Source organism: Solanum dulcamara, chromosome 11, assembly GCF_947179165.1.
Source record: "Solanum dulcamara chromosome 11, daSolDulc1.2, whole genome shotgun sequence".
Classification (NCBI taxonomy): Eukaryota; Viridiplantae; Streptophyta; class Magnoliopsida; order Solanales; family Solanaceae; genus Solanum; species Solanum dulcamara.
In genome coordinates, this window is record NC_077247.1 from 17,437,938 (window position 1) to 17,510,026 (window position 72,089).

General features: G+C 34.3%; 1 protein-coding gene across 4 annotated transcripts; it reads right to left on the bottom strand.

Moving 5' to 3' along the window:
- Positions 1–32,552: 32,552 nt before the first annotated feature.
- On the bottom strand, positions 32,553–36,272 carry LOC129874429 (uncharacterized). 4 transcript variants are annotated; one of them, XM_055949716.1, is made up of 6 exons: positions 35,954–36,269; positions 35,158–35,306; positions 34,694–34,971; positions 33,723–34,129; positions 33,455–33,553; positions 32,553–33,027 (listed from the first exon to the last, which is right to left on the bottom strand). In XM_055949716.1, the coding sequence occupies exons 1-6, from the start codon at positions 36,082–36,084 to the stop codon at positions 32,793–32,795; spliced, it is 1,299 nt and encodes a 432-aa protein (XP_055805691.1). In that variant the 5' UTR covers positions 36,085–36,269; the 3' UTR covers positions 32,553–32,792. The 4 variants fall into 4 exon arrangements, 3 of the variants coding, with proteins under 3 accessions (XP_055805691.1, XP_055805692.1, XP_055805690.1); XM_055949717.1 differs by having other exon boundaries at positions 35,218–35,306; positions 35,954–36,268; XM_055949715.1 differs by having other exon boundaries at positions 34,694–35,306; positions 35,954–36,268.
- Positions 36,273–72,089: the final 35,817 nt, after the last annotated feature.

Consider the following 72,089-nt stretch of genomic DNA (forward strand, 5'->3'; position numbering starts at 1 on the left):
CTGAGTTAGGTACTAGATTGGACCTTAGTACGACATTTCACCCTCAGACCGATGGGCAGTCTGAGAGGATAATTCAAGTGCTAGAGGATATGCTTCGTGCGTGCGTGATAGATTTTAGCGGTTATTGGGATCAGTTCCTACCCTTGGCAGAGTTTTTCTATAATAATAGCTATCACTCGAGTATTGATATGGCTCAATTTAAGGCATTGTATGGGAGGAGATGTAGGTCTCCTATTGGTTGGTTTGATGCGTTTGAGGTGAGATCTTAGGGAACTGATCTTTTGAGGGAATCATTAGAAGAGGTGAAATTCATTTAGGAGAAGCTTCTAGCAGGCAGAAAGAGTATGCAAACCGAAAGGTCAAGGACATGGAGTTTATGGAGGGCAAACAAGTGTTGTTGAAGGTTTCACCCATGAAGGGTGTTGTGAGATTCAGTAAGTGAGGTAAGCTCAGTCCAAGGTAAATTGGGCCGTTTGAAGTCCTTAAGCATGTTGGAGTGGTGGCCTATGAATTGGCTTTACCTCTGGGTTTATCTGGAGTACACCCAGTGTTTCATGTGTCTATGCTAAAGAAATATCATAGTGATAGAAATTATATTATTCGCTGGGATTCGGTCTTGCTTGATGAGAATTTGTCTTATGAGGAGGAGCCTGTAGCTATTCTTGATAAGGAGCTCCGCAAGTTGAGGTCAAGGGAGATTGCGTTTGTGAAGGTCCAGTGGAGGAATCGTCCAGTTGAGGAGTCCACTTAGGAGACTGATGCGGATATGCGTGGAAGATATCCACATCTGTTCATCGAGTTAGGTACCCTTTTCAACCCTCGCTCTTTTTTTGACCATTCGGGGATGAACGATGGGTAAATTGGTATCTGTTGTAATGACCCATTAGGTCGTTTTGAGTATTAGGAATTTTTAGTTCATAAAAGACTCATCCCGTAAATTTTTAATTGAGTATTTTGGATTTTTTGATAATTAAAGTTATTTAGTTGAGGGGGAAACTTAGGTAACTTATTTAATTAGTGGGTTAAAGTGTTAATTTAATTAATACTATATACCAATTATTAAGGGAAAAGGATAGGATTTATAAATTTTTATACATAATTCATTTGAGAAAAAAAAAAGAACAGCGACGACAAACAGAATGCAGAAGCTGGGGAAAAAAATTACGTAGGAAGAAAAAAAAGAAAGGGGAAAAGAAAAATAAAAGAGAAGAGAAAAATAGGAATTTTCATTCCAAAGCGTCAAGGTAATTATTCTCATCTTTTCCATTAAATTTTTATGTGATTATGAACATATTTTTTTAGGGTATATTGGTGGAGAAATAATGCTGAAATAAGAAAATATGACCCTAGGGTTCTTCACATAAAATTTTGATTTTGGGGTCGAATAACAATCCATTTTAGCTGAAATTTGACATGTGAGTTTATTTTATCATGAGTGAACATAATCGGAAAGAAAATTTCATATTTGGCTTTAATGACTCAGGATGACTTTTTGATCCAATTTTTTATCCGAAAATAAATATAGCAATATGGGTGTCATTGGATTCGTATTCTTATGAAGATTATGTATTTGAACAGATTTTTATCATTCGAAAGTGTTACGATAGGCTCAAGTTTTAAAGTGATTATTTAATTTAATTGAGGTTTAACCCTAGTTTTGAAATTCAAAAAAATATAAGAGTTGACATGTTAAGTGACATCAAAATTAGAAACGTGTTTATAGAATTGGGTGAGTTATTGGGTCTAGGTTAAACATATATATAATATTGGTATTTACGGATTAGTTTACTTATAAATATTATATATTTGATAGATTGAAATTGGTTTGAGGTATTGAAGAAAGGAAAGATATTGGTGGATTAACTTGCTTTACTTCGGTTCTTTGGTTGAGGTAGGTTATGGTTTTTTATTATATATCATAGATAGACTCTTAATAGTGATTGATAGTCATTGAGTAATGCGTGAAGTTTACTATGCATTTAATTGTTGTGGTTTGGATGGTTGATATGTTGTTGTGATTGGTCTGAAATCCCGAAGCCATAAAATCCATAATCTTGAACTTGCCCTATCAAAAATGGTGTCTTGAATATAGAAGGCTTGATGAAATATTATTAATGAAGTGGAATATAATAATAAAGAATGATAAAGTAATTATATTTAGATCGGGTGTCACGTTCCGACACGGTATATTTGGATCGATTGTCATATTCCGACACGGTATATTTGGATATGGTGTCACATTTTGATATGATATATTTGGATCGGCTGTCAAGTTCCGACACGGTAATATTAAAGAAAAACAAATTCAAATGACTTAATACTACCCAATCTCCAATAACTCATTTTCCAAAAGAGTGTGATGTGGAGACTTGAGTCCTCATGTGTGATCTTGATATTATTGACTGGTTTTGTAATTGTTCATTGGTTGCCACTTGTTAAGTGTTATTGTTGATTTCCCGCTATTACTTTATGCATATTGATTCCTATTTTGAGACGGCCGATGATACCTACTCAGTACATATTGTCCTGTATTGACCCCTACTTATATCTTTTCTTGTTTTATTTGTTTTATTTTATGGAGTGCAACTAGTGTTCCACCGACTTTGACTTGACCTCAGCTCTACTCAGTTTCCAGTTCATAAGATTTTAGGGTGAGTTATCCTTCTAGCTGGCGATGGAATCTCTTGTCATGGCATGGTGTCCTTAGTTTTCGGACACACTATGTTAATTGTTTATTTTGGTGTTGATATTTTCGAGACTTAGTTTTAGAATTTAGATGTCCTTCATGTGATGACTTTCAGATTTTGAAAAAAATGTATTTATTTGAGCTTCCGCATTATTGTCATATTTATTAGTAGGGGTTTGTATCGTTGGTTCTCCCACCTAGGAGGTTAAGTGTGGGTACCACTCATGACCTATTTTGGGTCGTGACATCCATCAATAAATTTAGACTTCCAATGTTCATGGCTACAATCATGCAATTCCATAACTCTACTTAGGAAAACATCTTTATACCATCTAAAATCAGACAATTGCCTACAACGCAAATTTTGTAAGGTAGTTCTAATAGTTTTAGCCTCATCAGTCCAACGACCACAAAAATATTCAACCATTGTAGTAACTAAAGTATAAACAATATTGGGACGAAGAGAATCAGAAGTACTAGTATCAGCAGTTTCATAAGCTAATTGTTCAGCTATGGAATGGATACTAGTAGTATTCATAATCATAGTTCGTTGTTCTTGATTTAAAAAATTGTCCCATCAGCCTTTTAATTGACCAGTAAAACCAGCAACAATCATAGAAGCAATATCTTTATCAGAATTTTTATTAACTTTCCAAATTGTGCTATACATTAACATTCTATGAAAAGTAGTAAAAATATGTTTATCATTAAAACCATCAATGTTTCATTCCTAAATTTCTCAACTAAGTGTGATCACGTTCTTCATTTAAAACATCAATAGGAGTAGGCATGTTATAACAGTAGAGTAATGGATTTACCCGAAAGTAATCTTACTTATTGGAATACCAAATTTATTGATGGCCTTCTCCTTTTATTTGCAGAAAGAGTTAGGAAGACTCTTCGAGGAAACCTTTCTGCTATTCCTTATGATCAGTTTACTTATGGTCAGTTAATTGGCACTTATACTCAAGAAGGATTAAATCTGTGTAACGAGCTTCAACAAGCTCAACAACTTAAATTTAACAGCAAAAAGGAGCGATCTCAACTTGGAGATTTCTGTACTCAATTTGCTATTGATGGCCCTTCTAATAGAAAGGCTAAACGATCTAACAAATTTTGACACTCTAGGGAAGATAACCTAGATAGACTTTATACAAAGCATAGTCTCTCTCGTCGCAATAAAGAAAAGCGTGAAGCTAGAAAAGCTCACCGGAAATTTAATAGATTTTCCAAAAACTATTCTAAAAGAGACCGTAGCAAAATTAAGTTCTATGAATATGGTCAATATAGGCATATTTCTCCAAATCGCTAGCTTCAAAAGCTCAAGTCTTTAAAACTTGAAGAAGATCTTAATGATAAAGTCTATGAATTGTTATACACTTCTGGTTCAGAATCCGATTATTATTCTGAAACAAACTCTAGATTTGAAAGATCTGATAGTGAAGTTGAAGTTCTTAATTTTTCTGATAATAATAATAATATTTCATCTACTAATTGTGGTCCCAATTGTATAAATGATAATTGTCCTTGAAAAATTGATGAGTTTTATAAACTCCAATCACAATTTCAAAATTTGAATGTCAATACAATTTCTTTTGAAAATATTATCGAATTATTAAAGGAGATCTCTGATGAAAACATGAGGAGAAATATTATTAATATGGCTTCAGCGTCCAGCTCCCAATCTTCTAAATCCTTTAAACCCTCTAAATAAAAAGTTAATCTTGATTCAAAACCTTATTCTTTAACAGATGTTCTTGCTCGTCTTTATAAGAAAGCAAATACTATAGTTAGAGATACTTCTTTAGATGATTTAAAAATAGAAGTAAAAAAACTAAAACATGAGATTAAATATCTTAAACATAATCAAATGATTCATGATCATAGGATTTCTCAACTAGAGAATGATGATAAAGATTATTCTGAGTGAACGCCTCCTATTGATAAAGGGAAAGGTAAGGTTGACGATGAGGTAGAGGAAGTTATTGAATCCTCTAAACAAAATTCTTTTTTGGGAATGTTACAAATTGTAACTTCTCATAGGTGGTATATTAAATGTACTATTTTAATTAATAATAATTTTACTATCACTAACACTGCAATGATAGATAGAGGAGCAGATATTAATTGTATTCAGGAAGGATTAATACCTTCTAGGTTTTTTGAAAAAACTACTCATGCGGTTAAATCTGCATCCGGACATACTTTAAATATAAAGTATAAATTATCTAACACTCATATTTGTCAAAATAAAGTATGCATTCCTCATTTCTTCTTACTAGTCAAAGATCAAATGCATCCTCCAATTTTACTTGGAACCCCTTTCATTAATACTATCTATCCTTTCTCAAAAACAGATTCAAAAGGATTTACTGCTAGTTACAAAAATGAGGAGATATTCTTTTCATTTATAACTAAACTAGTTACTAGAGATATTAATGCTTTAATTAATATGAAAGATAAGCATGTTGATTCTTTTCAACTGGCAATATACAGTTTGAATATTCTTGACACTTTACGTTCTTCTAAGGTACAGGAAAAAATTAAATTGATTTATGAACAACTGGCTATTGATAATTGTGCCGATCACCCTAGTGCTTTCTAGAATAGAAAAAAGCATATTGTAACTCTTTCATATTAAGACAACTTTTGTGAAGATGACATTCCCACTAAGTCACGTCTTTGTCAAATGAATGTTGAGTTAGTGGATTTTTGTAAAAAAGAGATTGATAATCTTTTACAAAAGGGCTTAATAAAGCCATCAAAATCACCTTGGTCTTGTACTGCTTTTTATGTTAATAATGCAGCAGAAAAAGAATGTGGTGTTCCCAAATTGGTTATAAATTATAAACCTTTAAATATATTTTTGAAATGGATTAGGTATCCTATTTCAAATAAAAAGGATTTATTATCCATATTATATGATGCCAATATATTTTCAAAATATTATTTGAAATCAGAATATTGACAAATTCAGATTTTTAAAAAGCATACTTATAGAACTATTTTTAATGTTCCTTTTGGGCAATATGAATGGAACGTGATGCCTTTTGGATTAAGGAATACCCCATCTAAATTTCAAAAAATTATGAATGATATTTTTAATCCTATTTGGATTTTATCATTGTTTATATTGATGATATTTTGGTATACTCCAAAACCTTTGAAACCCATATCAAGCATCTTGATATTTTCAAAAGGATTGTTACACAAAATGGTGTGGTTATCTCTAAATCAAAAATGAGTTTATTTCAAACTAATGTCCGCTTTCTAGGGCATAATATCTGTCAAGGGAAGATCCTACTCAAATATCTATTGACTTTGCTTCTAAATTTTCTGATGTTATAATAGACAGAACTATGCTTCAAAGATTTTTGAAAAGTTTAAATTATATTTCTCCATTCTACAAAAATCTATCTAGAGATTTATCTCCATTAAACGAAAGATTAAAAAGGAATCATAAATCTTCTTGGACTGATAGTCTAACTCAACTGGTTAAATCTATTAAACAACGCATTAAATTTTTACCATGTTTAATGTCGGCTAACCCTGGTTGGCAAAAAATTATAGAAACCGATGCATCAAATATTGGTTATGGAGGAATACTTAAACAAGTAAACCCCCATGATAACTGTGAATATGTTATCAGATTTCATTCAGGAAAATGAACAGAAGCCCAAAGAAAATATGCTACTGTGGCCCATAAAATACTATGCATTGTTAAATGTGTTTTAAAATTTCAGGATGATCTATATAATCAACGATTCCTGATCAAAATAGATGCTCAATCAGTCAAATATATGTTTGATTAAGATTTTAAACATGATGCCTCTAAATTAATATTTGCTAGGTGGTAAGCCCAATTGGCCCCATTTGATTTTGATATCCAGTATAAAAAAGGAATTGATAATTCTCTACCTGACTTTCTATCTAGGGAATACTTAAACACTTAACAACGCATTATTTTGATCTTTCTTTGACGATAAAGAACTTATTACCATCTTAAAGGCAATTCCTTTAGGAAAAGATATTCATACGATGATTCTGGATAAACTGATCGCTGAAATTATTAGAGAAGAAATGCAACCCCTTAACTTCTCTATTCACTCTTATGAAGATGAGGATAGTCCTGATTATCTAGATACAAATGATTATTTTGAATTTCATTAGCCTGGTTTCTTATATCTGCAGAATGACAGACTCTCCTTGGTCTATAATACAAGGAAGAGGCAATATAGCCAGAGGTAGGGGAAGATTAGCCCCTTCACAAAGGTCGTCATACGACTCATCCTCATCTAATAATTTTCCATTCCTACGATTGGAAAACAAAGTTTGATAAACTCAAAGGTCGGCGAAGCATCTTCTTCGTCAGCACCAAAGGAAGATACTCCTTCAATAAATCTAAAAGATATTCTAGAAGACAGTCCATTATATGAACAGCTAAAGGCATAGTTGGAATCTCAAAAGCAAAAAGATACTTTTGCTTCTATGGTCAAAGAGGTCGATGACAATAAATATTATGAAGAAGGCCCTGCAAAAGAAATTATATTTATTTTAGAAAACTCTAATATTCATAGAAGTGATGAATCATGGAAGATATTCCAAAGGTATTTCCTAAGGGGTTTATACTTTCCAAGAGATTCATATAAGACTCGCACTTATTACGAAACCATTTTGATAAAAACTGGGAGTGCTGAATTCTAACACTTCACAACAGAAGAGAATATTTATAACTTCTCTAAGGTAATTATCAAATAGATTATATTTGTAGAAGAGTGGGGAATCTCCACAATGAATGAACGACAGGTTTGCATTAATAAAATGAACATAAACTTGACGTATTGGGATTATATCCAGGCATTTAATAAAGTCTTTTATTATAATAATGATAAACACAAACACACTTGGTTTATCAAGTAGACTTTCCATGGACCCTCGGTAAAGATTTTACCGTATGAATATTTAAACTTATACAAAGAATGGGTAAAGGTTTTTCCGTTTCTCGCAGAGTTATATCTCTCAGACCATGTTTGTATTTTGGAAAAAATTAACCAAATGTATTTTTTTATTGAATTTTTAATTCCATGGATCCATAAATGGCTCTTCGAAGTTGGATATACTCCGGACGAAAATATTTCTTGTTTATACTAGGTTTATTATAATAACTTTTGGGATAAGTTAACACAAAAGGATCCAAAAACTAAGCAACCATATGACCAAGAGCTCGTGGATAGTATTCAAGCCAAAATACAGGATTATACAGAACTACCACAGAAGAAAATGGTAGCATATAATTCCGTTAAACACATTGCTCAAAGAATTTTGATGCAACAAGGCGATAAAAGAGAGATGATAAACAAATATCTCGAAGAAGTAAAAAGAAATTTGCTTCAAACTCTAACACAATATGATAAATTCGATACTTCAATGAAGAGTGAAGCAAGTAATGATGATATCACAGATGCACAGTCCGATGGACCACGACCAATGTTATCTGAATTTGAGCTTGAAAAGGTGGAAAATTTCCTCTAGTCACTACAAGATAAAGAAGAATTCCTTAAGTCAGCAGTCAAAGGGAAAGGGAAAGGGAAAGCAGAATGAGAAGATCCCTTCAGACCCTTAAGAGATTAAAAGGATGTTGGGCTATGAGGGGATACATTCCAACACAAATAAAGATGGAGAAAATAATTTTCTTGACAACAGTAGAAACACCGTATATTAACAGTAGTTATATTGTATTAGGGACCCACATGAGGGACCCACTTTTATTCTCTATGTCTCTTTAGCCCTCCTATATAAAGGGCATTTGTTTTTCATTTCTAGGCAGAGGTTTTTCAAAGTTTCTTTAAGTTTCTCTTTATCTCTCTCCCTTTGTAAACATTTTTCTTGTAATAAATCTAAAAAGTTGAAGAAATAAAGGTTCTAGTTTGGCATAGCCTTCGGAGTAAGGTATTTTTCTTTTCAGTCCTTACTTTGATTTATTATATTTCTCCATATCCGTGACTATGTACGGCTAGAAATCTCATAACTATGCTGGGTATCTAAGTTTTATTTCATATTCATCATGAAAGACCTAACTCAGTTAATATAAAAGATTTTTATCATACTTTCGTGACTTGATTCTAAGATGGTGGTATAGTCAATTTCGGCACTACCTTATTGATTTTGCCTAGCCAACAGTGGTGGTGTAAGTCCCCGTCAAAAGGAGAAGAAAAAGGGGCAGTATTTTAGCAACTAGCAGTTCTAACAGTGGGAAATACTGCCCCTTATTGAGAAATCTGGAAGGTAGTGCCAAAATCGACTGTACCACCATCTCAGAACCAAGTCAAGAAACTATGATAAAAATCTCTTATATTTTAACTGAGTCTGGTCTGTCGTGATGAATATGAAATAAAACCAAGTCAATAGATCTTTGAATAGGAGTAATCTTCCCTTGACAGATATTATGCCCTAGAAAGCGGACATTAGTTTGAAATAAACTCATTTTTGGTTTAGAGATAACCAAACCATTTTGTATAATAATCCTTTTGAAAATATCAAGATACTTGATATGGGTTTCAAAAGTTTTGGAGTATACCAAAATATCATTAACATAAACAATAATAAAATCCATGTAGGAATTAAAAATATCATTCATAATTTTTTGAAATTCAGATGGGGCATTATTTAATCCAAAAGGCATCACATTCCATTCGTATTGCCCAAAAGGAACATTAAAAGCAGTTCTATAAGTATGCTCATTAAAAATCTGAATTTGCCAATATCTTGATTTTAAATCAAATTTTAAAAATATATTGGCATTATATAATTTGGATAATAAATCTCTTTTATTTGGAATAGGATACCTAATCCATTTCAAGAATTTATTTAAAGGCTTATAATTTATAACCAATCTGGGAACACCACATTTTTTTTCTGTTGTATTATTAACATAAAAATCAGTACAAGACCAAGGTGATTTTGACGGCTTTATTAAGTCCTTTTGTAAAAGAGTGCCAATCTCTTTTTTGCAAAAATCCACTAACTCAGCTTTCATTTGACAAGGATGTGACTTAGTGGAATGTCATCTTCCCAAAAGTTGTCTTCATATAGAAGACTTACAATATATATTTTTTCTATTCCAGAAAGCACTAGGGTGATCGGCACAAATATCAATGGCCAGTTGTTTAAAAATTAATTTAATTTTTTCATGTACCTTAGCAGGACGTAAAGTGTCAAGAATATTCAAACTGTATATTTCCAATTGTAAAAAATCAATATGCTTATCTTTAATATTAATTAAAGCATTAATATATCTAGTAAATGGTTCAGTTATGAATAAAAAAGATAAATCCTCATTTTTATAACTAGCAGTAAATTCTTTTGAATCTATTTTTAAAAAAGGATAGATAGTATTAATAAAAGGGATTCCAAGTAAAATTAGAGGATGCATTTGATCTTTGACTAGTAAGAAGAATTGAGGAATGCATACTTTATTTTGACAAATATGAGTGTTAGGTAATTTATACTTTATATTTAAAGTATGTCCGGATGCAGATTTAACCGCATGAGTAGTTTTTTCAAAAAACCTAGAAGGTATTAATCTTTCTTGAATACAACTAACATCTGCTCCTCTATCTATCATTGCAGTGTTAGTAATAGTAAACTCATTATTAATTAAAATAGTACATTTAATATTGTAATATCCCAGGTGTGAGAAAGATAGAGTATGACATAATAAAATGAATAATTAGCCTTGGTGAATCCATTGGTAGGTTAAGGGAGATTTTCATTGAGGTCAAACTAGTCTTTTCCCTATTTTTATAGGGGGAATGAATCTAGATAGTTTTTGGGCTAGGTTCCAAATCTATTTAATCCCCAAAACTCTAAATTTTTCCTCATTCATTCACTAATCACCCATCCTAAAAATCTTCTCTCTACAAAAGGCTCTCTAGACCTCCATTGAAGACCTAGCAAGAATCTTCTTAAATTCTCCATTGATCTTCAACTTCTTCTTCAAGTTTTCTTCATAATTTTTATTCAAGGTATGTGGGATTTATTCATGGGTACCTTTTACCCATGGAGCCCAAAGAAGTTTGTTAAATCTTCCATGAGTTTCAATTAAAGCTTTGAGTCTTCTTAATTTCAACTTCAATTACATGAGCTATGATGTATTTTGTAAATTCAAATCTATTTTTGGTATAAATTGATTGGTAATTGCTTGGGATTGGTAGATTCTTCATATATATTTATTATATTATTAATTAGGATTTAAGATCTCATTATAGGGGATGAAAACTGATGAAGAATGATGAAAAATCTGGAAACTTATTGGGAAAATGCTGGGGCGGCGCGCCACTATCGCTCTAGGAATGTGTCTCCATAGCTTACTCCCTGGCGCGACACGCCACTATAGCACCTGTAGGGCACCCAGTGTTTTATACCTTGGCGTGACGTGCCACTATAGCGCCATCGCCCAATTTTCTATAAAACGCATTCACCAAATGCAACGTATGTGATAAAATTCTTTCCTTTTATTTTGATTGATCCTTACCCCTTATAAACTACTTTTCCAAGTGCATGAATTACATTTCATTTATGATTTAACTTCTCAACCAAGCATGAATTACTCCTCCATTACATGAATGTACTTTCAAGCATGACCATTCAAGTATGATTTTCAAGTATGTTTCAAATTATGCTTTCTTCATGCAAATTACGGAAAAGGTGACTTAAGGTCTAATGATATGAATTATGTATGCATGATTTGTAATATGGAAGGAAAATACTCACATTGCACTTATATTATGAAAATGAACTACTCTATGATTTGAAGCCTATGATCATGACTATGATATATGTTCATTACTATTTCTATGCTATGTATGTATTTTGTGGAATTTGACTTAGCACCGAATGTGGACTTGAAGTGGGGGCTCGTAATATGGGGTCCTTATATAAAGTCTCTTGTCCTATAACTATGTGCCACTATAGGATTGCCCTTTTTGGCATAGCTAGTGGATCCACATATAGCGTATATATGATCCGCCTAGCGGGGTAGAGTCTACCTTGGCAAGTAGATTCCCCTTTTTCTTCATTGTATAGGGAGACAATGAGATTCCATGTTATAACTCGTATGGTCTTAATGTTGGTTATGGTTCCTATCCTACATATGTTTATGACTATTATACTACTTTATGATCTCCATCTATATCCTTTAAGTGCTTGATCAATATAGTATTCCTCATGACTTTACTTAACCTTTTTATCATGTATAATCTTGATCACTACATCTTATGATTCATGCTGCATGTCATACCCTCATACTTAGTACATTCTAACGTACTAATGCATACTTTTCCTATATTGTATCATAATGTAGGGGTTGAGGTTGAACATCATATTCATCTACGTGGCTAGTTAAGCTTTTCTATCCGGCGATGTATGTGGTGAGTCCTCATCTATCGGAGACTAGTCATCGATTTGGTTATTATTTTCAAAGACTTTTGCTATGTTTCATATTGAGGGTGAGATAGGAATTTGTCTTAGCCCCCGCCCATGTTCATAAGTAGAGGCATCTAGTTAGATAAATGTTTTGAGTCTATGTTGTCGTGTGACATTCTTCATTTTCTATTCATGGTCTAGAGTCTCTTATGATGTTTTTGCTTTTACTTCACCTTATGTATGCTTATGATATGTACATGAGGCTTGGTTGGCGCCCTTCAGGGTTTCAATCGCCGTGTTACGAGTAGGCCCTAGGTCGGGTCGTGATAAATATACCACCTATGAGCAGTCACAATTTGTAACATTCTCAAAAAGGAATTTTGTTTAGAGGATTCAATAACTCCCTCTACCTCATTGTCAACCTTACCTTTCCCTTTATCAGTAGGAGGCATTCAATCAGAATCATCTTTTTCTATCATTCTCTAGTTGAGAAATCCTATGATCATGAATCATTTGATTCTGTTTAAGATATTTAATCTCATGTTTTAGTTTTTCTACTTCTATTTTTAACTCATCTAAAGATGTATCTCCAACTATAGTATCTGCTTTCTTATAAACACGAGCAAGAACTTCTATTAAAGATTAACATTTTGAATCAAGATTACCTTTTGATTTAGAGGGTTTAAAGGATTTAGAATATTGGGAGCTATACGCCGAAGCCATATTAATAATTTTTCTCCACATGTTTTCATCAGAGACCTCCTTTAATAATTCGATAACATTTTCAGAAGTAATTTTATTGACATTCAAATCTTGAAATTGCGATTGGAGTTTATAAAACTCATTAGTTTTGCAAGGACAATTATCACCTGTATAATTGGTCACGACCCAACCCTAGGGCCTAGACGTGACATGGCGAATGAGGAACCCGAAAGTACCTCAAACAAGCCTCTTAGCATTCTTTTAGCCTTTCATAGGTAATGATGATAAATAAACAAGCGGAAATCATAATAATAAATCTTCAACTTACATATGTCCAACAATACCTCTAACTATTAGATTTAATGGGGCTAAGACAAGTTCCTAGCTCACCCTCAATCATAATAGAAGAAATGCCATAATAAAATATCTTAACATATCATAAGCTAGAAAGATAAAAGAGTATTGTTCCCGGAACATGGGAACTCACCAAAAGTAGTCTTCAATGGAATATCAACTAGCCACGTGGAGGAGGACGAGGAGGAGCACCGATCCCTACATGGTGATATCATGTAGGCAAAAGAGTATGCGTTAGTACTTTGAATGTACTAAGTATGTAAGGATGCATGAACATTGAAGAAACATTAAAACATTTATGTAATATGGAACATAATTTAATGTATGCATAATAAATCATATAGATATCCTTTAAAACATTCATTTTGTGGGAAATTAACCATAACCGACATTTAAGACCATGCGAGCTATTACATGGAATCCAACATAACCCCCTACGTTGGCCGGGGAGACTACTTGCCAGGTAGAACTCCGTCAACTTCATTCATTTCTTTAACTTTAACTTTAAGGGATATTTATGGATCCATTAGCCTAAGCCTACAAGGGCTCCTATGTTGGCACATAGTTAATGAGACAAGGGGTTGCTACTAGGATTCCTTTACCAAACCCACCTCAATGCCTCATTCGGTGCTATGTCAATCACACGGAATAGTTTAATACTTCAAAATATTCATAGCATATAACTTGAGAATTCAAACATCATATTCGGTAGAATATCTCATTAAAACATTTGATAATTCAAATATGCAATAATTATCCTTATTGCATAAAGAATCCATCATTCATATTATTTCATCATTCTTTCATTTCATAAGACTCCCTTTTTGATCATAGATATTGCTTTCATAAATATTTATTTGGAGTCAAAGCTTTCAAGTCAAACTTTATTAAAAACATAGTAAAACTAGGTGGGTTCAAATCACTTCAACTTGCAAATATGTATGTAAATAAATATACATAAATACTTTGAAATCCATTAATTAAAAATCATGCTTTAAACAACCCACCATAAATTTCAAGAACCTTTAAATAGATAATTAGAGGGTTTACTTGTAAATCATCAATTCATACATATGAAATTATGTTGCATCAAAATAGAGCAATAATCATTAGTTTAACCATGATTCATACTATTAAGTAAAAATAAGAATTAACATAAGAAAATATTACTTGAAATCAAAATATTTAATTGAAAGAGTTTTTTTAAACTACATGGGTGGAAGAACCCATGGATAAATACACACATAACTTAGAGTAGAGCTTAAAGAAAATAAATATAATTTATCATATAATCAAAATAATTTAGGCATGAGAGTGGAAGGAATACTCTCATTGAAGCCTTACATACCTGGAAACCGAAGCTTTAGTTGGTACCGAAAGACTTAATGAACACTCTTGAGTCCTAGCTTCTCTCCTTGCCGGAACGTTTTGTGTACTACCCGGAGTATATGAATCACCGGAATAGTATTTCTTCACTACTAAGAACTAAAACTATATTTGAGAATGTGTAAAGAAGTGTATAGAGAGAAGATTTGCTTGAGAAAGCTTGATGAATAAAATGAGGAAATAAGGTGGGTATTTATAGGTGGGAAAGAGGGACCTAACAATAAATAAAATAATTATAAAGAAAAATCTAAAAAATTAGTGGAATATATTGATGTCATGGATGATGTTAAATGGAGGACAATTTATGTCATGAGTGATGTCAAATATATCTAGATCTTTCTATGGTAGGTGAAATGAGTTATCTTTGACAGAATACTCTTTTTGGAAGCTGCGTTTGAATAAGATAAATTCCTTATTAGGATTTGGTGTCTTCATAAGAATTGTAGATATGGAAGTCTAGTTTCATATCGTTCAGGAATCAACCAATTTGGATAAACCTACAGTGAGATATGATTTTTCTTCTATAAACACTCATTTCCATCACAGCATCCTACCTTACAAAAATTAATTTATTTGACCTACTTAACCTCCGAATCTTAAAATATGGTCTTCATAAAGGTTGTAGGTAATGATCTTGTGGTTACTCATAAATTTGAATCACTCAATTTGGATATTCCTATGAAAAGTTATGCCCAAAATACAGAGGATGTATCATATTTAGGAGAAAATTGAAACATCGTATACAACGTTTTTAGGGGATGTTACACCCTAGGTCGGGTCGTGATAAATATACCACCTATGAGCAGTCACAATTTGTAACATTCTCAAAAAGGAATTTTGTTTAGAGGATTCAATAACTCCCTCTACCTCATTGTCAACCTTACCTTTCCCTTTATCAGTAGGAGGCATTCAATCAGAATCATCTTTTTCTATCATTCTCTAGTTGAGAAATCCTATGATCATGAATCATTTGATTCTGTTTAAGATATTTAATCTCATGTTTTAGTTTTTCTACTTCTATTTTTAACTCATCTAAAGAAGTATCTCCAACTATAGTATCTGCTTTCTTATAAACACGAGCAAGAACTTCTGTTAAAGAATAACGTTTTGAATCAAGATTACCTTTTGATTTAGAGGGTTTAAAGGATTTAGAAGATTGGGAGCTATACGCCGAAGCCATATTAATAATTTTTCTCCACATGTTTTCATCAGAGACCTCCTTTAATAATTCGATAACATTTTCAGAAGTAATTTTATTGACATTCAAATCTTGAAATTGCGATTGGAGTTTATAAAACTCATTAGTTTTGCAAGGACAATTATCACCTGTACAATTTGTACCACAATTAGTAGATGAAATATTATTATTATCAGAAAAATCAAGAAGTTCAACTTAATTGTCAGATCTTTCAGATCTGGAGTCTGTTTCAGAGTAATAATCGGATTTTGAACCAAAAGTGTATAACAATTCATAGACTTTATCATGAAGATCTTCTTCAAGTTTTAAAGACTTGAGCTTTTGAAGCTTGCGATTTGGAGCAATATGCTCATATCGACCACATTCATAGAACTTAATTTTTCTAAGGTCTCTTTTGAAATAGTTTTTGGCAAATCTATTAGATTTTCGGTGAGATTTTCTTTATTGCGACGAGAGCAACGTGCTTTGTATAAGGTCTATCTAGGTTATCTTCCCTAGAGCGTCAAAATTTGTTCGATCATTTAGCCTTTGTATTAGAAGGGTCATCAATAGCAAATTGAGTGCAGAAATATCCAAGTTGAGATCGCTCCCTTTTGCTGTTAACTTTAAGTTGTTGAGCTAATTTAGAGCCCGTTTGGATTGGCTTTAAGTTGGTCAAAACCAACTTAAATCCCCTTTTCAGCTTTTGGACGTGATTGCCTAATGTTAACTTTAAGTCAGAAAGTTCTTAAAGTCAGTCAAAAATGAAAAGTTAGAATTCCTAACTTTTTTTTAAGTGCTTAAAGTCATTTTCTTTGACCATAGAAATTACATTTATATCCCTTATATTTTAACTAAATTCTCAAACTACCTTTTTTATTCTTTTAACCCTAAAATTCACATAATTTTCCTTATTTAAGCACTTTTATCCAAACACTCAACTGCTTATTTATAAAAATAACTTTCAGCACTTTAAAGTTCTAAAAGCACTTCATACATAAAAGTTACTTTTTTTAAGCCCATTCAAACGGGCTCTTAAGCTCGTTACACAAATTTAATCCTTCTTGAGTACAAGTGCCAATTAATTGGCCATAAGTAAACTGATCATAAGGAATAGCAGAAAGGTTTCCTCGAAGAGTTTTCCTATCTCTTTCTGCGAATAGAGGAGGGAGGCCATCAATAAATTTGGTCTTCCAGTAAATAAGATTACTTTAAGGTAAATTAATTACTCGACTTAAAAAGGAGCCTTTACCACATAAATTATCCTAAATGTCTACAACGAAGTCTGTTTAGAAGGTTTTGAAGAGTTTCATTTTGGTTGGTAAATCTACCATTAAAATATTCTAAAATAGTGAAAACCAGTGTATAGATTGCATCTTGCCGAATATTTTCAACAGGTTGTTGTGACGTTTCTTCTTCAGAAACGACTGCCTCAGTGGATACTTCTCTTTTTACAGAGGTAGTGATATAAATGCGAGCTTCATGTGATAAAACATTATCCCACCAACCTCGAAGTTGGCCGGTAAAGCCCGCAACAATCATCTTGCAAGTGGTATGATCAAAATTGTTATTAGAGGATTGACAAATAGTAGTATACATTAATATTCGATGCAGAAGAATTGAGACTTGTCTATCAGTTAAGCCATCTAGATTTCATTCATAAATTTGATCAGCGATGTAAGATATATTAGATTGAATTCAATCTCTTTCCTCTATTAAAACATCTTGAGGAGTAGGACATAGGTAATATAAGTTAACATAGATGGTTTAGTAGCATACCTGCTATTTTGGGTAAGCCTAGCCCTTTCGTCCTGATAACTTCGAGATCAGGCCCCACCTAATATAGGCTTAAGTTCTGAAATATCTTCTTCAATTGAGAAATTATCAATCATACCAATAGGTTTTGCGTTTAAATTTGAAAGTTTCTTATCAAGAAGTTTTTCTAAATTATTTAATAATTTTGATTTAAAACCTTTTACTTCGATTGGTCGTTGAATATGAGTAGGAATAGAAGTAACTGGTTTATTTCCAGAGGTGGAGGCACTCTCAATTATTTTGCTCATATTCAGAGTTTTAACCAAAATAATTAATTCATCGAGTTTTGTATCGAGAGAACTAATATGTTCTCCAATTACTTTAACATATAAACTTAAATAATTATTCTGGGCAATCAAATTATTGATTTTTACAAATGCTAATTTTAGCAACATCATTATAAATGAAGTTTTGAAAAGCTGAGAAAGTGAGACCTGTATTATTAGGTAAAATAAAAGGATTTTGAGGAGGATAAATTGATTTAGTTATATTACCACTACCATCTTTGAAAATTCTTTGTTCTATAACCTTTATGTATAAAGGTAAATAAGTGGTTATAAACCATGGAACAAAATACATAATTTGATTATGTAATGCACAAGTTTCATAAAATTCTTGGGAAATATTATTCAAATCATCTTGACTATACGTCTCAAAAAAACCAAGTTTTAAACTTGTTCCATTTCTCTTGATGAAATTCTTTTTGAATATGTTTACGTGCCAAGGATCCTGGACTAAAATTAATTTGGTGTGTCATCATCATTAAAATTTTATTTTGATTTGACACCTCACTAGGGTCGAAATCCATTTTGGATGTAGTTGGTTCTATATCGGATAACTTATCAGTTGCTTGAACAATATTAGTTGTAGGATCTATTTTAACCTTTCAACTATCCTTTCACTCAAAGTATCACTAAGAGAATGTAAAGATAAAGCCTTATTCCTTGCTGGACCATAAATAGGAGCATCATGGGTAATAGGAGAAATATGTTGAATCTCAGGCAACGATCTATATCCCGGAAAAGATCGTCAGTTATAAACAGGAGATTTATAAATCGGAGATTTATCAGCAAACTGAATACATATCTTACCATCAGGATTTTGAGTGATATGAGAATATTCTCTATTTGTCAAATCATTTGTGACTTGGCTTGGGGATATAACCGAATCCAAAGTCCATGTAGTTGGAAAATTAATTTTTTTCCACCTAATGGGTCTCCTAGTGGTGACCTTAGACTTTGTAAAATTAGTTTCGACTAATATAGTCTGATTAGATGTATCATATAATTTACATCTAGGATTCAAGGTAGATAATAATTTAAAATAAATTCTATAAGATAAACATATAAGTTCAGAATCTGGAACATAGTTATAACCATGCATTTAAACATTTAATGTTAAGGCATCAAGAATATTGACATCAAACAAGAACAATTGAAGATTAGGCTGTGTGTTGAAGTAAACTGGACCATATGCCACAGTAGATTCAATTGAACCCATCAACGATTGTCTAAAATTTAAATTTCTAGCATCTCGTAAAGCAGATAGAAAAGTTTCAGGTAACCCTTTAAGGGTTAGAGGCTTAAAATCAATTTAAATTACGCCAATATGCATAAAGTTAAATTTAGATCTATAAGAATCAATATCTCATTTATTTAATAAACAGATAGTGTGCTCATCTGAATTAAGAGATAAAGATTGTTCAGTTGTTTTTATTAACTGTTTGGTTGAAAATTTATCAAACCATCCAAAATCATGTATAGTTTTAGTATCAATTTTAGGAATAGTTCATTTATTTAATAAATCAAGATCTTGAGGTACATCTACCTCTTCTAGTATAGTACTTTTAATACTAGTTTCTCCAAGATCCACTATTAAGAAATCATAGATATGTTGACTACTTCAGATCTATTAAATATACACCATAAAAATTTCTAGGCTCTGATACCATCGCAACCAGAATCTAAAAGGCTGGCGGTAGTCCGCGTGGCCATCGAGATCTTGCTTGAAACTATATCCTTAAGCTTGCAATTAGCAAGGATAAAATCAAAATATCAAAGATTTTTATTATAGTTTCTTGACTTGGTTCTGAGATGGTGGTACAGTCGATTTCGACACTACCTTATTGATTTCGCCTAGTCAGCAGTGGTGGTGTAAGTCCCCGTCAAAAGAAAAAAAAAAGGGCAGTACTACTACTACTATTATTATTATTATTATTATTATTATTATTATTATTATTATTATTATTATTATTATTACTACTACTATTACTATTATTACTATTATTACTATTATTACAATTATTACAATTATTACAATTATTATTATTATTATTATTATTATTATTATTATTATTATTATTATTATTATTATTATTGTTATTGTAATTGTTATTGTTATTGTAATTGTAATTGTTATTGTTGTTGTTATTGTAATTGCTCTTATTGTTGTTATTGTTATTATTGTTATTGTTATTGTTATTGTTGTTACTGTTCTTATTGTTATTGTTCTTCTTGTTCTTGTTGTTAATCATGTTACCATATCTACATTATGCATAATTCTCACATACTTAGTGCATTCCATGTACTAACACATACTTTTTATCTACATTGTATCATAATGTAGGGTTTGATGATCATCATGCTCACCCTCTCGCTCGTGGCTAGATTGGATTTCTTAATTTTTTCACTTGATTGGTGAGTCCTCATACATCGAGGGTGTAACCAACACAAGTTTATATTTCTTCCTATGACTTTATCTTTTATATTTTGGGTGACTTAGGGCTTGTCCTATGCCCCCATCTAGACTAGTAGAGGCATGTTTAGACTATCATGATTTTGTAGTTTATTCAGACATATCGCTTGAATTTTCTCTTTATTCGAGATTCTAGTTGAGACTTATCTTCTGATTTATATTTCTATTGATGTCCTTATTTACCTTATGTAGGCGATGTATGCTAAGATGCTTTGTTGGAGTTCCTCAGGATTTTAATCATCGTGTCACCCTAGGGCCTAACTTGGGTCGTGACACTACCTCTCCAGACCTCATTTGTAGGATTACACTGAGTATGTTATAATTATTCAATTTATATAACTAAAAAAATAAGAACTTTCTACGAAGTTTGGCTTTAAGCCTCCAAACTTGTTAAGACGGATATGCTCTATGTCTTTCGATTGCACATCTCTTTTCTTTCTCATCTATCTTGATTGTTCACTCTCCACAATCGATATTAAAAAGCTTCAAAAATTTATTCTTGAATTTGATTTTTAAAAATTGCTAATTTATTTTTGATTGGGTATTAGCAAATGATTGAGTATATCATTTGAAACTTGTATCTCCATGTTGAGGGTGTTCATTGAAGATTAGACTTGAAAATTTGATGATTTAAATATATGAATATTTGAAGATATAAATATTTGAAGATTGTGTCACACTCCGAATCTACACCCTCGGGTGGCCGGCACTTAGAAACCATTGTTGGTTCCTAAGCGAACCATTGGCCTGGCTAACTCACTAAGCGGAAGACTTAACTCAAAGATACTCAACTCAACTCAAAACTCATCTATTCTCAACTAATCTCTTCTCTTTAAAATAGATGTAATCTCGACTCAATGAATGTATTTAAAAGAATAATTTGACTTCTCAATCTCAAAATAGATGTTTTAAATGTATTAATACTCAACTCATTTAGAATCAATAGCGCTCATGCTTAAATAATAATTAAAAGACTTTTCAAAACTCAACTCATGCTTAAATATTTTCTCAATTACAACAACAACAATAACCCAGTGAAATCCCACAATAATAGTGCATAAAATAATTAATACGAAAACTCAATTAGGATTCATATGAATGCAAATATGAACAATAATATCAATAACTTGAACTCATATGAATGATTACAATATCAAATAATATATAGGGAATTCAAAGAAAGGTTCATAATCAACTCAAAACTCAAAATACGGTCTTGAAACTCAAACTCACACTCAAACTCAACTCGACTAAATGAATATGTCGGGAAAATTTTTTTTATTAGCCTTACATACCTGGAAGATCAATGATCTAGACGAAACTCAAAGAAATTGGTTGAAATGTTTGGACCCTAGCTTCTCCTCTTCTCTCCAATCCTTGACTGTAGGGTCCCTCTCATAGGAACTGGGGTCCAAATTTGGACCCAATTGAAATCTGGATGTATGGGTCTACGACCAACTTCTTATGGGTTGTAGAACATAGAACGACTCATCCAGTCTACTTGTAGAACTCAATTGGGAACTTGGGGACTACGGGTTCCTCTACGGCTCGTACCAACTCTTACGGGTCATAAGATCTAATTGTAGAAACTTGTGCACATTCCAATAACTAAAATGTGACACTAAGGTATATGATCAAGTCATGCCCCGAGAGGGTACCCTAGGCGTGGCCGGCACTCAAAAACCATTTTTGGCTTCCGAGAGAACCACTTGGTCTCATTACTCATTTGTTCATCAGCGGAAGACTTAAGAATACTAATATGGGCTTGTCATCATCAACATCAAAGGAAAAATAGATAATTCTCAGAAGAAGTAGTTTCTAAGGAGAACTACTCCGATTACATCATCAAACTCTATCTATGAAGCCTCTAATACTCTTAGATGGTGTCAATGGCATGTCCATGGCTACCTTAAAAGAAACATAATACTCAAAAATAATAAAAAGATAGAGAGTTCCTCCGAATACAAGAAGGACTCACTAAATAGCTAAAAAATAATGATCTTCAACGATGCGCTTGTTGAGGATCTCTAACATCTGTATATGCATCATAAAATAATGTAGGTCGAACAACGTCAGTACGTGGAATGTACGAGTATGTAAAATGACAGGAAGGTAAGGACATATATCAAGAAATTCCTCTCAGGAAAACTCAGCTCAGAACTCAACATCATCGCAACATTAATATGTAATGCAAATTTAAAATAATAATAAGAAATGCTTACTCAGTTGGGAGTTTCTCTAACCGACAACCATCACTTATGAGCTACTGATGATACAACGAAGCGATATTGTTGCCACATCCATCCAATACTTTGCCAGGGTAAAGGACATCACCATCTTGGATCCATTCATCAAAGTCCTCTTTTTGGGACTTAAGAAGCATAGCCTCCATCCTACGCTGGCTACGTAGTTCTGGAGTTTGAGTCAATTAAACTCTTACCCAACTCAGTGCTCAATACTACTCCCAAAATATGTGGTCATATTAATCTCATCATCTAGTCTCATTGGACTTTAATTTAAATTATCAAACTCATCTCATTACCTCTTCATCAATCATTAGACTTCAAAAATATTATTTACATCTCATCAAAACATCTTGCTCAAAACATCATATACTCAAATTCATTTAAACTCAACTCTTTTGCTCTTTCAAAACTCAATAAAATACATATATAGTATTAATTCATATCACTCTTTTTATCAATGAAAATATTAAAAAGCCAACATCTTTACTCAAAACATGTGTAAAAATATTCATGAACATCAAATCAATTAGGATTCATGGGAAAGTAGCCATAAACAATAATTCCAATAATATGAGAGATAATAATAATAATAATATTAATGCATAAATATATCTAACTCAATAGAAGAAGAATTAATTCATTTAGAATTCAAGATTTGCATAAAACTCAACTATAACTCAATTATAATGAATTTAAATATTGGCCGCATGGACGAACTCAATCCAATGCTATGAAAGTTTTACATACCTTAAATCCGAAGCTTTACTCCGAATTGGAACACTCTTGGACTCCTAGCCTTTTCTTCTCATCGGAGCATTTTGTATACTATACAGAGTATAAGAATCACCGGAATAGTATTTTTATACTACTAAAACTAAAACTATATTTGAGAATGAGTAAAGAAGTGTATAGAGAGAAGAGTTTCTTAAGAAAGCTTGATGAATAAAATGAGGAAATAAGGTGGGTATTTATAGGTGTGGAGAAGGGACCTAACAATAAATAAAATTAATTACAAAGGATGATCTTGAAAACTCAATGGAGGATTTTGATGTCATGGATGATGTCAAATGGTTCTAGATCTTTCTATGGTAGGTGAGATGAGATCTCTTTTAACGGAATATCCTTTTTTGAAGCTGCGTTTGAATAAGATAAATTCCTTATAGGATTTGGTGTCTTCATAAGAATTGTAGATATAGAAGTCTAGTTTCAGTTAGTTCAAGAATCATCCAATTTGGAGCATGCTACATCGAGATATAAATTTTATTCTACAAACACTCCATTCCGTCACAGCATTATATCTTGCAAAGATTAATTTATTTGATCTACTTAAACTCCAAATCTTAATATATGTTCTAGGAAAGTTATAGGTAATAATATTGTGGTTACTCATAAATTTGAATCACCTAATTTGGACTATTCTATGAAAAGTTATGCCCAAAATACAGAAATATTATCATTTTTGTTGAGAATTAAAATACCGACATACAACGTTTTAGGGGGTGTTACAGATCGATCCTACACATAAGGCCTACTACGAATCGTAAAGCTCACTCGTAGGACTTATCTTCAGAACTCAAAATTTGACTAAGTATGGGAGGGTTCTACGAGTCATACCTATGATTGGTAGACCTTTCTACGGATCGTAGGTGCAGTACGGGGTGTTACAAATTGTATTAAAATTGAAATAATATATGTAATATGCATTAAAAATGTAATGTGCTCGTATTATAAATCTATCTATCTATCTATATCCATACTACCTTAAAAGCATGAACTCCCTAACCTGAATGTTAAATTTCTATAATATCCCTGTCATGCCCCAAACTCAATGGGGGAAACTATACCTAATGTCAATACTTAGGCCAAAGCCGACCCTACTGAACAATTTACCAGTAGCACATAGTATCATGTTTGGGTTGTCTAAGCTGCCATGATATCTAGAAAAATATAAACGCTATGCGGGCCATCAAGGCCACCGTGTTCTATATATAGAATTGAAAACATGTATATATAATATAAACTAGGCCAGTAAGCCACTAAACTGCCAACAAAACAGCAAAAAGGCCCAATTGGCTAACAAGCTACAACTAACAAACATTCATGGCCAAAATGGCCACCATCATATATATGCAACCAAACCGGCTAGTCTGCAAGCCTCTATGAATACAATACTTGGTAGGATAGGGCCCCAACCTACCCAAAAACTATAAATAAAAAAAAAGGCAAACCTCTAAGACTCTAGTGACCCCTAAAAGGAAAGGAGTCAACTAACCTGTTGAATCTCAGTTATGCTACTCGACAGGTTTGTCTGATCATCACTCAAAATTTGCAGGCATGAATACATCTACCCCAAGCAATGGGGCGTCAGTACAAAATAATGTACCGAGCATGTCAGGCAAACTGAAAGCTGAAACTGAAGTGTACGGAGTTAATAAAAGGGTCAGGAGTAATACAGAAGTACAATAACTTATCTTCCGGCAATAAGATACCATCTATAGCACATAACAAAAATTGCCTTACCTGGCCGCCATAAGCCTTGCAGGTAAAAGTAACATACAATTATCATAAGTCCTAGTAGATGCAAACAATTGCTAAATACCCACACTGACCCCCCTTACCTAGACCCCAATGATGATCTGATCTGAACAGTATAATGTACATGTGCCATGAATCAATGCAAATCTGAAGCTCTATGGTACAATACATATATGTTGTCCAATAGGTACAACCTGTCCATCTCATAGTTACGTCTATCCGATCCGTAGGCATAGTCTACCTGACTCGTAGTCATGTTCTACCCTAATCGTAGGCACAGTCTACCCGACTCATAGTCTTGATATATCAATCAATCTATATGCTCAAGAACCCTTCAGTATCAATGTTTGCTGAGACCAAAATAAGCTCATAGGCGGCAGCTAGATGATAAAATATCACAACAATAGCAAGTAATCATAATTGATCAAAACACAATCATAACATGCTTTTATAAGACACTAGGCAAGGACTAAAGTGTCACTGATAGATATTATATCATATGATGGTAGCCAACTCAGTAGGATAAGGCTACAAGTCAATAACGATAATATATCGGCCATAACATGCTTAGGCCATTAGGATCATGACAGAAGAAAAATTAAAGCCTTGAGATACCTTTCAATAAAAGCCCAAAAGGTGTCTCTATGCAGCTTGGCCAACCGAAAGTAATGCAACCATGTAGGAATCGACAAGGCTACAAGGATGAGCCATAACTAATCAATAAGACGCTAGTGCTACACTCGTGACTAGACAAGTTCAAACCAATAAAATGAGGTTAATAACAACTATAATCAATATCTAAATTCATTGAAAACATTCCAACAATATCTTGAATGAACGACAATCTCTCGAGGCAATATAACTAGGCATACTCCACGTCGTTCAATCCAAAAACCATCAAACGTGACTCCTATAAGAATCACACCAAACCCCCCATTACCTTCATAACCCTAAAACCATAAATACACTATAATAATAGCCAAACTAACTAAGACTAAGGGGCTTCCCACAACCATAATATCAAAAACACCACCACGCAGCTTAAAAATCTATAATAATGATACTGGACATGGAATTACGAATGAGGGTTGTAAAAATAAGATTATCTCAATGAAAATACTTGAAATAAGGAGCTTAAGAATCTATCTTCTTGAGTCAATAATAAACGGAGTCTAAATCAACAAGAAAATTATACCACAACAATGAGCTCACGACGTAGAGAAATTTTTGTTAAACTTCTGAGATGAGAATCTAAGCATCTAAGGGGTATTTGGAAGCTGGGTTTATGATTTTTTTGAGTTTTGCTCTGTTCTTAATGGAAAAAATGAAGTATATGGGTGTATATAAAGGATAACCGACTTAGAGCTAGGGGGACCCACTTCAAGGTACCTGTCTGTGCAGTCTAACAAAAACGTGCATATCTCATTATTTTGAAGTCGTGTGGGAAAACGGTTTAGTTCATTGGAAACTAGACTCGTAGAAATTCAACTTTATAGGCATGGTCATTCCAAATCTTTATATATTAGGAGAAAATTATTGATACATTTGACCCAAAATTTCAAAGAATTCCTTAACAATATTTATAATAACTTTTGTCGACTTTTATTTCAAAACTTCCTTGACTTCCACACTTAACATACGAACTTTGTGCAATTAAAATAACTCATAAAATATCCTTCCTAATATATTAAGAAGTCTTAGTCTTATTCCAAAAGTACAAGTTAATTCTAACGTTCAAACAGGCATAGTGTTACATCCTTCCCCTCTTAGGAACATTCGTCCTCGAATGATAACAATTTTTGCAGCAGCATCAGAAACAATACAAGAACTCATATATCTCATAAGTAACATGCCTCATACTCAAATGTGGGACTAACACTTGGAAGGAACGAACATGTGTGGATATTTGGACTTCATGTCCTCCTCAGCTTCCCGCGTCAGCTCCTCAACATTTTAGCTCTGTCGCAACACTTTCATATAAGCTATATTCTTATTTCAAAATCTTCTTGTTTGGCTATTTACTATGGCAACAAGGACTTCCTCATAAGATATATCCTCTAAAATCTGAACATCTGTTGTTGGAACTATACATACTGGATCTCCAATACACCTCCGTAACATAGAAACATGAAAAACTGGGTGTACTTCTCCTAACTCTAGAGTTAACTCTAGCTCATAGTCAACTGATCTATCCATCGCATGAAGTGGTAAGGCCCAATGTACCTAGGGCTCAACTTGCCCTTTTGTCCAAATTTCATAATGCCTTTCATGGGCGAAACTTTCAGAAAGACCTAGTCGTCAACATCAAACTCTAAGTCTCGTTGCTTAACATCCGCATAAGATTTTTGACGGCTCTAAGCTGTCAACAACCTTTCTCTAATTAACTTAACCTATTCCCCAACCTACTGCACTAAGTCTGGTCCAAACAACCCTAATTCTCGAACCTCAAACTAACTAAGAGGAGATGTACCCTTGAGGTATGAAATGAAATGACCCTTAGGTATTGTTGGACTACCCTTCCACTCAATGACTGGCTCATTTAGAAACTGGAATTTGACAACTCGAGTTCTACAATCGATTAAGGTATAACAAACATGAAGCCAATTCATACCTAGAATGACATCAAAGTCTACCATGTCTAACCCAACTAAGTCTGCTGAAGTATCTCTATGATAGATAGAAATTGTACAATCTCTACAGACTCTCTTTGCTAGAATAGACTCACCAACCAGAGTAGAAACACTGAAGGGCTCTAAAAGATGCTCGGGACAGATCCCAAACTTCACAGCTACATATGAAGTCACGAAAGATAAAGTTGCACCCACCCGGATCAAGTAATGCATAAATACCATAAAAAGAGACTTTAAGCATATTAGTGACAACGTATAGCAACTTATCTTGGTCTTGGAGACTAGCCATAGCATCAGATGGTTTAAACCTCCGTCTATCCCTGAAGTAGTACCTCTTTAGCCAACTCTATCGAATGGCGTTGTTGAAGAATATTGAGCCTTGTTTCCCCCATTACCTTGTCTGTCTGACGGGCAATCTCTTATAAAGTGATCCATCTGACCACATTTGTAACAGCCACTAGAGTCATCATGACACTCCCCCAAATGTAGTCTACCACACTTACCACAAGGCATCTTACGTGAAGAACCTTGGGCCACACTCTCTTGAGACTGAGAGCCTTGAGATCTAAAATTCTGGTTACTCTAATTTCTCTGGTCATTCATATTGTTTGATATTGGTACACTAGCTAATGATGGTGCATAACCAAAAGACCTCCTTTGAAAGAAAGATCGGTTTCCATTACCACTCTTCTGGTGATTAGTATCATTACCTGCAGAGCTCGCTTTCTTACATTGGTGCTTCTCTCTATCTTTCTTCTTGTTCTCCTCGACTTTTTGTGCATATACCATACTGGAGTTGTCCATAACTTAAATCAATAATGCAGCCTGACACTCCTTCTTTACATGTTTGCTTAGCCGGAGACAAACTTCCTCATCTTTGCTATCACATCAGGGATCATCTTTGAAGAATACATGGACAGCTGGATGAAGTTAAAGTTGTACTCTTTCAAAGTCAACCCCTCTTTCTTCAGGTTCAAAACTCCTAAACTTTTGCTTCCCTCATCTCTCAAGGAAAGAAGTGGTCTATAAATGTATTCTGAAACTCATCCCAAAAATAGGCTCAACATCCATACCACGACTCTCCTCCCACTAATTGTACCAGACATTTGAAACATCCTTGAATTGATAAGAGAAAAGCTTAACTCCCTCAATCTCGATCTTATGCGTAGCTTTGAAGATCTTCCACATCTCATCTGTGAAGTTTTGGAGATCTTCCTCAAACTTGATCCGGTGAAGACTGGTGGGTTCATCTTCAAAAAGTCTCTAATCCTTGTAGCAACAGAGTGATTTGACGGCCTGATTAGGCAGCCATAAACTGGCAAGCATGGTAATCGCTCCTTTAAATTCCACCTCAGAAACAAGGGGTAGGATGAGTAGTGTGTGTCTGTGGAACCTCTTGAGTTCCATTGTCATCCTCAAGTTCAGCTACTCGGGCTTTGCTATTTGCCTACATTCCAGACGGTGGAGGCATAGTAGTCGGTTTGATCTCATTGTCGACAATGTTCCTCTGATTGAGAGTGCATTTTGAAGGCATGATCTAAAAATGTGAAACACGCGAGTTAGAAGGGGATTTTATAGAGTTAAACTCTATCGCATGAATTTGGAGTATGAAATAGGTGAGACAATTCCTTAAGTCCCATAGCCTCCCCTTTATAGACATAGTGTGCTTCACACAAATAAGGAGGACTCTACTAGATTCGGCTTCATACACATCCTAGGACTCTTGAACTATGTGCTCTGATACCAAATTTGTCACACCCCGAGTCTATACCCTAGGAGTGGTCGGCACTTAGAAACCATTGCTGGTTTCCAAGAGAACCCTTGGCCTGGCTAAATACTCGGTGGAAGACTTAACTCAATAGAAATAGTATTATAAGGGTGAGCAATTAATGTACTTAAAAGGGAAACTCATGCATCTCAAAATAAATCTCTGAATAGATAAATAGTATTTAAAAACATAACTCTGAAGAGCAAACCTGAATGTACTCTAAACTGTGTCTGTGTCTATGAATCCTCTAGAACTGACTCTGAATAGTTACCGGGATAGGCCCATGGCTACCTCAAAAGACTAATAAACAAATACTGAAATGAAATAAATGAAACTGAAGGAGCTCATTCGAAGGCAAGGAGATCTCACCAAAGGCTAAGTGGAAGGTGATCTTCAATGATACGCCTGTTGAGGATCTCTAATATTTGTATCTGCATCATGAAATGATGAAGCGTCGAAAGACGTTAGTACATGGAATGTACGGTATGTAAAATAGCGGAAAAGAAACATATTCAAGAAAATACTCAATAAAATGAATACCAAAATAACTCAACTTAATAAAGCATGCAATATAAGGATAAGAGAAGGCTTTACAAGAACATAAATAAGTGACTGCAACTCAGTATAAAAAATAATATTTACTCTTTGGGGAGTTTCTCTAACCGACAACCATCACTATAAGCTTCGTGATGATACAACAAACTGATGTCATTGCCAGAGCCGTCCTATACATTGTCATGGTAAGGGACGCAAACTCATTTCATGGATCTAATAAAAGTCCATATCAAGGACTGAAATGAGGAGTCATCCGAACCAACAGTATGATCCTACCCTATGCTGGCTACATAGTTTATGAAATTTGAGTTATCTAGACTCTTGTCCAAATCGATGCTTAATACTACTCCAAAAATATATTATTATGATCATGAACTCAAGTGAGTGAAAATACTCAAAATAATATTTCATTAGTTTTTTTGGACTTTACGTAATTTTACTCAACTCTTCTCAACTCATTACATTCTTTTTGAAAAATAGTATACTTCTCAAACTCAGTAAAGGTATAAAGTATAGCTTTTGATTTCTCAACTCAGTCTCAAACAAATACATTCACTCTAACTCATTAGACTCAATAAAAGACATGCTTAAAATCAGTGAATGAAAGACTTCTCAAACTCAATATATGCTTAAAATCCTTTCTCAATTAAGACATGAATTGTATCATTCTTTAACTCAAAATAATGCATAGAAGTAAACAATGTAGATACTCATCTAGGGTTCATGAGAATGCAATCATGAAAACAAATTCAAGAACTTGAACTCATAGGAATAATCTCCATATCAACAAATATACAAGAAACTCAAAGAAAGATTACATAACTAACTCAAAACTTAATATAACGGAATTGAAACTCAAGCTTGAACTCTTAATTACAGAATTGAGATGTGGGGCATGTGGATGAACTTAGTCGAACGCACGAACAGACTTACATACCTAAAAGATCGTTGTTCTAAGCGAAACTCGAAGAACATGGTTGAAACGCTCGAACCCTAGCTTTTTTCCTCTCCAATCCTTACTCTCAAAATATTCTTAGTGTTAATGAGAGAAAAGCATCGTGGGGTACTAATATGAGGATTATTTTAGTCCCGAAACGTCAGGACTTGGTTCAGAAAAGGTGGTAAAAGATGATTTTACCCCTCATTAAACTGTCACTGGGGCTCTACGGGTCGACCTACGGACCATAAGAACTCCTACGGGTTGTAGAAGACCCCTCATAGAAGTTGGTGTAAAATTGGACATTTTGGAAATTGACCTCTTGGGTCTACGAACCTCTTTCTATAGGTCGTACTCCCTAAGACGAGTCGTACAAGGTCTAGTAGGATTTCCCTGAGGGACATGGGGCTTGGGGTCTACCAACCCCTCTATGGTTCGTAGAACCTCAAACGGATTATAGAACTTAGTTGTGAGACTTGGTGCACATTCCAGTAGCTACTGAAATGTGACATAGGATCTACGAGCTAGACTTATGGGTTGTAGGAAATTCGACGAGTTGTAGGAATGGTTCATTGAATGGAGTCCGAAGATTAGGCTCAGGGTCATTTCTACGGACTGTAGGACCCTTCCTACGTTCCGTAGAATCTTTTACGGATCGTAAAAGCCACTCGTAAAACGAATCTCAGAAACTCAAATTTTTACTAAGTGTTGTAGGATTCTACGAGGCTCTCCTACGGTTCGTAGATGTGTCTACGAGTCGTAGGTGGCACTCTGGACACACCTCTAAGGCAGAAACTCAATCTTTCTCTATGCTCCTCGAGACTGATCTATGTTAAAAGAGTTCGAGGTGTTACAACATTCATCTTTATAAGTTGTAAAACTCAGACATTTTCTACTTGAGATTGATGTATATAATTAAAAAGGACATATTTTTTGTGGTTAACTTAACTATCTAATAGACAGAAAAAAATACGCATAAAAAATATTCAAATTTGAATCGAAAATGTCTAATTCAAATTCTTTATTAGGACTTAAGGTGTTGAATTAGAATAGAGCTTAATCAAGTGTCTAAATAAAATATTCTGATAAGTTTAAAGGGTCGGTTATATATTAAGGCAAAAAAAAACAAGGAGAAGAGGCGAAGACAGTTGTATGGAGGCAAGTGGCAACAAAGGAGAGGTTGGAAAGAGAAAAATTGATGGTCAATTAATTATTATTGGCATTTTGGTATCAAATACATAGCAGCCGTTGATTTTATATAAAATCATGTGGCATGATCTTAGCTAACATCCACTAATACTGAACTAAAACCTTCTGGAGGGAATCTCAACTTGTCCAATTTAAATTAGTTGTTCTTGCGAACTAATTGTTTTCAAATCACTTGCCGTTGTAATACTACAAGTTGATCTGAACTTTCGAATCAGTGTCTACACTATGTTTCACTTGAAAGAGGAAGCAAGCTATCCCTCGTGTTGTCGCTTAATAAAAGCCTTCCGATAACATATACAATTTGTTAAAGGCTTTCAAGTCCCAACATTCAACACAAGGGTTTTGGGTGAGTGGTGCTAAAAATAGCTTTAAAGATAGTCTCGGCAACACCAGGTATTAATTGCAAACCAAGAAAATATAACCAATGATTATTTGGAATACTGAATTGGACAATAGATTAAAAATGCTTAAGAAACATAGTAAACAGCTATTTATGTGATCAGTGAACAACAACAAGATTCCATAAAAACCTAAAGGTAAACCATTTCTGGTCCTTTCACAAAATGCACATTAGCCAGACTGGAAAATGCAGCTCTGCCTCCATTATCACAAATACTAGGATCTACAGCCACCAACTAAAGATGCTGTCCAGATATATACCTGCCCACCACTTGTAGCCCCTGCAAGCATTCCAACTTCTTCATGATGTGCATCAAAACGGCATGGAATAGCAGTCATGTGTTCGCTTCGTAAGGTAAAATCAAGTTTCTTGTCAGCTACTGAGATTACATCAACTCCTCTTTGAATATTACCAATGTAGATGTAGGAATCATCCCAACCCCATATTCCTCTGCTTCCCCAAGTAAACATATACAGAAAATAATGATGTTAGTCTATGATGACAAGTGAGAAGTCTAGTGTAAATAATAGCCACATTAACTTCTGGAAATATGCACAACCAACTGCCTATAACCAGCACAAAATTGAACAGATTACAAGTAATCATCTTCTTTTTTTCTGCTCAAGGCATTATCTCAAAAAGGAGGAATAAGCTTTTAGTAATTCTGTCCCATAAACTGGATGCTCAAAGGAGAATAATTTATATAGCTTGTAGCAAATTATCTCAACATCACATCAATGTATAGAGAAAGTAGAATAACTGTGCACAATAGCTTCTGCAGTGTAAAAAAAACATCACTACATCAAAAGCTTAGGGGAGATGGTAATGTAACTCATAGCATAAATGTAAAAATTTGTTATTAAGGGACAAGCCATACCTGAATGAGGAAATCCATCTGTTTGTGTGATTATAATGGGAGATCATAGATGTATCTTCATAATTAGCGCCACTCAACAAACCAACATTATTATCAATACTGCACTAACCGAAATAAAAAGAAAAAGAATTAGCCATGCCAAGATCTGCTACAGAGCTGAAAATAAAATAATCAAGTAAGGCGCTTAAAAATTAAGAACATAGAATAGTAAGCTTTCATTTTTCTCAACTAACCACAATATAACCTATAAGAATGGCAACATAAATACCTTGTTGTGGCAAGAAACCTTCCAGAAGGTGAAAAGTAAGCCGAGTGCACTGCTCTTTTGTGGAAGACAGTTTGCAAAGATTTTGGTTTATGGGCACCAACTTTTCTCAAATCCCAAATGCATGCACTACCATCTGTAGAACTAGTTGCCATAATATTACAGTTTTCAGAGGTAAAATCTATTGTGTTGATCCTTTCGTCATGCAATTTCCACGATGCTGAAGATTTTCCTGTCCTTAGATCCAAAATACCAAGTTCCCCACTGCCTTCACCATAATATATGGACTTCATATCATGTGGTCTCAGTGATATGGAAAATATGGGATGTTCACTCAAATATGCCAAACCAAACATTTCCTTTTCAATGTCCATCACCCTGATAAATCCATCATAGCAAGAAGTGAACATCTGCAAGAAGAAAGGCAAGAGTAATTCAAACACACATATCTAGAGCTGTTTGTCACTCATGACGCCTTATCCAAACCTGTAAAATCAAAATGCCTATTAGTCAAGAACCTCTTTCCTTATTTTTCCTCTTAACAGCATTGATCAGCATTATAAAAATCCCTTCCTAGCATAATCCAGGAAACCAAGAGAGCAGTTACAATAGCCATATAAAGACGAGCAATAAAACAGTAAAATCCATTATTGCTACATCACAGAATACTAGCAAAAACTTGTAAAGGTACTAAACACAGTTCGAACACAAATGCAATTTTTAAGTTTGTTTCCTTTCTAAAGCATGCATTTCCACCAAATATGCCTAGCCATATGAAAAGAAAGGTCAATGTAAGAAGTAAAGGTATCAGCATTTTTTAGCACATATGTTCTAATCACTGTATCAGGAAAAATAACTCCTTTATCTTTTTTCATCAAAAAAGATTACTATATCTGGAAACAAATGACCATGCAAGTAAGAAAATTACAAGACTGCTAGCAGTTTATAACTCTTGAAACAAAAATTAACCATACCTTTGACACAGAAAAAGGGTCCACAAGTATTCCTGAAACTGGCCCCGAATGAGGATGGTACAAATAAATCGCATCTCCATCCTCCTGTGGAGCATCAACATTCCAGAAACCTATATTGCCAAATTTGTTCCCTACAGCAACCATTCGAACATTGTTGGTGGGAAAAAAATGCACATTTAATATTCGTCCTGGTACAACCCGTGCTATGTTGTCTGGTTCCAACTTCAATGATTCCAAATTAACTGCATCAGAAGGCTTTCTTTTCTCTATCCAGTCACCTAAAACAGAATTTTTATCCATGCTCTCATCGTCAATCTTATGAGAGAAACCCTTAATAGTTTTAATCAGTTTTTTATTTGGGATATCAGAGTCCCCATTAAATGCATCTCTCATACTTAGGGGAAGAGGTTCTCGAAGTGACTTTTTGTCAGTGGGTTGTGAGTTCTTGTTAGGTGCTATCCTACCTGGGATATCATCAAAATCATCTTTTAGCCCACTGGCGGTAGAAGATTCCGGTGGAATACCTTGAGTCCTGAGAGACCGTCGCAGCACAACGGGTGATTTAGACTTTTGTTTCTTCTGTGGACTTGCCTGATATGATTTGCTTTGAGCTCTGCCATGTAAAACAAATGGCTAATTAACTTGGGTGCACAAATAAAACTATATGCATTAAAACATAGATAAAACGAACAAACATTACACATATGCTTGTCTTTACCTCATTCAGAAGGGTAAAGACTAAAGAAGCACACAAAATTCACAGGAACAACATATTGACTCCTCTGACAGATAATAGAAACAAACAAACATGAATATGGTATTCCTTCCATCGAGTTCAATTGCCAGATCCACTTTTCAGTTGTCGATGGTACTTCATTTGTATTTTAACAATAATATTGGGAAGTATACCAGAATTCTAGAACAATAAAAGTTTGAAACTTGTTCCTCTCCGAGACATGTACGCCAAATCTAATATAGTTAACTCGAAAAGATACAAAGATAAAACATGTCAGCAAACATTTCATATAGGTAAATCCAAAAAAAGAATAAGTTGGAATGAGATAGTAAGAAACAAGCCACAGTTACAACGATCTTATTTGCACAGGTATTTTTCTGGGAATCAGCACACTCCCTCATAAGGGTACACCGTAATACGGTATTGAAAGAGTAGAGTGCTTAAGTGGAACTGAAAATAACTCAAAATAGAGAAAGAAAATAGAGATTTCAAACAAAAAAAAATACAAAAAGGTCCCTCCCTACCTTGGACGCTTGGTTACTGCGGAAAGTTCAGAAATTCGGGACTGAATCTTAAGGGACGCAAGCATTTCTTCATTGCGCTTTATATTCTCAATCCTTCGCCGCTCGTAATCCGTCAATTCCCCCGCCGCCATTGCAATTTTGGAACTTCAGAAGAGGAAAATATTCGGGTTATCAAGTAGGTCGGAATTTCAGAATTATTTTGGGGAAGGGAAGTTTCTGATATTATATGTTAATAAAATGGCGGGAAATCTACGTGGTGCATTTCTTGCCATGGATTTCTCTAAATTCTGACTCCAAACCCCAAGAAAACTCTAATTAATCAAACCATAATTCCTCTCTTATGAATTCAGTATCATTAGAGTGGATGACAGTCTTAAATATTCATTAATTTATTTAAGAAATTAATTTTTCGGAACTGCCACGATACGTTATTAAATAAGTGATACATCTTTTTTGCCTGTGCTGTAAAATAAAATTAAACATATAACCAAAAAAGGGTGACTATTTGTAAATTGAGGTTAAGAAATCTTACAGATTTAATGTACTTTTTTTTTTTTTTTTTTTTTTTTTGGGAACAGACCCTACACGAGTCTCCCACCTCTCGTGCACAGTCAGGGGTTGAGCAGCACCCCCAAGCCTTACCATAAATAATCAAAATAAAATACAAGGAGGGGGACATAAACCTTACCTCCGATCCTATGGTGGTTCATAAGTCGGCTAACCTCTTAAGGTCGGCTAACTCATCCCCGATACAAAAAGAGACTAACTATAACTAGAAAGCATTAAACCTGTGAGAGGACTCCTCTCGGTACAAATCAACTAAGAAAGCATAAATGAGGGAGACTCTCCCCTTCCATGAGAATACAAGAAAGTAGCCTACACTAGTCCTATTCAAAAACAAGTATACGAACCTTCTATCTCGCATGGGTTGGGGAAATTCTTTTCATCTTTGCTCTTTTTAGACATGTCGTACCAAGTAGGTCCAAGGAAAGTTGCAGCAACACCAATCGTAGCCAAGTTGGGAAAATTAGAGATAAACATGTTCAAGAAGGTTGTTTTATCCTTTTTAATCTTCTTCTCCTGAAGCTTGCCATTCCTATCTTGTCTAGCTTTATGTAGCCCTTGGTTTCTTGTGGAAGTTGTTGAAGGTTGTAGAAGTGTTGTGTATTATCAAGTGTATGGTTGTACTTAGATAATGTATCAGCTGGAAAATTTGCTTCCCGAAAAACATGTTTGCATTGGAAGTATTCTAGCAGTTGGACCAGTTGTTGGAGTTCGTTAACGTAGTTTTGAATGTTCCAGGGTGGTTTGATGTCCAGATTCAGCCACTTGATCACAAGTTCCGAATCTACCTCCAATATTACTCTATTATAACCTTGTTGAATGCACCAATTAATGCCAAAACTGGTTGCCTGCACTTCCGCTTGATTATTTGTTCCAACTCCCAAAGGAGAGGCAAAAGCATATATCAAATTACCCTTATGATCCCTTACTATGCCTCCTGCTCCTATCTTTCCTGGGTTGCCTATGGCACTCCCATCAGTGTTAAGTTTAACTATGTTAGGGGGGGTTTGAGCCATTTAACCTGGGTTACTTTTATGTCATGCTTACAGTTTTCTATCCAAATAATTAGATCTTTCCAAGCTGGTGGCCATTGGATATATGGAAAAACTGTGGTAATAAGCATGTATATTTCTTTGATTATATTGAACTTCACCCTAGTAGTACTAGATTTCTTTCCTCCATATTTACTTGCACACCTGTTCTTCCAGACATTCCAGCAAATAAATATAGGGAGGGCTTGCAACATGAGTTTATGTACAGCATTGTTTGGTTTGTAGGTCCACCATCTCATCAAGATGTCTCTAATGGAGTTGTGGTCCTGCCTGATTCCCCCCCAGTTGGAGAAATATGTCCAGATGTGTTTAGCAAAGCTTCCAGAGACAAATATGTGTTCTATGTTGTCCAAACCAGGCCTGTAGCAGCATGAGCACTCTGCAGTTTCTCTCCCAAAAGAAATCAGTTTATCATTGGTTGGCAGTTTGTGTCTCAATGCTCTCCAAAGCAAGAATGAAGCCTTGAAAGGAATGTTAGTATGCCATGTCATCCTATCTGTCAATGTCTTGTTTTTTTTCTTTCTCACATTTTCCCAAGCTGATTTACAAGTGAAATTTCCATGTGATTGCAGCTTCCATTGAGCTTGATCTAGTGTGTTTTGTTGGTACATGATTTTAGTATTGAGAATTGTGTGTATCATGTGTTGAGGGGCCTGTTGCCTGATTTTCTCTTCATTCCATTTTCCATTTGTCAAGAACATGGAGACAGTGGAGTTGTTGAATCTTGGAATATATTCATAGTGATTGGCTAGAGGGCCAATACCCAGCCAATCATCCCAAAACTGCAGTTCCCTGAACATAAGGTCCACTTAATGTGAGGTTCTATGTCACCTTTGTTCTTCATCATGTTCTTCCACATGAGAGAAGAACTCATATAATGTGGATGTAGACCTTCCATCACTACATATCTTTACTCATAAATAGCTTTAGGGTATAACTTTCCCTATCATTAACTTGCTTGAAACATTATAGAATCATCTTTCATAAATTTCTTTGCATAAAGCATCTTAAACTCATTCATAAAGCTTTCATAAAATATAACCTAAAAATCATGATAATATCCCATAAATCATACTTGAAACTAGCATATAGCTTGGGTCATTGAAATTCAACTTGAAACCATGCAATATGATGTGAATTATGCATAATTAAGCTAATAGCATTGAAGAATATCATAATTGAGAAGACCTAATAAAAATCATGAAATTAGGGATTTTAATTGAAGAAATCGTAATAGAAATTGAAAAGAAATCTTTGAGATTCCATGGGTGAAAGGTACCCATGGATGAAGTCCCACATACATTGACCTTTATGAGCCCTAAATTGAAGAGTATGGAAGCTTGACCTTTAAGAAATCCTTTGAATTGGTTGATGGAGAAGAAGACTTTTGAGAGAAAACTTGAGAGAGAAGGTTTTGTGATTTAGGGAATTATGTGAGAATGAGAGGTTTAGAAGACCTTTAGGATAGTTAATAGGTAAGAATCTAGTCTCAAAACCATTCACATTCATTAATAAAATATAGGAAAAAGACCAAAATTACCCCAACTTAAACTGAATTCGGAACTCAGGACGGACCATCACCACAGACCGTTATGGGCAATATGGTATGTGGTCCCATCCGTGGTGAGGGACTTAGGAATTTCTGAAAAGGGGTTTTGGAAGGTTGCCCACTACGAGACCCACCACGATCATTTATGGGAACTATGGTGCATGGTAGTAGACTTGGACTTGAAATCTTGGGGGTTGCAAGGAAGGTTTCAGGAGTTGCTCCATAGAGACCTTCACAGTCCGTGAAGAGCAATACAGTTCGTTAACATGGGTCACGAAGATGATCCTAATAGAATCCTATAGGATGTGGTCATCACGTAGACCATAACGATTCGGGTACCACACCATGGGTCGTGGTGGCAAGTCGTGGTCATCACCTTAGGAACCTTTTTAGTAGGGCATGGACGACGGTGGCCCTTCAAGGCCCGTGGTCCTTTTCACGGCTCGTAGTGGGTCTCATGAAGATCACCTGGTGCCAAAAGCTATATTTTCTAAAAATTCATCCTTTGATCCTCGTTTTAGGACTTTCCAACTTTCGGGGTCATACAATATCTTCCCCTTGGAAATATTCATCCTCGAATGGGACTTAAGATAGTGTGAATGAAATAGAAAAAGAATATAACAGCCCAACATGAATGCAAAACATCTCAATAATGAATAAAATATGAACTCTTTAATCTCAAGCTAAAACATGACTTTAAAACTTATTTCATAAATATGAATGCATATGAAATCACGAGTACAACTGAAACACATGACTTGGGCCGATTGGATAATGAAGGAACTAAATACCTCAACTAGGTATAGAAGGAAAGTGATGAGGAATCGGGATATCATATCAGTTCTGCTTTCATGTGGCACCCTCAACCTCTTGGTTCCTCCATAACACTTTAACTGATGCTATCTCCTTGTTCCTCAACTTTCTAACTTACCGATCCAAGATCTCAACCGAAACCTCTCATATAAAAGACTCTGTTTAACCTCAATGATGTCCAATGGTACATAGATCTAGGATCACCAACAAACTTCCTCAATAAATACACATGGAACACCGGATGCACCGATACCAATTCAGAAGGCAAATCCAACTCATAAGCCACTTTACCAATCTGCCTCAAAATCTGATATAAACCAACATAACAGGAACTTAGCTTCCTCTTCTTACCAAATTGCATCACACCCTTCATGGTTGAAATTTTCAAGTAAACCCACTCATTAACTTCAAATTCAAGTTATCTTCTTCTCACATCATAATAGGACTTTTGTTTGCTTTGGGTCATCTTCAATATTTCTCTAATGAGTCTAAATTTCTCCATAGACTCAAATACCAACTCAGGTCCTATCAATGCAACTTCACCATTTGAGATTTACATGTTCCCAAATTCAGTTAAAAGTGGGGGTACTTTAGACATTTTTTCTAATTGCTAGTTAATGAACCTGAACGTTTTAAAGACCTAATTCAGCTCTACAAACAAACCTAAACCTCTATTCTTCTTCATTCTACCACAATTCACCAATTCAAATAATTCTCTCTCTACAAAAGCTCTCAAAGACTCTATTGAAGATCTCCAAGGAATTCTCTCAAGCTCTCCACTAAAAGTCCAAGTTTCTTCAATTTTTTTTGGTCTTCTCACTCAAGATATGTGGGTATTTGACCCTAATATACTTTTATCCATGGCGCCCACCAAATTCCCTACCGTTTTAATCAATTAAAGTATGTATTTTTATGGGTTTATGATTCCTATTCCAATTGCATGAATTATGATTTTCAATTATTATTATGATCCTATTTCAATATAAATTGATGATTATTGCATGAAATTGAAGAGTTTTTCTATGAATTTTACTACATTGATCTCTAGGATTCATGATATGGATTATGGATATTTTTAATTATACTTCCAATTGATGTTATATTCATGAATTATGTATGGATTGATATAAAGTATATGGTCATTCATGTTTCCAAGTTAATTTCATAATTTCCAAGTCAATTGATCATGTATTCATGTTTTACCCTAATTTCAAGTATAAGCTATGATCTTGAATTTCAAGTATGAAAGTAAGTTTTATAAATGAGGGTGACTTAAGACCCTAATGATATTTTATGAGAAAGATTCGTAATTATGGAAGACCTACACCCACATTACATGAATCATATGATAATGAGTATGGCTCTTAAAAAGTAATGAACGATGACGAATGAGATATTCTTATGATATGTTTACAATTTTGATATGACATTTTGATATGCCATCAATTCTTTGAATATTTTTCCTAAAAATGGATCCCGATTAGTATGATACCCGAAATACCATCAATGATCGTGGATTAATTTTTCTTATAAACCAAAGTTCATTAATAGTATAGGAATTGAGTATGACAACCATGATGATATATGATATTATGAGATTTCTATTTCTTGTAAAACTACGTAATGATTATGATATGTATTCCGTGGGATCTTTAAGTTAGTACCGAGAGGATTTTGAGGTGGGGCCTCGACCTAAGCCTTAGTTACAATCTCTAGTCCCTTAATCTACGTTGCCACTATAGGAATTATTTTGCCAATATGGCCTTTTAATGATGATAATGTTGGATGAAGTCTCCATTTGCAAGTAGCCTCCCCCCTTCTTGATGCAGGGATCATCAAATTCCATTTTATGGCACGCACGGTCTTATTATCCCATATATGTATGGTCCTTTTTATATTTTAAATGACTAATCTTATCTTTTACTTTATATGATATTCTTTTGGTGTATTATGCATTGATCTTTCTTATAAGTACTTATGATTTTTACTACTTTTCCTACCATGCTATTTAAATGGTCATTTTCACAAACATGGTTTTTTATGCATTGCATTGCCTACATACTTAGAACATTCAAACGTACTAACGCATACTTTATTACCTACATTACATCACAATGTAGGGACGGATGCTCCATTTTATTTCCGTGGCTAGTTGGTGTTCCATCAAATATTTGTATGGTGAATCCTCATGCTTCAAGGGCAAACCGAGTCTATCTTTCTTCTCTTGTCATTTTTTTGACTATGTTGATGTTTAACGATTATTCTATGCCATGTCATTATTTTCTTTGAGGGTGAGCTAGGAATATGTCCTAGTCCTCGCCTATGTAGTCATGTAGATGCATGTTGGGCATATGTGTAAGAAGTCTATGTTTTCTTGATTCTCTCTAGATATGTTATGTCTTCTTGGACTTTTATGAGTTTCTGCTTATTGTTTACCTTATGTGTGCTTATGAAATGCTAAGAAACTTGTTTGGGATTTCTTCGAGAATCCTAATTGTCATGTCATATTTAGGCCCTATTTTTGGTCTTGACAAACTTGGTATCAAAACACAAGGTTCAAGTATCTTAGGGAGTCCAACATGCCGCGTTAAGTAGAGTCTTATTCATGGGCCACATTTATGAGTTAACCCCTGTAAACACGTGTGTTAAGCAAAGGAAATGGGTGAGCAAAAGAAATATTAAAAGGAAGAACTACTTTAACAATCAGAAGATATCAAAGGAGAAGGCATCTAGCTCTTATTCTAGGAAGGATGATGACAAGGAAAAGTCCTACTCCTTGTGTGGCAAGTTCTGAAGGAACCACATAAGAGATTGTCTAGCTGGATAAGGTACATGTTTTGGTTGTGGTAAGATGGGTCATAAGATAAGGGATTGCTCTTCAGTTGCTAAGATGATGAGGATAGTCATCGGAGAGCTCAGCCCTATCCTTCTTTAGGACAATATTTTCCCACCTTTCAGAATTGTGGTAAGAATCACCTAGGAGGGTGCATGACCGAAAAGAATGGTTGTTATGGGTGTGGTAAAATTGGACATAAGAGGAGGGATTTTTCAGTGACTTCTAAGAGAGGAAGATAGATTCGTCAATAAATTCACTGTGGTACTTCATTCGGTAAGTTGAAAGTCTTTGACTTTGATGTATGTGCTTTACTTGATCCGGGTGCCATATTATCTTTTGTTACTCCTTAACTTGCTATAAGATTTTATGTATGTCCCAAAATCTTGCTAGAGCCTTTTTCAGTTAATACCCTGTTGTGATTCGGTAGTTAGGGGTAAGGTTGAGTGATATTAATGAGGGTGGTGTTCTTATTTGAAATGGTTCAGAACTATGATTGGTAATGTATGAGAAATTGGTGGATGATGAGAAGATTGAGGTTCTCTCACAAGGGGGAGATAGAGTGCTTCATTACCAAGGTTGTTTATTTGTTCCAAATGTTGATGGCCTAAGAGAAATGGTATTGAGTAGAGCCCATAACTCTCAATGGATGAGTTAGGTAGATTGGAGAGAGAGTGGGTGTTTTGTATTATGATAATTGAAGTATGCTTATTCCATTTAAGGTTATAGACATGGAGGAGGAGCTAGATGAGATCTTGTTATGTGCAGGGGTATAAACAATGTCTTGACGAATCTCTTCACTCAGTCTTTCTGTCTCACTCCGAGAGGGTACCCTAGACATGGCCGGCACTCAGAAATCATCTCTAGCCTCCAAGAGAACCACTTGGTCTCATCACTTATTTATTTATCAGTGGAAGACTTAAATGAAAATAAGAATACTTATGTGGGTTCGTCATCATCAACATCAAAGGAAATAAATAATCCTTAAAGGAAGTAGTTTCAAAAGAGAACTACTCCAATTACATTTACGAACCTCTAACACTATCAGACGGTGCCAATGATATATCCATAGCTACCTCAAAAGAAACATAATACTCAATAATAATAGAAGGATAAAAAGTTCCTCTGAATATAAGAAAGACTCACTAAATAGCTGAAAAGTAAAGATCTTCAATGATGCGTCTGTTGAGGATCTCTAATACCTATATCTGCTTCATAAAATGAAGCAGGTCGAATGACATTAGTACATGAAATGTACGATTATGTAAAATGATAGGAAAGTAAGGACAAATATCAAGAAAATCCTCTCAGGAAGACTTTACTCAAAACTAAACATCATCTCAATATTAATATGTAGTGCAAGTTTAAAAATAATAATAAGCAATGCTTACTCAGTTGGGAGTTTCTCTGACCGATAACCATCACTTATGAGCTAGTGATGATACAACAAAGTGATGTCATTCCCACATTCATCCAATATCTTGCAAAGGTAAAGGACATCACCATCTTGGATCCAATCATCAAAGTCCTCTTATTGGGACTTAAGAGGCATAGCCTCTATCCTACGCTGGCTACGTAATTCTAGGGTTTGAGTCAATTAAACTCTTACCCAACTCAGTGCTCAATACTACTCTCAAGATATGTGCTCATATTAATCTCATCATCTAGTATTATTGGACTTTTATTTAAAATATCAAACTCATCTCATTACCTCTTCATCAATCATTACACTTCAAAACATAATTTACATCTCATCAAAACATCTTGCTCAAAACATCATTTAATCCAAAGAATCAAATTCATTTAAACTCAATTTTTTTTCTCTTTCAAAACTCAATAAAATATATATTCAAATCACTTTTTTTGTCAATGAATATTAGAAGCCAACATCTTTAGTCAAAACACGCGTAATAATATTCATGAACATCAAATCAATTAGGGTTCATGGGAAAGTAGCCACGAGTAATAACTCCAATAATATAAGAGATAATAATAATAATAATCTCAATGCATAAATATATCTAACTCGATAGAAGAAGAATTAACTCATTTAGAATTCAAAAATTAGGGTAAAACTCAACTATAACTCAAGTACGATGAACTTAAATATTGGGCGCGTGGACGAACTCAATACAATGCTATGAATAGACTTACATACGTGGACTCTGAAGCTTTACTTCGAATTGAAGAATTTAATGAACACTCTTGAACCCCTAGCCTTTTCTCCTCGGCGGAACATTTTGTGTACTATCCAAAATATAAGAATCACTTTAATAGTATTTCTACACTACTAAAAACTAAAACTGTATTTGAGAATAAGTAAAAAAGTGTATAGAGAGAAGAGTTGCCTGAGAAAGCTTGATGAATAAAATGAGGAAATAAGGTGGGTATTTATAGGTGTGGAGGACGGACCTAACAATAAATAAAAATAATTACAAAGAATAACTTAGAAAATTTAATGGAGGATTGTGATATCATGGGTGATGTTAAATGAAGGACTATTAATGTCATAGATGATGTCAAATGGATCTAGATCTTTTAATGGTTGGTGAGATGAACCTTCTTTTAACGGAATACCCTTTTTCGGAGTTGCATTTGAAAAAAGATAACTTCCTCATTAGGATTTGGTGTCTTCATATGAATTGTAGTACTAGAAGTCTACTTTCATGTCATTTAAGAACCAACCAATTAGGAGCATCCTACAGGGAGATATGACTTTTCTTCTACAAATCCTCCATTTCGTTACAGCACCATATCTTGCAAAAATTAATTTAGTTGACCTACTTAGCCTCTGAATCTTCAGATATGGTCTCATGAAAGTTGTAGGTAATGATATAGGGGTTATTCATAACTTTGAATCACCTAATGTGGACCATTCTATGAAAAGTGATGCTCAAAATACAAAAGCAGTATCATTTTCGTCGAGAATTGAAACACCACATACAATGTTTTAGTGAATGTTACACTTTCGACCTTATTATCTTTGTTGTCAATGCCTTCTTCTCTTACTGTATCTCTTACCACAGAGGTGGTAATCTTGGTTTTTACTTCATTGGATAAAAAATTATTCTACCAGCTACGTAGTTGGCCAGTAAAACCTGCAATGATCATCTTGCAAGTGGTATGATCAGAATTATTATTAGTAGACTAACATATAGTAGCATACATTAGAATTCGATGCATAAGAAATTAGAATTCGATGCATAAGAAATTAGAATTCGATGCATAAGAATGGAGACTTGTCTATCAGTTAAGCCATCAAGATTCCATTCATAAATTTGATCACCTCTATAGAAAATATTAGTTTGAATCCAATCCCTTTCTTCAATTAAAACATCTTGAGGAGTAGGACGTGGATAATAATAAGTCATTATGGCGGGCTTTGTAGGATATTTGCCATACGTCCTTCTATCTTTTTCATTTCGGACTTTTGGTTTATAAAAATTCATATTGTTGATTTCGTCGATATCATTTGGAATGGGAAAGTTATCAATTATTCCAATAGGTTTGACATTTAAATTCGCAAGCTTTTTATCAAGAAGCTTTTCTAAATCATTTAAAGATTTAGATTTAAAATCTGTTATTTCAATAGGACGTTGAATATGAGTTGGGATATTATTAATAGTTGACTTACTTCCAGAAGTGAACGCAACATCAGATGTTTTACTCAGACCTATTGATTTAATCAAAAGAATTAATTCATCAAGTTTTGATATCAAGAGAACTAATATGTTCACTGATAACTTTAACATAAAGATCAAAATAATTATTTTATGCAATTAAATTATTTATTTCTCGTATTTTAATTTTAACAACATCATTATCAATGAATTTTTAAAAAGCAGAGAACGTAAGACCCGTATTATTGGGTAAGATAAAAGGATTTTGAGGAGGGTAAATAGCTTGAGTAATGTTACCACTTTCATCTTTAAAAGTCCTTTGTTCTAAAACCTTTATGTATAAAGGTAAATAAGTGGTTATAAACCATGAAACAAAATACATAATTTGATTATATAATGCACAAGTTTCATAGAAATCTTGAGAAATACTATTTAAATTATCTTGGCTATAAGCCTCAAAAAACTAAGTCCTAAAATTATTCCATTTTTCTTGACAAAATCCTTTCCGAATATGCTGACGTACCAGTGAACCTGGACTAAAATCAATTTGATGTGTCATCATAATTCAAATCTTTGTTTGGTTATGTAATGACCTTGAGGGTCATTTTTAAAAGTTTATGTGAAATTATCATTTTACCCTTATTTTTTTAGTGCCTCCGAGTGTTATTTGATCAATTTGCACTATCATTCATAATTATACAGTTTCGAATAAGTTTTGAGGGTCAAAAACATGTTTTGAAGAGTGGTGGTGTAAGTTGACCGTGGTCAACATGCATGAATAGTAACTTTTTAGGCAAAAAATGCCCCTTTCTTCCCATTTCAATAGTTTGTTCACCATTTGTTTGAGTTTTTGAACTCTTTGAGGCAATTTGAGAAGAGATTTTCAAGGCAAAGTGTTGGATAAGTGATTTTTGATCTAAAAACTTCCTTTTTCATTAAGTATTTGATGATTTTAACTCTTAAATTTTAGTTTCAAACCCCAAAAAATCTTTGTTTCTTCCCTAATTCGAATTTAAGGAAAATGGTAATTTCTAACTCATTTTGAGCTCTATTTTTATGAGTTTTTCAACCATGAGTTCCTTATTACAAGTAGAATGTGATTGTCCAATAAATTTTCAGATTTGACCTTTTTCGGAAATAATTAATTTTTGGATCATTTTATCCCCGATTCCGAAACCTATCAATATGGGTGTCATTAGACTCCGTGTGATGTGTATGTTTTATTGTTAATAGTGGGTTGTCAGTCCGGGCATTGAATTCAAGAGTTGCTTATTCGGTGGAGGTGTTCAAGTGTGGTTTCGGCAATTGAGGTAGGTTTGGCTATCCTTCTTTGAGATTGAGATGGGGTAATTAGTCATTCATATATTATAAACTTTGGGATGAGGTCGTAGTATGAGTTGAGAATGTTATATATATTGTGATGCCTGTATGGGGGCTTATTCATTAGTGTTTGGCCATGTGGGAGTTTATTTGTATTACATAGCCCGTGTGGAGGCCTTAATTGTCATCTTATTTCCTTTGAGAGCATGTGATTTGTGATATGCCTAAGAGAGAGGCTTGAGTATATTATTTAACTTATGATGCTCGCTTAACAGGTTGAGTTGGGGGTTTTGAGAATGCTTGAGTATTGAAATATTATTGAGAAAGAAATGAATATTCTTATTACTATTTATTGAGGGTGAATATCATGTGTAGGTTAAATTTTGAGAATTTTGAATCTTCTACCACATGTGAGTTGAATATTACTTCCATGTCATATGTGTTTTGATGCATTCATCCTCATTCATCATAGAAGTTGAGAAATATGGAAATTCCTTTTGAGAAAGAAAATGAAACACCTTTAAACCTTTGTATCTTGAGTCCCTGTCTGAGGTAATATTACGGCAGGATAGTAGATGCATTATGATCCCTTGACCACGAGGAGGTGGTAAGGATAATAAGATATTGTAATTGAGGTATATGATTTGCGAGATCCCCATAGGTCCTTCTTGGTAGGACAGCTCGGCAGGTGTATACGACAAGCTGTGTGACAGTCTTGATTCTACCATACCACCACATCATTGCATCATCATATTGCATTGATATCTGTCCTGCTTGAATTATCTGATTAATTGTGATTATGAGCTGTTATTATGGGTTTACTTTACTCGCGTCACTATATATATATAAACTGGAAGCACCGATGCCGAAGTGGGACTTTTTTGTATGCAGGTGGAAGCGTTCCTTAGTTTATTTCATAGGTTTGATTAATTCCTTATACTCAGTCAGTTAAACCCTACTAAGTACATGTGAATTGTACTCACCCCTACTTCTGTATCCTTTTTTGATGCAGATACTAGTCGGGGTACCTTATGTGGCAGTTGATATTCTAGCGGATTGTGTATTCTCGGATTAGTGGTGAGGTCCCAGAATTTGGATCCTCACTATTCTATCTTTATTTTTCAGTCTTCTAGATCATTCAGAGACTTATGTTGTATCTTCAGATTTGAACCTTGTACTACATGCTCTTTATACTTATGACACCAGGTTTTGGGATAATTTTTTTTTACTGTTTTTCTTTTTATTTAAATTATGGCATCACTTTCCCCTTTGGGAGTCTTGTATGAGTTTTATTTTTAAGGTTACATATCAGATTGGGTTTTGAGATGTGTGCCATTATGACCTTGATTTTTGGATCGTGACAAATTAGTATTAGAGCACTAGGTTCATAGGTCTCATAAGTTAAAGAGCAGGGTGTCTAGTAGAGTCTTGCGGATCGGTACATAGACGTCCGTACTTATCTTTGAGAGGCTACAAGATACTTAATAGGAAGATTTCCTTTATTTTATTCCCTTCGTGTAATTTATTCATATCAAATATTATATACCTCTGATCTATCCTTCTGCGCAGATAGTGAGGATTAGAGCCACAATTACTGAGGGTGAGGCTGCACCTGCTGCTCGAGCCTCAGTAAATGGACAAGGTAGAGGATGTAGTGGAGTCAGGGGATGAGGCCAAGCGAGAGGAGTGGCATCTGCTCATAAACGAGCTAGAGAGCCATCACCTAAGCCTATGTATGAGCATGAGGATGACTTGGAGAAGAAGACTGAGGAGTAGAGTCCATCCCAGCCTCTTGTGGTTCTCGATAGTGCTCCGATGCTTTAGGAGCTACTGGTTCAATTATTAGCTAGACTGGATGGTGCTCCTATCTCTGGTATTCTTCCAGGAAGTATAGGTTCTCCTATTATAGTTGGTGCTATACCGCCAGTTCAAGGGCCTAGTGTAGGATTTCATACTCACGATTCTTCTTTAGTGCCTTCTATTTCACTTTTGGGATTTGTAGCTTTGCCAGTTTCTGCTAATGCTGCCATGTCGATAGCTGAGCAGAAGAGCTTCGAGAGGTTTATTCGATTGGCGCCTTCAAGGTTTGATGGTACATCCAGAGAGAAAGCCTATGACTTTTTGATTGAGTGCCAAGACAGGTTATTCAACTTAGGAATCTTAGAGGTACATGGAGTAGCTTACACTTCATATCAATTTGCGGGAGTAGCCAAGGAGTGGTGGAGGTCAGTTCTTGCCCATAGACCTATTGGTTCTCCTATGATGAGTTGGGAATAGTTTACTGAGATGTTCCTTGAGAGATTTGTGCCTTATAGCCTCCGTGATCAGCGTAGGGATGAGTTTGACAGACTAGAGCAAGGCTCTCTATTTATATCTGAGTACGAGACTCGCTTTCATGAGTTATCTCATTATGCTATGTCGAGTATTCCCACTGAGTTCGAGTGGATTCACAAGCTAGTGAAGGGATTCGTCGGTTATCTCTAGGAGGCTACAGCCTCTTTTGTACTGTCTGGAGGTAAATTTCAGAGTATTATTGATCATGTCAGGATGATAGAGAGTATCCGACATACTAGATAGGGCAGAGCCAAGAGGTTCCATCAGCAAGGTCAGTTCAGCGGTCATTCCTCCAAGGGCAAAGAATATTCGAGTTTAGGAACCCATAGTTATCAGGGCAGACCGGTCCAGACAGCTATTTAGGGTTCTTCGGGCTCTGGAGGCCATTTTGACACTTTTAGTTATCCCTACGGGGTTTAGGTCCTCAAGGTTGTTATGTGTGTGATGAGTTTGGGCATAAGGCCTAAGATTTCCCCAAACGTGCTCTTTATACTAGGCGGCCCGGGGCACCAGTTGTTCGTTCTATAGATGCTCCAGCTATTTGGGGTTCTTTGTAGAATACTAAAGGTGGCACTCGTGGTGCTAAGGGTGGAGAACGAAGTGGTACTCGTGGTGGTTCGCAGGCTAAGGGTGACCATCAGTTATGCTATGCTATAGCAGGTAGATATGAGGTAGAAGCCTCTGATGCAGTTATTACAGGTATTGTTCCAGTTTGCCATTGTTCTGCTTCAATATTATTTGACCCAGGGTCTACCTATTCTTATGTGTCAACTTATTTTTATGTGGGTATTGATTATGTGAGTGAGTTTCTTGATGTGCCTATTACTATTTCTACCCCGGTAAGTGAATCTTTAGTGGTGGATCGGGTATACAAAGGATGTTTGGTGATATTTTCGGGTAGAAAGACCCATGCAGACTTGATTTTATTAGAAATGCTTGATTTTAATATGATACTGGGTATGGACTGATTATCTTCTTATCATGCTATATTAGATTGTTATACAAAGACCGTGACCTTAGCTTATCCCGTGTTACCTAGCTTGGTATGGAAGGATAATCCGAGTTCGTATCCTAAGAGAGTGATATCTTATATTCATGCTCGTCGCTTGATGGATAAGGATTATTTGTCTTATTTGGCTCATGCACGTGATCTCACTACAGAGTCATCGCCTATAGAGACTACGAGGGTAGTAAGAGAGTTTATGGATGTATTTCCTACAGACTTGCCGGGAGTTCCTCCTGATCGTGATATCGATTTTGTGATTGATTTGGATCCTAACACTAAACCCATCTCTATTTCTCCTTATCGGATGGCTCCAACAGAATTGAAGAAGTTGAAAGAATAATTGGAAGATTTATTAAAGAAGGGGTTTATTAGACCTAGTATATCACCGTGGGGTGCATCGGTTTTATTTATGAAGAAGAAAGATGGTACTATGAGGATGTGTATTGACTATCGACAGTTGAACAAGGTTACTATCAAGAACAAGTATCCTCTCCCTCACATTGATGACTTATTTGACCAGCCTCAAGGTGCATTCGTGTTCTCAAAGATTGATTTGAGATCGGGTTACCATTAGTTAAGAGTTTGGGAATCTAATATCCCGAAGACTGCATTTAGTACTCGTTATGGGCATTATGAGTTTGTGGTTATGTCCTTCGGGTTGACTAATGCCCTGGCTGCTTTTATGGAGTTGATGAACCGAGTATTTTGACCTCATTTGGACTCATTTATGATCGTGTTTATTGATGACATCTTGGTTTATTCCAAGAATGAGGCAGATCATATTAGGCACCTGAAGATAGTCCTTTAGAGATTGAGAGAGGAGAAGTTGTATGCAAAATTCTCCAAATGTGAGTTTTGGCTTGAGTCTATGACATTCTTGGGTCATATAGTGACCAAGGATGGTATTATGGTTGATCCAGCCAAAGTTGCAGCGGTTCGTGATTGGGTTAGGCCTACTTTGGTTACCAAGATTTAGAGTTTTATTGGGTTGGCAGGCTACTATCGTCGGTTTGTTCAAGGATTCTCTTCTATTGCAGCCCCATTGACTAGGCTAACTTAAAAGACTGTGGCATTTCAATGGACTGATGAGTGTGAGGCGAGCTTTCAAAAGTTCAAGAAACTATTGACTTCAGCACCTATTCTAGCCTTACCTGAGAAGGGCGTGGCCTTTATTATATTTTGTGATGCTTCGGGAGTTGGCTTGGGTGGTGTATTGATGCAAAAAAGTAGAGTTATAGCTTATGTTTCTCGATAGTTGAAGGTACATGAGAAGAACTATCCTACCCATCACTTAGAATTAGCAGCGGTTGTGTTTGTTATGAAGTTGTGGAGGCACCATCTCTATGGAGTGCATTGTGAGGTCTATACTAACTACCGTAGCCTTAAGTATATGTTTTATCAGGCGAATCTAAACATGCATCAGCGTAGGTGGTTAGAGTTATTGAAAGACTATGATATCACCATACTTTATCATCCAGACAAAGCTAATGTGGTAGCGGATGCCCTGAGTTGCAAAGCATCTAGCATGGGTAGTTTGGCCTTTCTTAAGGCTGTTGAGAGGCCTTTGGCATTGGACTATGATATCACTATTGCTAGTGTGGCATGAAGAGAGACATTATTGATTTTGTGGCTAAGTGTCTAAATTACCAACAAGTGAAGTATGAGCATTAGAAACTGGGTGGTCCAATGCAAAAGATGCCCATTCCCGAGTGGAAATGGGAGTGTATCACTATGAACTTTGTGTCTGGATTACCCATGGCATTGGGTAAGTATGACTCTGTTTGGGTGATTGTGGATTGATTGATCAAATCAACCCATTTCCTTCCGATGAAGACTAGCTACAATGCGGATCAGTTAGCTAGTATCTATCTTCGTGAGATTATTAGGCTGCATGGGGTGCCTATCTCTATTGTGTCGGATCGAGGTTCAGTATTCACCTCTCACTTTTGGGAGGCATTACAGCGTGGTTTGGATATGCAGCTAGAGATGAGTTCAGCATTTCATCCCCAAACCGATGGTTATTCCGAGCAGACTATTTAGGTGTTAGAGGATATACTTAGGGCCTATGTGATTGATTTTGGTGCCCGATGGGACCAACACTTGCCCTTAGCAGAGTTTGCCTATAATAACAGTTATCACTCCAGCATTCAAATGGTACCATTTGAGGCATTGTATGGTTGTAGGTGTCGATCACCCATTAGATGGTTTGATTCTATTGCAGTTGATGCATTGGATACTGACTTACTTAGGGATGCTGTGGAGTGGGTACGTTTGATTCAGGGTCGACTATTGACAGCTCAGAGTCGTCAGAAGAGTTATGCTGACAGAAGGGTTCGTCCCTTAGAGTTCATGGTGGGTGATTGTGTGTGGCTTAAAATATCACCCATGAAGGGTGTGATGAGGTTCGGAAAGAAGGGCAAGCTTAGCCCAAGGTTTGTTGGCCCGTTCGAAATCCTGAGGAGAGTAGGTGGAGTGGCATATGAGTTGGCCTTACCCCCTAAATTATCAGCTGTCCATCCGGTGTTTCATGTTTCCATGCTTCGCAAGTACATACCGGATGAGTCTCATATGATTTCTTATGATGAGGTAGAGTTGAGTCCGGATTTGACTTATAAGGAGGAGCCGATAGTTATTCTAGATAGACGTCTTTGTAGACTCAGGACCAACGAGGTTGCTTCGGTCAAAGTGCAGTGGCAGCATCGGCCTGCTGAGGAGGCGATTTGGGAGTTAGAGTCCGATATACAGGCTCGGTACCCTCAACTTTTTGAGATCCCAAGTACTTTATTTTATCTTATGTTCGAAGACGAACATCCTTTTTAGTGGTGGATGTTGTAATGACCTTGAGGGTCATTTTTAAAAATTTATGTGAAATTATCATTTTACCCCTATTTTTTTAGTGCCCCCGAGTGTTATTTGATCAATTTTCACTATCGGTTCATAATTATAGAGTTCCAAATGAGTTTTGAGGGTCAAAAACATGTTTTAAAAGATGGTGGTGTAAGTTGACTGTGGTCAACACGCGTGAATAGTAACACGTATGAATAGTAACTTTTTGGGCAGAAAATGCCCCTTTCTTCCCATTTTAATAGTTTGTTCACCATTTGTTTGAGTTCTTGAACTCTTTGAGGCGATTTGAGAAGAGATTTTCGAGACAAAGTGTTGGGTAAGTGATTTTTGATCTAAAAACTTTCTTTTTCATTAAGTATTTGATGATTTTAACCTCTTAAATTTTAGTTTCAAACCCAAAAAATCTTTGTTTCTTCCCTAATTCGAATTTAAGGAAAATGGTAATTTCTAACTCGTTTTGAGCTCTATTTTTATGATTTTTTCAATAATGAGTTCCTTATTACAAGTAGAATGTGCTTGTTCAATAAATTTCCGGATTTGACCTTTTTTGGAAATAATTAATATTTGGATCATTTTACCCCCTGTTCTGAAACCTATCAATATGGGTGTCATTGGACTCCGTGTGATGTGTATGTTTTATTGTTAATAGTATGAGTTGAGAATGTTATATATATTGTGATGCCTGTATGGGGGCTTATTCATTAATGTTTGGCCATGTGGGAGTTTATTTGTATTACATAGCCCGTGTGGAGGCCTTAATTGTTATCTTATTTACTTTGAGAGCATGTGATTCGTGATTTGCCTAAGAAAGAGGCTTGAGTATATTATTTGACTTGTGATGCTCGCTTGAGAGGTTGAGTTGGGGGTTTTGATAATGATTGAGTATTGAAATATTATTAAGAAAGGGATGAATATTCCTATTACTATTTATTGAGGGTGAATATCATGTGTAGGTTAAATTTTGAGAACTTCTAATCTTCTACCACATGTGAGTTGAATATTACTTCCATGTCATATGTGTTTTGATGCATTCATCCTCATTCATCATAGAAGTTGAGAAATATGGAAATTTTTTTGAGAAAGAAAATGAAACACCTTTAAACCTTTGTATCTTGAGTCCCTGTCCGAGGCAATATTACAGCAGGATAGTGGATGCATTGTGATACGTTGAACATGAGGAGGTGGCAAGGATAATGAGATATTGTGATTGAGGTATATGGTTTGCGAGATCCCCATGGGTCCTGCTTGATAGCACAGCTCGGCAGGTGTATACGACAAGCTGTGCGATAGTCCTGATTCTACCGTACCACCACATCATTGCGTCATTATATTGCATTGCATTGCATTGATATTTGTGCTGCTTGAATTATCTGATTAATTATGATTATGAGTTGTTATTATGAGTTTACTTTACTCGCATCACTATATATATATATATAAACTGGTGGCACCGATGCCGAAGTATGAATTTTCTGTATGCAGGTGGAAGCGTTCCTTAGTTTATTTCATAGGTTTGATTAATTCCTTATACTCAGTCAGCTAAAACCTACTGAGTACATGTGAATTGTACTCACCCCTATTTCTGTATCCTTTTTTGATGCAGATACTAGTCAGGGTACCTCATGTGGCAGTTGATATTCTAGCGGATTGTGTATTCTCGGATTAGTGGTGAGGTCCCAAAATTCGGATCGTCACTAGTCTATCTTTATTTTTCAGTCTTTTGGATCATTCAGAGACTTATGTTGTCACTACCCAAGCCTAGGGCCTAGACGTGACATGGCGAATGAGGAACCCGAAAGTACCTCAAACAAGCCTCTTAGCATTCTTTTAGCCTTTCATAGGTAATGATGATAAATAGACAAGCGGAAATCATAATAATAAATCTTCAACTTACATATGTCCAACAATACCTCTAACTATTAGATTTAATGGGGCTAAGACAAGTTCCTAGCTCACCCTCAATCATAATAGAAGAAATGCCATAATAAAATATCTTAACATATCATAAGCTAGAAAGATAAAGGAGTATTGTTCCCGGAACATGGGAACTCACCAAAAGTAGTCTTCAATGGAATATCAACTAGCCACGTGGAAGAGAACGAGGAGGAGCACCGATCCCTACATGGTGATATCATGTAGGCAAAAGAGTATGCGTTAGTACTTTGAATGTACTAAGTATGTAAGGATGCATGAACATTGAGGAAATATTATAACATTTATGTAATATGGAACATAATTTAATGTATGCATAATAAATCATATGGATATTCTTTAAAACATTCATTTTGTGGGAAAATAACCATAACCGACATTTAAGACCATGCGAGCTATTACATGGAATCCAACATAACCCCCTACGTTGGCCGGGGAGACTACTTGCCAGGTAGAACTCCGTCAACTTCATTCATTTCTTTAACTTTAACTTTAAGGGCTATTTATGGATCCATTAGCCTAAGCCTACAAGGGCTCCTATGTTGGCACATAGTTAATGAGACAAGGGGTTGCTACTAGGATTCCCTTACCGAATCCCACCTCAATGCCTCATTCGGTGTTAAGTCAATCCCACGGAATAGTTTAATACTTCAAAATATTCATAGCATATAACTTGAGAATTCAAATATCATATTCGGTAGACTAGCTCATTAAAACATTTGATAATTCAAATATGCAAGAATTGTCCTTATTGCATAAAGAATTCATCATTCATATTATTTAATCATTCTTTTATTTCATAAGACTCCCTTTTGATCATAGATATTTCTTTTATAAACATTCATTTGGAGTCAAAACTTTCAAGTCAAACTTTATTAAAAACATAGTAAAACTAGGTGGGTTCAAATCACTTCAACTTGCAAATATGTATGTAAATAAATATACATAAATACTTTGAAATCCATTAATTAAAAATCATGCTTTAAATAACCCACCATGAATTTCAAGAACCTTTAAATAGATAAATAAAAGAATTACTTATAAACCATCAATTCATACATTTGAAATTATGTTGCATCAAAATAGAGCAATAATCATTAGTTTAACCATGATTCATACTATTAAGTAAAATTAAGAATTACCATAAGAAAATATTACTTGAAATCAAGAGACTTAATTGAAAGAGTTTTTGGACTACATGGGTGGAAGAACCCATGGATAAACACACACATAACTTAGAGTAGAGCTTAAAGAAAATAAATATAATTTATCATATAATCAAAATAATTTAGACATGAGAGTGGAAGGAATACTCTCATTAAAGCCTTACATACCTGGAGACCGAAGCTTTAGTTGGTACCGAAAGACTTAATGAACACTCTTGAGTCCTAGCTTCTCTCCTCGCCGGAACGTTTTGTGTACTACCCGGAGTATATGAATTACCGGAATAGTATTTCTTCACTACTAAGAATTAAAACTATATTTGAGAATGTGTAAAGAAGTGTATAGAGAGAAGATTTGCTTGAGAAAGCTTGATGAATAAAATGAGGAAATAAGGTGGGTATTTATAGGTGCGAAAGAGGACCTAACAATAAATAAAATAATTATAAAGAAAAATCTAAAAATTTAGTGGAATATATGGATGTCATGGATGATGTTAAATGGAGGACAATTTATGTCATGAGTGATGTCAAATGTATCTAGATCTTTCTATGGTAGGTGAAATGAGTTATCTTTGACAGAATACTCTTTTTGGGAGCTGCGTTTGAATAAGATAAATTCCTTATTAGGATTTGGTGTCTTCATAAGAATTGTAGATATGGAAGTCTAGTTTCATATCGTTCAAGAATCAACCAATTTGGATAAACCTACAGTGAGATATGAGTTTTCTTCTATAAACACTCATTTCCATCACAGCATCCTACCTTACAAAAATTAATTTATTTGACCTACTTAACCTCCGAATCTTAAAATATGGTCTTCATAAAAGTTGTAGGTAATGATCTTGTGGTTACTCAGAAATTTGAATCACTCAATTTGGATATTCCTATGAAAAGTTATGACCACAATACAGAGGCTGTATCATGTGTAAGCAAAAATTGAAACATCGTATACAACGTTTTTAGGGGATGTTACATATGTTGTATCTTCAGATTTAATCCTTGTATTAGATGCTCTTTATACTTATGACACCAGGTTTTAGGATAATATTTTTTTATTGTTTTTCTTTTTATTTAAATTGTGGCATCACTTTCCCCTTTGGGAGTCTTGTATAAATTTTATTTTTAGGGTTACACATCAGATTGAGTTTTGAGATGTGTGCCATCATTACCTCAATTTCTAGGTCGTGACAAGTTAGATACCTCATTAGGGTCAAAATTCATTTCGGATGCAGTAGGTTCTATACCATACAATTTATCAGTCGCTTGCACAATATTAGTTGTAGGGTCAATCTTAACCCATTCAACAGTTTTAGTACTCATCGTATCACTAAAAGTATGTAAAGATAAATTTTTATTTCTTTTTGGACCATAAATAGGAACATCAGGGGTAATAGGGGAAATATGTTGTATTTCAGGTAAAGATCTATATCCTGAAAAAGATCATCTATTAGAAACAAGAGATTTATAAATCAGATATTTATCGATAAACTGAAAACATATCCTACCATCAGAATTTTGAGTAATATGAGAATATTCATTATTAGTTAAATTATTTGTGATCTGACTAGGGGGTATAACCGAATCCAAAGTCCATGTTGTGGGAAAATTAATTTCTTTCCACTTGATAGGTCTCCTATTAGTAACCTTAGACTTTGTGAAATTAATTTCTACCAATATGGTTTGATTCAATGTATCATATAATTTACATCTTGGATTCAGAGTAGACAACAATTTGAAATAAATTCTCTAAGATAAACATATAAGTTCAGAATCAGGGCATAGTTACAACCATTCGTTTTAACATTTAATGTTAAAGCATCAAGAATATTGACATTAGATAATAACAATTAAAGATTAGGTTGTGTGTTGAAATAAACTAGACCATAGGCCACAATAGATTTAATCGAACCCATCAATGATTTTCTGAAATTTAGGTTTCTAGCATCTCGTAAAGCAGCTAGAAAGGTTTCAAGTAACCCTTTAAGAGTTAGAGGTTTAAAAGCAATTTGTACTGTGCCGATATGCATAAAGTTGAATTTAGATCTATAAAAATCAATATCTTATTTATTTAATAAATAGATAGTTTGCTCATCAAAATTAATAGCTAAAGATTCTTCAGTTGTTTCTATTAACTGTTTAGATAAAAATTTATCAAACCAACCATAATCATAAATGGTTTTTGTATCAGCTTTTGGAATAATCCATTTATTTAATAAATTAAGATCTTGAGGTATATCTACCTCTTCTAATTTTACTACTAGTTTCTCCAATATTCATAAGAAAAGAAATCATATCTATGTTGAATACTTCCGATCCATAGCATATTTATTATGAAAGTTCCTAGTCTCTGATACCATTTGTAACCAGGATCTACAAGGCTGATGGTAGTCTGCGCGGCCATCCAGATCTAGCTTGAAATAATATCCTTATTTGCCAATAACAAGGATAAGATCAAAATATAAAAGATTTTTATTTAGTTTATGACTGTATGGATCCTTTCGCCTGAACAAGGGATCTGTCAGATATTTCGTTATATACCATTATTAATCTGACAACTAGCAGTTCTAACAATGGGAAATACTTCGTCTTTTTTCCTTTTTCATAATGAGGACTTACACCACAACTTCTTGCTAGGCTAAATTAATAAAGTAGTGCGGAGTCGACTGTACCACAGATTCTTGATGGCTTAACTGATAGACAAGTCTCCATTCTTATGCATTGAATTCTAATGTATGCTACTATATGTTAGTCTACTAATAATAATTCTGATCATACCGCTTGCAAGATGATTGTTGCAGGTTTTACAAGCTAACTTCGTGGCTGGTGGGATAATTTTTTATCCAATGAAGTAAAAACCAAGATTACCATCTCTGTGGTAAGTAAGAGAACAAGGCGTTGACGACAAAGGTAATACGGTCGAAAGACTGAGTGAAAAGATTCGCCAAGATGTTTATACCCTGATCATTCAAAATAATGCATAATTAAGCTGTGAAAATAAATTCTTCCTTTTTTGTAGCGATTAGAGGAAATCTTCCACCTTTTCTAGCTCAGTTTTGGAAAACATTGGCTTTGGTCTATCGGACTGTGCATCTGCAATATCATCATTACTTGCTTCACTCTTCATTGAAGTATCCGATTTATCATATTATGTTAGAGTTTGAAGCAAATTTCTTCTTACTTCTTCGAGATATTCATTTATCATCTCATTTTTATCGCCTTATTGCACTGAAATTCTTCGGGCAATATGTTTGACAAAGTTATCTTCTACCAAATTCTTTTGTGGTAGTTCTGTATAAATTGTATTATTGCTTGAATACTATCTACGAGCTCTTGTCCATATGGTTGCGTAGATTTCAGATCTTTTCTGGCTAATTTATCTCAGAAGTTATTATAATAGACCCGGTATAAACAAGAGATTTATTTGGAATAGGATACCATTGGGGGGTTGCATTTCTTCACTAATAATTTTAGCGATAAATTTATCCAGAATTATAGACTGAATATCCTTTCCTAAAGGAACTTCCTTTAAGATAGTAATAAGTTCTTTATTATCAAACAAAGCTGTAAATAATGCATAATTAAGTGATTTGAAACCAGAATCTACAAGGCTGGCGGTAGTCCATGCGGTCATCCAAATCTAGCTTGAAATAATATTCTTATTTGCCATTAGCAAGGATAAGATCAAAATATGAAAGATTTTTATTTAGTTTATGACTTTATGGATCTTTTCACCTGAGCAAAGGGCCTGTTAGATATTCTGATACATACCATTATTAATCCGGCAACTAGCAGTTCTAACAGTATAAAATACTGCCCCTTTTTTTACTTTTTCATAACGGAGATTTACACCACCACTGTTCTCTAGGCTAAATTAATAAAGTAGTGCCAGAATGGACTGTACCACCATTTCAGAACTAAGGCTAAGAAACTATGATTAACATCTTATATATTTTAATTGAATCGAGTCTTTCATAACAAATATGAAACAGAAATTAGGCACCCAACATAAATTTGAGAATTCTAGTCGGACATAGTCGCGGTTATGGAGAAAATCTTTCAAAAAGTTAAAATTAAAATTAAAAATACCTTACTCATGAAGGCTATGCCAAACTTGAATCTTTATTTCTTTACACGTTGAGATATGCTACAAAGAAAAATTTTACAAGAGAGAGAGATAGTGAACTCTAAAGTTCTGTCTAAAAATAAAAAATAAATGCCCTTTATATAGGCGGGCTTAAGAGACATAAGGAATAAAAGTGGGTCCCTTATGTGGGTCCCTAGTACAGTATATCTACTGTTGATATAGTATTTTTACTGTCAAGAAAATTATCCTTATTTGGCTTTGAGTATATCCTCTTATAGCCCAATATCTTTTTAATCTTTTAAGGGTCCGGAGGGATCTTCTCATTCTGCTTTCCCTTTTCCTTTGACAGTTGTCTTAAAGAATTCTTCCTTGTCTTGTAGTGGTTGGAGGAAATCTTCCACCTTTTCTAGCTCAATTTTGGAAAACATTGGCTTTGGTCCATCGGACTGTGCATCTGCAATATCATCATTACTTGCTTCACTCTTCATTGAAGTATCCGATTTATCATATTATGTTAGAGTTTGAAGCAAATTTATTTTTACTTCTTCGAGATATTTATTTATCATCTCATTTTCATCGCCTTGTTGCACTGAAATTCTTCGGGCAATATGTTTGACAAAGTTATCTTCTACCAATTTCTTTTGTGGTAGTTCTGTATAATCCTGTATTTTTGCTAGAATACTATCTACGAGCTCTTGTCCATATGGTTGCGTAGATTTCGGATCTTTTCTAATTAATTTATCCCAGAAGTTATTATAATAGACCCGGTATAAACAAGAGATTTATTTGGAATAGGATACCATTGGGGGGTTGCATTTCTTCACTAATAATTTCAGCGATAAATTTATCCAGAATTATAGTCTGAATATCCTTTCCTAAAGGAACTTCCTTTAAGATAGTAATAAGTTTTTTATGATCAAACAAAGCTATAAATAATGCATAATTAAGTTATTTGAAACCAGAATCTACAAGGCTGGCGGTAGTCCATGCGGTCATCCAAATCTAGCTTGAAATAATATCCTTATTTGCCATTAGCAGGGATAAGATCAAAATATGAAAGATTTTTATTTAGTTTATGACTTTATGGATCTTTTCACCTAAGCAAAGGGCCTGTTAGATATTCTGATACATACCATTATTAATCCGGAAACTAGCAGTTCTAACAGTGGGAAATACTGCTTTTTTTCTTTTTCATAACGGGGATTTACACCACCACTGTTCTCTAGGGCTAAATTAATAAAGTAGTGCCAGAATGGACTGTACCACCATCTCAGAACCAAGCCAAGAAACTATGATTAAAATCTCGTATATTTTAATTGACTCCAGTCTTTCATAACAAATATGAAATAGAAATTAGGTACCTAGCATAGATATGAGAATTCTAGCCCGACATAGTCGCGGTTATAGAGAAAATCTTACAAAAAGATAAAATTAAAATTAAAAATACCTTACTCATGAAGGCTATGCCAGATTTGAATCCTTATTTCTTTACACGCTGAGATATGTTACAAAGAAAGTTCTTACAAGAGAGAGAGATAGTGAACTCTAAAGTTCTGTCTAAAAATGAAAAACAAATGCCTTTTATATAGGCGGGCTTAAGAGACATAAGGAATAAAAGTGGTTCCCTTATGTGGGTCCCTAGTACAGTATATCTTATGTTGATATAGTATTTTTACTGTCAAGAAAATTATCCTTATTTGGCTTTGAGTATATCCTCTTATAGCCCGATATCTTTTTAATCTTTTGAGGGTCTGGAGGGATCTTCTCATTCTGCTTTCCCTTTTTCTTTGACAACTGTCTTAAGGAATTCTTCCTTGTCTTGTAATGATTTGAGGAAATCTTCCACATTTTCTAGCTCAATTTCGAATAACATTGGCTTTGGTCTATCGGACTGTGCATCTGCAATATCATCATTACTTGCTTCACTCTTTATTGAAGTATCCGATTTATCATATTGTATTAGAGGTTAAAGCAAATGTCTTTTTAATTCTTCGAGATATTCATTTATAATTTCGCTTTTGTCGCCTTGTTGCACTAAAATTCTTCAAGCAATATGTTTGACAGAGTTATCTTCTACCAATTTCTTTTGTGGTAGTTCTGTATAATCTTGTATTTTTTCTCGAATACTATCTATGAGCTCTTGTCCATATGATTTCTTAGTTTTCTGATCTTTTTTGGTTAATTTATCCTTTAAGTTATTATAATAGACCTGATATAAACAAGAGATATTTTTGTCAGGGGTGAATCCAACTTCGGGGAGCCATTTATGAATCCACGGAATAGAGAATTCAATAAAGAAATACATTTGATCAATTTTGTCTAAATTACAAACATGATATGAGAGATATAACTTTGTGAGAAATGGCGAAACCTTGGTCCGTTGTTTGTATAGGTTCAAGTATCTATAAGGTAAAATCTTTACCGAGGGTTCATGGAAGTTCCACCATCTTATGAACCAGTTTGAAATTGGTCCATTGAATATTTTAGCACAGATTTTTATAAACCAAGTGTGCTTGTATTTATCATTGTTATAATTAACACTTTATTAAATGTCTGGATATAATCCCAATAAGTTAGGTTTATGTTCATTTTATTTACACAAACCTATCGCTCATTCATGGTGGAGATTCTCCATTCTTCTACAGATATAATCTATTTTATAATTACTTTAGAGAAGTTATAAGCATTCTCTTTTGATGTGAAGTGTTGGAATTCGACACTTCCAGTTTTAATCAAGATTGTTTCATAATAATTGCGAGTCTTATATGACTCTCCAAAGAAGTATAATCCCCTTACCAAATACCTCTGGAATATCTTCCATGGTTCTTTACTTTTCTGAATATCAGAATTTTCTAGAAGAAATATAATTTTTTTTGCAGTTCCTTCTTCATAATATTTATTTTCATCGACCTCTTTAACCATAGAAGCAAAAGTATCTTTGTGCTTTTGAAATTCCAAGTATACTTTTAGTTGTCCATATAATAGACTGTCTTCTTGAATATCTTCCAGATTTACTAAAGGAGTATCATCCTTTGGAGCTGACGAAGATGATGCTGCGCCCAAGTTTGAGTTTATCAAACTCCGATTTTTTAATCGTAAGACTGAAAAATTATTAGATGAGAATGAGCCGTATGACGACCTTTCTAAAGGGACTGATCTTTTCCTACCTCTGGCATTATTGCCTTTTCCTCATATTATAGAGCAAGGAGGGTCTGGCATTCTGAAAATGTAGCAAACCATGTTAATGACATTCAAAATAATCACCGATATCAAGATAATAAGGACCGTCATCATCCTCATATAAATGAATTGAGAAGTTGGGGGGTTGCATTTCTTCTTTAATAATTTTAGCAATTAATTTATCCAGAATTATAGTCTGAATATCCTTTTCTAAAAGAATTGCCTTTAAGATAGTAATAAGTTCTTTATTATCAAAGCAAACTATAAAATAATGCATAATTAAGTGTTTAAGTATTTCCTAGATAGGAGGTCAGGTAGAGAATTATCAATTTTCTTCTTATACTGGATATCAAAATCAAATGGGGCCAATTTGGCCTGCCCTCTAACAAATATCAATTTAAAGGCATCATGTTTGAAATCTTTGTCAAATATATTTTTGACTGATTGAGCATCCGTTTTGATCAGGACCATTGATTATATAGATCATCCTGAAATTTCAAAATACATTTTAAAATGCATAGCATTTCATGGGTCACAATAGCATATTTTCTCTGGGCTTCAGTCCATTTTCCTCAATGAAATTTTATAAGATATTCACACTTATCATGGGGGTTTATTTGTTTTAGTATTCCTCCATAATCAATATTTGAAGTATCAGTTTTAATAATCTTTTCGCAAGCAGGGTTAGCAAGCGTTAAACATGGTAAAGATTTAACAAGTTGTTTAACAGACTTAACTAGTTCTGTTAGACTATCAGTCCAAAAAGATTTATGATTCTTTTTTAATCTTTCGTATAAAAGAGATAAATCTCTAGATAGATTTTTATAAAAGAGAGAAATATAATTTAAATTTTCTAAAAAACATCGGAGCATAGTCCTGTTTGTTATAACATCAGGAAATTTGGAAGCAAAGTCAATAGATATTTGAATAGGAGTAATCTTTCTTTGAAAAATATTATATCCAAGAAAGCAAACTTCAGTGTCACGACCCGACCTAAGGCCTAGTCGTAATAGGGAGATCGAAACCCCAAAGGAGTCCAACCAAGTCTCTTGTATATATCATAAGCATTCATAAGGTAAAACAAAAATGAAAACATCATAAAAGAGTCTAAATCATGAATAGAAATTTAAGAACGACTGTCACGACCCGAATTCGAGTGTGATGGCACTCATCTCAACCTACCGAGATAAGTCAGCCTAAAACTCAACGGAAAGTAAATGCAGAAGTAATTGAGATAAAGCAAGGTTTAACTTAGTCAAAAATAAATAAATAATCTCAAAATCCCTCAAGAGTAGTTGTCACGTATACAAGCCACTAATAAATTACTGAAGTACGAAAGAAAATACAGTCACAATGTCTTTGTCTCTAGAGTAGGACTAAAACATAATAAAAGAGTAAGAGGTGTCCACTAGATGGATGTAACAGCTACCTCAACACTCGGAATGATAGCCTCGGATGTAGTAGAAAATAGTAGGAGATCAAGCAGGTGAGAGCTCACAACCTACACAAGTGTGGAAACAAGGGGTGAGTACCAAACAACACGGTACTCAGCAAGTGGATAACTAAAACTAAGCAAAGCTTAATAGATACAAGTACTCATGTCCTCCCAACCGAACCTCCTTAACTACAACCTGCATAAAATCAGCCCAACTCTACACTTGTACATTAACAACAGTAATACAGTCCACAAATACTCATCAATAGTCTCGTCAATGAATCATACCAAATCAAGTTCAGCACACACAGAGCAATATAGGGGTAAACACAAATTCACAAATATCAGAAAGGTGCAATGCAATGCAATGAAATGATGCATGTCTGTCCTATCGGTACACATCCGCTGAATCACAGTCCAGAACCCATGGGAGATATTTCTGTCCATGTAACCTGCCACGGAGCGTGTGGACCATCCCCTTAATATATATATCCTACCACGGAGCGTGTGGACCAACCCCTTTATTTCATAATACCTGTCACGGAGCGTGTGACCCGACCCCTTTATTTTATAATACCTATCACGGAGCGTGTGGCCCGACCCCTTTTGTTTCATATCATTTTCAATCTCAACACAATATGTCAGAACCAATGCAATCAATTCATATTCATATAATTCACGATAATAATATGACAACAACCATAATTTTTCCTATCTCACATCAACATAGTCATTTCACATGTCCAAAATAAATCCACAATCATAACATATCAATTCCACCAATACATGTCATTAGATCACCATTTTCTACCCCTCATCTCCATTTTTAAGGTCAATCATATAGTCAATAATTTAGTCCAATTCTCATTACTCCCCAATACACATAACACGGAAATACAAGCATCTACAAGCTTAAACTGAGGTTTAGAAATTCACTTGCCTTAATTAATCGAGCAATCACTCCGGAACATGAGCCTTTCCTTTTTGTTGGACCTCCAATTCAACGTAATCTAGTCAAATAAATAACCACAATATGATTTCGAAACTAACAACACCCATATTATTATATGTCTAGCCTAAACCCAAAACCTACCAAATCTATAATCAAGTTCCTAATGTTGATGTCAAATAACATGTCAACTCTCATATTTGCAAATTTTAAGCCTAGGTTTAGGTTCTAATTTCCCCCAATATCATAAATTTAATGGAATTCATAAAATATAATATACCTAATATTTAATTATCTACCTCAATATATCAATAATTCGGGAACTAACTCATTCTATGTCATTGAAGTCAAATCTGAAATTTTCTTTCCGATTATGTTCACTCATGATAAAATAAACTCACATGTCAAATTTTAGTTAAAATGGATAGTTATTCGACCCCCAAATCAAAATTTTATATGAAGAACCCTAGAGTCATATTTTCTTATTTCAGCATTATTTCTCCACCAATATACCCTAAAAATATGTTCATAATCACATAAAAATTTAATGGAAAGGATGAAAATAATTACCTTAACGCTTGGCAATGAAAATTCCTATTTTTCTCTTCTCCTGTATTTTTCTTTTCCCCTTTCTTTTCTTTCTTCCTCTATTTTTTTTCTCCAGTGTTCGTCGGCGTCGGCGCTATTCTCTTTTCTTTTCTTTTTTCGTTACATCTGATGGCATTAAGCCATCAGATTATATATATATAAATTATTATTTTTTTCCTTCCTCTTCCAAACTAATTATGTATTAAAATTTACAAATCCTACTAACCTATTTTAATAAATATAAGAAAAGTGGTTAGGGTATTAAATAAATTAACACTTTAGCCCATCAATTAAATTAATTATCTAAAATTATACCTCAACTAATTAACCAAAGTTACCGAAAGGTCTAAAATTTTCAACTTAAATTTACGAAAAAGGGTCTTCTATGAAAGGAGGAAGACTCATTCTCAAAATGACCTAACGGGTCATTACACGACACATGACAACATAAACTCAAAACATTTGTCCAACTAGATGCCTCTACTCATGAATATGGACGGGACTAAGACAAGCCCCTAGCTCACCCTCAATATGGAACATAATAAAAAGTCTTTGAAACAATAACCAACTCGATGACTAGTCCCCGAAGACATTCCAGTTCTGCTTGGTCTTGTACTGCTTTTTATGTGAATAAGCATGCTGAACAGGAAAGAGGTGTATCTGGATTAGTCATTAATTATAAACCTCTTAATAAAGTTTTGAAATGGATAAGATATCTCATTCCTAATAAACAAAATTTATTAGATAGACTGCATGATGTTATTATTTTGTCTAAATTTGATTTAAAGTCTGAATATTGGCAAATACAGATTGCAAAATCAGATAAGTATAAAACTTCTTTTAATGTGCCTATGGATCAATTTGAATGGAATGTTATGCCATTTGATTTACAGAATGCACCTTCAGAATTTCAAAAATTAATGAATAATATTTTTATACCCTTTACTAATTTTATCATTGTTTATATTGCTGATATTCTAATATTTTCTAAAAATATTGAATAACATTTTAAACATCTTGAATTGTTTCAAAAAAATATTATTCAAAATGGGTTAGTAATTTCTAAGGCAAAAATGTTTATTTTTCAGACAAATGTCAGATTTTTAGGATATAACATTGAAAAAGGAAAAATTAATCCTATTAACAGGAGTATTGAATTTGCTTCTAAATTTCCTGATATTTTGACTGACAAAACTCAGTTACAGAGATTTTTAGGTAGTTTAAATTACATTTCTTCTTTTGTAAAAGATTTAGCTATAGATACTGTTATTATGTATGATAGATTAAAAAAGGATCCTAAAGCATTGAGTGATTTACATACGACTGCTGTAAAAAAATATCAAATTAAAAGTGAAGGAATTACCTTGTTTAACCCTTGCTAATCCTAATTGGAAAAAGACTGTTGAAACAGACGCTTCTGATATTGGTTATGGAGGATTTTTAACTCAGTATTCTCCTATTGATAAAAAAAAATTATCTGTGTTAAAATTTCAAACTAATTTATATAACCAAAAGTTTTTAATCAAAACTGATTGTTAAGCTGCCAGATTTATGTTTAATAAAGATTGTAAATGTAATGTTTCTAAACAAATGTTTGCAAGGTGACAAGCTTTATTAGCCACTATTGATTTTGATATTGAATATAAAAAAGGGATTGAAAATAGTTTATCTGATTTTCTTACTAGAGAATATTTAAACTAACTGTTAAAATGTACAGAATATATTTCGATTGGTCTGGGTCCTCTAATAGAAGAAGAGCCCGTCCATAATACAACAACAGATTTCAGTCACTGAGGCAGATTCATAGCCCAAATAGATTAATTGGAGCAACTTCTTCTCCAGGCACGTCGTCTTCAATAGTTGTCAATGCCAGTATTCGATCGTCTTATCAAGATTACCAGAACTACTTAAATTTTATCAATGCCAATCATGCTAGAACTACTGGGGGTAACAATGTTACCATTCAACCCACCTCTATTGAGGATCCAAGTGATGAAGATTCTTTTGCCTCGATTATTAGCAAGATTGTTAAAGAGATTTTTGAAACCAATTCTAAAAAAGAATTAATTTTATATGTGGACCCAAAAGATTTCTAATAGAAACACAATCCCTGGATTGTGATGAAACAATATCTGAATAATGCATTATTTCTGATGCAAACCTATAAGAACAGATTACACTTTGAACTGATTTTAACCTCAACTGGGTCTGTTGAAATTACACACAACAATACTGGAGGTGTCACGACCCAAGCCTAGGGCCTAGACGTGACATGGCGAATGAGGAACCCGAAAGTACCTCAAACAAGCCTCTTAGCATTCTTTTAGCCTTTCATAGGTAATGATGATAAATAGACAAGCGGAAATCATAATAATAAATCTTCAACTTACATATGTCCAACAATACCTCTAACTATTAGATTTAATGGGGCTAAGACAAGTTCCTAGCTCACCCTCAATCATAATAGAAGAAATGCCATAATAAAATATCTTAACATATCATAAGCTAGAAAGACAAAGGAGTATTGTTCCCGGAACATGGGAACTCACCAAAAGTAGTCTTCAATGGAATATCAACTAGCCACGTGGAGGAGAACGAGGAGGAGCAGCGATCCCTACATGGTGATATCATGTAGGCAAAAGAGTATGCGTTAGTACTTTGAATGTACTAAGTATGTAAGGATGCATGAACATTGAGAAAATATTATAACATTTATGTAATATGGAACATAATGTAATACATGCATAATAAATCATATGGATATCCTTTAAAACATTCATTTTTGTGGGAAGCTAACCATAACCGACATTTAAGACCATGCGAGCTATTACATGGAATCCAACATAACCCCCTACGTTGGTCGGGGAGACTACTTGCCAGGTAGAACTCCGTCAATTTCATTCATTTTTTTAACTTTAACTTTAAGGGCTATTTATGGATCCATTAGCCTAAGCCTACAAGGGCTCCTATGTTGGCACATAGTTAATGAGACAAGGGGTTGCTACTAGGATTCCCTTACCGAATCCCACCTCAATGACCCATTCGGTGCTAAGTCAATCCCACGGAATAGTTTAATACTTCAAAATATTCATAGCATATAACTTGAGAATTCAAACATCATATTCGGTAGAATAGCTCATTAAAACATTTGATAATTCAAATATGCAAGAATTGTCCTTATTGCATAAAGAATCCATGATTCATATCATTTCATCATTCTTTCATTTCATAAGACTCCATTTTTTTATCATAGATATTACTTTCATAAATATTTATTTGGAGTCAAAGCTTTCAAGTCAAACTTTATTAAAAACATAGTAAAACTAGGTGGGTTCAAATCACTTCAACTTGAAAATATGTATGTAAATAAATATACATAAATACTTTAAAATCCATTTATTAAAAATCATGCTTTAAACAACCCACCATTAATTTCAAGAACCTTTAAAGAGATAAATAGAGAAATTACTTGCAAACCATCAATTTATACATATGAAATAATATTGCATCAAAATAGAGCAATAATCATTAGTTCAACCATGATTCATGCTATTAAGTAAAAATAAGAATTGTCCATAAGAAAATTACTTGAAATTGAGAGATTTAATTGAAAGAGTTTTTGGACTACATGGGTGGAAGAACCCATGGATAAATACTCACATAACTTAGAGTAAATCTTAAAGAAAATAAATATAATTTATCATATACTCAAAATAATTTAGGCATGAGAGTGGAAGGAATACTCTCATTGAAGCCTTACATACCTGGAAACCAAAGCTTTAGTTGGTACCGGAAGACTTAATGAACACTCTTGAGTCCTAGCTTCTCTCCTTGCCGGAACGTTTTGTGTACTACCCGGAATATATGAATCATCGGAATAGTATTTCTTCACTACTAAGAACTAGAACTATATTTGAGAATGTGTATAGAGAGAAGATTTGCTTGAGAAAGCTTGATGAATAAAATGAGGAAATAAGGTGGGTATTTATAGGTGGGAAAGATGACCTAACAATAAAAAAAATAATTATAAATAAAAATCTGAAAATTTAGTGGAATATATTGATGTCATGGATGATGTTAAATGGAGGACAATTTATGTCATGAGTGATGTCAAATGTATCTAGATCTTTCTATGGTAGGTGAAATGAGTTATCTTTGACAGAATACTCTTTTTGGGAGCTGCGTTTGAATAAGATAAATTCCTTATTAGGATTTGGTGTCTTCATAAGAATTGTAGATATGGAAGTCTAGTTTCATATCGTTCAAGAATTAACCAATTTGGATAAACCTACAGTGAGATATGATTTTTCTTCTATAAACACTCATTTCCGTAACAGCATCCTACCTTACAAAGATTAATTTATTTGACCTACTTAACCTCCGAATCTTAAAATATGGTCTTCATAAAAGTTGTAGGTAATGATCTTGTGGTTACTTAGAAATTTGAATCACTCAATTTGGATATTTCTATGAAAAGTTATGACCAAAATACAGAGACTGTATCATGTTTAGGCAAAAATTGAAACATCGTATACAACGTTTTTAGGGGATATTACATTATCTCCCCCTTGGGAACATTCGTCCTCGAATGAGAAAAGACTTAGCTTGAGTAGAGTAGAGTATTAACAAACAACCTATCATTAATGCAACAGTGTAATTTAAAATATCATTTAAAAAAAAATATTTCATAATTTTGCAAGCATATGACAAGAAAAGTTGAGATGTAAAGATTTCAAGTAATTGAGCAAGGACAACTTAATACCTTAGGTTTGGGTAGAGGGGAAAAGATGAGGGTATCTCTTAATCATATCCGCTTCCGCTTCCCATGTTGCACTTTCTATTTGTTGATTCCTCCAAAGGACTTTAA

Coding starts and splice junctions, on each gene's coding strand:
- LOC129874429 (XM_055949715.1), bottom strand. CDS start 36,084: ATGGCGGCGGGGGAATTGACGGATTACGAGCGGCGAAGGATTGAGAAT. Junction 35,307..35,953: donor GCAGTAACCAAGCGTCCAAG/GTAGGGAGGGAC, acceptor TTTACATGGCAG/AGCTCAAAGCAAATCATATC. Junction 33,554..33,722: donor AGGTTTCTTGCCACAACAAG/GTATTTATGTTG, acceptor CGGTTAGTGCAG/TATTGATAATAATGTTGGTT.